Consider the following 71,030-nt stretch of genomic DNA (forward strand, 5'->3'; position numbering starts at 1 on the left):
TTGGTGTGTCTTACAGACTAGTATGCATATGTGCTTACGCGCTCAATACTACTTCAAAGTGTAACTATATATAACCTTCCTATTTTCACACCCATCAGTAGATTAAGCATTAATTCTTGGGGTTCTAGATGCCTCTGTACCTAGCTAGCTCAAAACAAACGTTCTTTATGTGTCAATAGTTTCCAAGTAGATAGATGTATCTATCCAAATTATCAAAGAATATTCAATAGTGATTAATAATGAAATGAGCTTCATGTGTATGTTACTTTGAATGCATGAATTCCACTGCACTTCCGTATGGAATCATGTGTCAAAGCGTACGGTTTATCCAATAAGAGAAACATCTCATGATATTGGACTTTTTTGAGGATGTTAACTTTGAATTTTAAAATATTTCTACTTGGAGAAGGGGCTAATGGTTGGTTTTTCATTTTTTTTTAACTAGAAAGAATAAGCAGACACTAATGAAATGAGCTTCTTGTGTATGGAATCTTGTGTCATAGCGTACGGTTTATCCAATTAGAGAAACATCTCGTGCAATTGGACTTTTTAAGGGATGTTAACTTTGAATTTTAATATTTCTACTTGGAGAAGGGGCTATTTGGTTGATTTTTCATTTTTTTTTTTAAACTAGAAAGAATAAGCGGGCACAAGGAAATTTCTTAAGTACTTTCTGCTATAATACATGGCCAATCACTGGTCAAGATGTCACTATTATGAAAGGGAAAGTTCTTATGACTTTCGAGTTACTTGCTTTGTTAGTTTTCTCTCAAAAGAAAACAAAGATAAAACTTTAAAAAGACCATTATTTGTAAAATTTATTTAAATATTTTTATTTGTCAATAGTAGATTAAAAAATAAAATAGGATGATTAAATCTAAATTATCCTAAGTTAGGAGTACATGACTATAACACATAAAATATGAGTCACTAATTTTAACCCCCCTCGTTTCCCTTCCTTTTAAGATCAAAACTTGCTTTTATTATTTTACACGTGCATGTTTAGAGGCTTTTTTTTAAATAAAAAAAAAATAATGTATTTGAGTTGTAACCATAAACAATTATAGTTTAACGCTCTGTTTGTTTCATTGTAAAATATTTTATGGAAAACATTTGCATCATTTTATCATGTTTGTTTTATTGTAAAAATCTGGTCAAACTTGAAATCTTTTCCATTCATCATGAAGTTCTTTGTGTTGTAAAACGCTTTACTTCAAAAAACTAGGCAAACTATTTTACAAAAATACACAGTGGCTTTTCCTCTTCTCCCCTCTCCTGGCGTCTAGTGGCTAAGTCGTTAGTTTGTCGCACTAGTAGTCTGCCAGCTCCAGTGGTTGAGCTATTGGTTTTGGTAGTTTGTGTTTGAAAATTTTAACATATCCCCCACCAAACATCTAGAAATATTTTCAAATAATTGAAAACATTGTTCCACAAAATAAACGAAGTGTAAGTGCAAAATATGTGTTCTAATTTTATGGAATTTGAATTTTAAATTTATCAATTTATCTTTATAGCCTTATTTTTTTCTAATTGTTAAATCGTTTTCAATTAATTAATAAAATTATTTTTGAAAGAATAGAAAAATGGGAACTAAATAATTTAAATAAAAACCTACCTTAAAAATATATATTTTAATGGTTTTTGAAAAAATTCTTCAATTATAAAACATGAAGAAATGTAGCAATGGAAAGGAGAACTCTGCCAATCCATATCTACCGCTAGACAAATGAGTGGCAGATAAGCAAAGTAGAAAAAAGGATGCTCACAAGTGCAGCGCGAAATTCTATATTATATTTGCCCCACCTTTTTTGATTACCACCTTCTCTTGGGATAGGATGGGAGCTCGCCACCCTAGAAAATAATATACTCTTGCTTATGAATGGCATATATACAACCTATAATAAGTCAAGGATATATGGGGGCTCGCCACCCATGTGTACCTAATATGTGCGCTTGGTGAGTAGGAGGGATTTTCAGAATTATTACATCTACGAGTTCAAAAGTTACATTATTCGAGTTGCGCGCTTTATAAAAATGTTATATCACACGATGCGAATAGCCCTAATTCACCTAGAAGTACCCCACACCATGAGTTCTGCTAGTTCAAGTAGGTTGAGTCAATGATCATATGCATGAAACCCTTTTTTGTTCATTAAAAAAAAAGTTATAGTTTGTCTATTTGTGTATTATATTATGTCTATTATGTTGTTATGAGCAATATCCATGTAATCAGTGTATATTTATTAATCTATGTCTGGTTTTATGAAAAAATAACGGTCTTGAGCGTTATAGCTTAATTGTTTGGCATTTTTTAATATTTTCAACAAAGATGTTCATGGTTCAAATCCCTCCACTCTTATTGTAACTATTGAAAAAAAAAATTAATGTTCTTTTAATAAAATATTTTTGCCCCTATTTATAAAAAGGAAAAAGAAAAAAGAAATGGATATTTATTATTAATAAAAAAAAAAGGTAAAGAAAGAACGAGGTGGTATATGGTGTTTCCAGTACATGCATCCTCTCTTTCACATGAGAGTAGTCCCAACAAGTATAGAGTCCACTCTCATATGAGAGAGAAGATGCATGCATCGAAAATACTATGTATATTCCCGAAAAGAACACCATCTAAGAGCATCTCCAACAGCACTAGGCATATCTAAAATTTGGAGAAAAAAACCACTATTCACGCCCAAAACGAAGTCCAGCAGCCTCTCTATCTCTATTTTTTTTTTTAGATTTGCTACAGTGACTCTCCAGGTCTGGAGAGCACTGTAGCAATCACTGTAGCGTTTGCAAAAAATATTTCTCATTAAACTAATACCGGTTGAATTAAAAAAATAGTATTTTTCTCTTTCCTTCATTTCTCTTTCTTCTTCACTCCGTCTCTCTCTTGCTTCTCTTTAGAAAAAAGCTCTCTCTTTGCTTCTCATCAGAAAACGACGGTGAAGCATAAAATCGACGAAGCTCTCTCTCACAAAACGATCTGCCCAGATATTTTGAAGCCCAAATCGTGGCTCAACCACCAGTGAGGAAGAACGAAAATCTGAGAACATCGGTCAACAATGGAAATCTGAGAATATCGGTCAACAACGGAAATCGGTACCCAAAATTTGATTTCATGGTTTTTTTTTAATAATGTTTGAATTTATTGGTGGTTTTGCATGATTTGCTATTGCTACTGTCTGGATTTAGTTTTGGATTTATGGGTTTTTTCTATGTATCTCTAATTTGTGTTTTTCTTTTCACTCTGTTTCTTGATCTCATCTATAGCTATTTAATCAATCTTATTTAGAGTCAATAAGCTAATCTGATTCCTTTTAGTTTCTTATTTTTTAATAAATTTTTTGGCTTCATCTCTATTTTTGCATGCCAACTGTTCGACTTAAGGCCTTCCCTGATACAGAGCTTAATCCCTTTCTTTCTTCCTTCCTTCTTCTTGTTCTTTTATTTTTTTTCAATGCATTTTGATTCATGTGTTACAGTAATATGATTGAAATCTTGCTCTGAGGAAAACAGAGAAGGCAGGGGGAACTTGGGAAATTTTTTCTTAGACAGTAGTTGTTGAATATATACATATATATATAGACACACACCAACAGAGAGGTTTCTAAGAGAAGCAATGGACGGGAATAAGAAAACGGCATCATCTTCTTCCTTGACTTCTGAACTTTTTAGGTCCAATTAAAGAATCTTCTTTGTCATCTGGGATTTTTGGGTCTATCTTTGTGCCTTCAACCAAAGTATTGGTTTTAATCTCAGTTCAATTCTGTTGTTTTGAGCTAATGTTTAGAATCTATAAATATGTGATGTATTTTCTTTGATTGTTTCGATTTGATTTTCATTGATTTGATTTTTTTATGTTCGTCTGTTTTTTGCATTTTATGGTATTGGTACCAATTTTGTTTTTACAGTGGGCGCCTTCTACAGTTTGTCTATCTCTCTCTCTAAAACTTTCTCTCTCCATCTCAATTGAACTGATTCATACTCCCTTGTCATCTCCAATTGAATTGATTCATCTCAAAGTTTAGGGAGTGTGTGAGCTTTTTTTCCATGTTCTGTTATATGTCTTTATCATACTTTATGTTTCGGAACCTAAAAGATTGGAGATTGGATATAATTTTCAGTTGCAAGGGTAATACAATAGATTGCAAAGAGATGAAGTGGTAATTCCACAGTGCAAGCATCCTATATAATCGTGGTAATTCCACATTGCTAATAAGAGGGTATTGAGTTACAATTGGAGGGTAATAAGGTAGCTTTTAGGGATGAAAAATGCTCATAATATTGCCTTTATTTTTGCATTTGTTGCTGCACTAGTTTTATCTGCTAAAGGCAGTCTTGACATACATGCTTATTAATAATGTCATGTGATGGAATAAGTTGTAATAAGTAATTAGTGTTAACTATCAACTAAATGCATATGGAAGAGAGCTTGCTATGTTTATTCATTAGCATTATGTGTTTTTATTTTTTGTTTTTGTTACTAGGGATGGATTCGGGTATTCCAAGAGGCACATCATTCACTGATCTTATAGAAGATAGCTTTAATGATTATATGTCTGGATCTTCACATATTAGTGATGAAGACAGTGTTCCACAAGCCCAAACATTCAGCCAAATGTCTCCACCCCAAGTTGAATCCACAACCAAGAAATCACAACGTGGCATCAACTTCTCTATAGAAGAAGACATCCTTCTTGTGTCTGCCTTTCTTAATGTCAACCAAGATGTAGTGAAAAGTAATAACCAAAAACGCGAAACATATTGGACGAGAATTTGGGAGTACTACCACAAGTGGAAGACCTTCACTTCTGAGCGTACGGTAGGTTCTCTTATGAACCGATGGTCAACGATTCAACTTTCCACCAATAAGTTTTGTGGGTTTTTGTCACAAATTGAATCGAAGAATGAAAGTGGTAAGACTAAAGAAGACAAGGTAAATCTTATAAAGAAATTTGTGTAAATTTGCTAATTTATTCCAATTGTTTCAAGATAGTAACTATAATCTATTTGTTAATTGTTCAGCTTGTTGCAGCAAGAAACCTTTATAATGCAATCTAGGGCACCAAATTTCAGTATGAGCATTGTTGGAATTTGTTAAAGCACTCACCAAAATGGCTGGTTATTGTTAACAATCAACAACCAAAAAAAATGAAAAAAAGGAGATTTGAGCCATCTTCACCTTCTAATCTGGAGTTTGAACATTTAGAGGATGATGATGCACTACAAGTTCCGATTGTAAACTTGGAGAGACCACTAGGGGTGAAAGCTGAAAAAGAAAGATTGAAGAAACAAAAATGCAAAGAAGGTACGACTTCTCACATAGAAGATGTATTGAATGTTATGATGGAAGAAAAAAGAAAAATGAATGAGATGAAAATGGCTTGTATTGAGAAAGGACGTCTTGCAGACCATGAGCAGGAGATGGCTCGAATTCTTCTTGAGGATAAAAAACTTGAAACGGAAAAAATGAAAATAGAATTGGCTATGAAAAATTTGAAAGAGGCAAATGTAATGGAAAAAATGAGATTGGATAGATTGAAGGAGGACAATGAAATGGAGAAAATTAGAATGAAACAAGTGAAGGAGGAAATAGAGATTATGATGATGGATGTAAGTACGCTGTCTTCAATGCAGCAAGAATATATTCATCAGCGCCAAATGGAGATCCTTGAAAAACGAAGGTCTAGTCATTAGACTATTATTTTCATCAATGCTCTTGTTTTGTATGATTAAGAGAGCGCTTAAAACTTTTTTTTGTTACAATATGATTCTACTGACTAAGGATACATGTTGGGTCACTCACTTTTTTTTGTTGCAATGTGATCCTACTGTACTATATACATGTATCCAAGATGATGTTCAACTTTACAGCTAATTTTCATTAGCTTTTAAAATGTAAAGCTTCTTTTGTATCAGTAGCTTGCTACAATGAAACAGGCAGGTTTAGTATTTAGTGTTAACTATGAAATGTCAAACTTTTTTTGTATTGATGTTTTTATTCTTTAATGTAGTACTGGTGAGATTCATATATGCTTCCCATGACTAGCCCCTATTGGTATCATCGCTTATTTTCTGGTTGTTGACAGGAGGAGTGGGGTTAATTTAATACATAATGTTCTTTACAATTGTGTGTTAGTTCTAGATTTTATTCTTAAAGCTCAGTTCTAGATTTTATTCTTAAGCTGAAACAATATTGCTTTAGCCAACAAATAAGTGACTATGCGATCTTCATGAATACTTCTAACTGTAGCTTGATCTTCATGAGTATATGTCTTGTACAAGTACTTTAAAAATTCTATGTAATTTGAAATTTATCAAAACTATGTAAATCTTAAAATTTATCAAGTTTTTTGAAACATATGACTATTGAGAAATATTACCATTTGAAAAATATGACCCTTAAAAAAAAGCCTATATAATTGTTGAAAATTTTGAAAAAGTTTTGAAAATGTTACCGTTGGGAAGTTTAAAAATATAGCTGTTAGAAATTTGAAAAATATAGTTATTGGGGAAGAATAAAAAAATAATAAAGAAAGATTAAAGAAATAATAAAGAAAGAATGAAGAAATAATATTTAAATGAGATAGAGAAAGAATAGAGAGTCTGTTGGAAAGTGTATTTTAAAAAGTGGGTAGCTAAAAGCTAAATGTCACTGTTCATTCTCCAAACATGCAAAAATTAAGCAAAAATTTGGAGAGGCTGCTGGAGATGCTCTAAAATGGCTAATGGTTAATGCCCAAGTACCACATAAAATAATAGTTTTCCTCCGTAGACTGACTTTTGTGCTGGCTTATCACGACCAAAAGACTAATAATTACACCGTTTTGGACCGGGAAAGCTCTTGTGACTTTCGAGTTACTTGCATAGTTAGTTAGGCAATCATATAAACTTGGATTTGAAGTTTTTTGTTTAAAGGCCAAATCATATATTTTTATGTAATCATATAAAATTGGATTTGAATTTTTTTGTTTTTGTTTTTTTGTTTAAAGGCCAAATCATATATTTTAATGTATATGTAAGAATCTCTTTACTCAATATAAAATATAGAGCTGAAAAGCATGAAAGAGATGGAACAAATACAAATCAAAACTCACTTGTCTGCCGTCAACAACTGTTTGTTGGAAGGCTTCTCTTTACCATTTGCTCTTATTTGGCGAACTTTTTTCTAAAAAAGAAAAATTTTCTGAGAACACGAGCATTGCATGACTCTCATAGAATACTCCTAGTTTCTTCCGTACCATGACTTTTACACAGTTTTGAACTCCCCACAAAATACGGCCAAGACAAGAATATTAAAACTTCGGATAACTTTTTACAATTCTGGATAATAATTCAAAATTTCAAATGATTCTAGAAGTCTACCTTCGATATATTTTATATGAATACATTTCAAATATATACATACACAATGACAGGATAAATCTCGCCTTAATTTTATCTTGACAGAAAACTTTTTTTTTTTTTTTTGAGGGGGCTGTACTTTTTATTGCCATAATAATTTTATTATCAAGGCCTTGACTTATAGGTTGTATTTATGGGCTGTACTTTTTTTTTTTTTCAATAATGTAAATGGGCTGTACACTATGTAAATAGAAATATTTACTACCAGGTTAATTGTATTCAGGCTACAATCATGGTAAAGACGGTTGTTTTCAGTCATGTTAAGTAAACATGGCAAAAGGGGTCAAAATTTTATGATCTGACTGACTCGACCCTAAAATACTTGACCCAAACCTGATTTTTTTTACTCGAAGTAAAAACAGGTTGATTTGTGACTCGACTGTATTTTTTGCAGGTCAACCCGACCCGACCCGAACTCAAACCATTTAAAAAAAAAAATTGGGTAAAAAAATAAAATAAAATAAAGACAATATCGGTTTAATTGTTTGTTGTGAGTTTTAAGGAAACAATTGAGACTTTACATAACTGCATGCAAATAAATTGAAAGATAAATGATTGAATATTTTGTAATGGGTAAAGATTTTTAAATATTAAATAGCAAAGTACATGTCAAGATAATTTGGTTACAATAGAGTTAAAAACATAGATTTAAAATTGTAAATATGTGTGAAAAACATTCACAAGTGTGAAAATAATAAAGCCAAAGTATCAAATTAGTATAAATTATGAATGCTTAGATCTATTTTTTAACAAATTATTTCCAAAATAAACGGTTTTTCAAAATAAATTATGATATTTCCTAAAGTGTGTGTTGCTTAACAATGATATGTTATTCATAAAAGAGACCATGTATAAATAAGTAAACAGTCAAACTTTAAGGTATATCTCAAATTGAAATAGAGTTTCAACCACAATTGATAATAGATTATAAAATTAATTTTCAAGATTGTAAATTTCTTATATGTTTTTATTCTTTGTCAAATGAGTTATCCAATAAGTTATTTGTAATTTTGTTTTATATTTTGGGATGTTGATATTGTGTAGAAATAAAACTTGTGTATTTGTTTTACTTATCTTTGTGTTATTTTGTTTTAGATAGCAATGTTAAGATTTGTATAATTTTAAAATTATTGAATAAGTATTAATAAATTTAACTGAGTTTATTCTTGATAAGCGCAGTAAATTCAAAGTTTACATCAAGTAATTTGTTGCATGACGGCAAATACATGTTGTTTTCTTTATAAAAAAAATTCATATGAAAAATACGAGTCGACCCGACTAAACCCGCAACCTGATTGACCTAAACCCGTTTTTAACTCGCTTAAAATGACTCATTTTGACCTGTAACCCGTTTAACCTGCAACCCGATTGACCCGACCCACTCGTTTTGCCATGTCTATTGTTAAGTAAGTAACAAAAAGATTATTAAACAAAAGTAAGTAACAAAAAGATTTAAGTAAATGAAACTCATTAATGTAAACCTAAAATTTGAAGAACTCATAAATAGGTCTGTAAATGAACCACGTTAATTATTCAAATTTTAGAATTGTTCATTTAAATTTATTTCAAACATGAGTTGAGAACAAGTTCATCAACAAATTATATTATATGTTCAAATTTGTTTTATTTTCTTATCAAACAAGTTTAAGGTTGGTTGTGGGTTCCAGTTAACTTAACTAGTAAAATATCTGATGGTTGAATAAGATATCTGAGATTCAATCCTCGCCTACACCAAAAATAGATCGGTGTCTTAGTCTAATGATAAAGAACTATCATCAGAAGCACACATTATTCCCAAGTCACTTGATTAACTTGGTTCAAACACCATCTCTCCATTACCCACTATATATTTTTTTTGCTAAGAGCCTACTATCTATCTTATCTATATAAAAAAAGTTATTTTAATTATTAACTTTTTCTTTCCATATATAGTAATTAATATGACAAATAAAATTTTTATCCATTCACAAATCTATACTAATAATTAAAAAATAAGTTATAGTTGAAATTATATTGTTTAAGTTCAGTAGATAAAATGATTTTCTCTTGTAAACTTATAAAAATTTCATTTACCAGCTTTGTATAGTTAAAAACTATATTTAATCTTTTAATATAAATGGACTATTTATATTATCAATAAATTAAAAATAAAAATTTAATATCTTATGAACTTGTCTACAAAGTTACACAATCCAATATCAAATCAAAATGTTTATATTTTTATACATCAATACATTCAAATATATAATACTTAAATCAAGTGTTGTATTGGTGAGCTTGTTCACAAAAACATTATTTTGTTTGAGCTTAACTCATTTATATTAGTTGAGCTTAAATTTGGGGCTTAAGCTTGGTTCCTTTTGTAAGAACATAAACAATTTTTTTCCCCGAGTTGGGTTTGAACTTTGAATGTTTATAATAAGCTTAGTTTATTTATGGTCTTACTCAAAAATATATTTTTAATGACTATACTAAAATACACATAAAGCTGATTGCAAGAAGGACATGACTTCAATCCTTCATTCTTGATTTGAATGTATACATAGGGAGGGAAAGGATAAAAAATGATGATGCCAAAATCTTTAATAAGTCAATCGTCTAAGTGTCCATTTGACATGATTAATTTTGACAACTTATTTTACTATTTAACTTATTTTTGCTACTATTCATGGGTCCCACTATACTTTTTGGTACTATTTATGAATTCCATTATACTATTTTAGTTAACTTTTACTTTTATTTACAGTACTTTCAGCAAAAGTTTTTAATTTCAGTAAAATAAACGGATTCCAAATAGACCCTAAATCTTGAGATGTGCAAAAAAGAGAAAAGCTATTGAAGTGACCACCATGGTGTTTCCAGATATGGGAGCCTTGGATACTTAAGTTAGCATCTATGTATTTTTCTTTGAAGAAGTGCTGGTCCACAATATTTTCATAATACTTTCACAACAAATTCTAGGTGACAAATTGTTATGGGTTTTTAATTTAAATCTATCATTGAAATTACTTTCTTGTCCACCAGTAACAGCCTGTAACAACTTGACACATGATTTGATGTGAAAATGTTGTGGACATAAAATTTCTTTTTTTCTTATGGGTTTGGCTTACCTTCAATACTTTTTGAACTGGAAGCTCCTTTTGTTTTAATGAGAGATTGTCGTATCACCCATTAACTAAATAAAATGTGGAGATTAAAACTCACTATCACTTGTCATTGTATATTTAAAACAAAAAGACATATCCAATTAAAAAAGAGAGGTGCTATGTCCATAATATTTTTACAATATTTTTACAACAAATCATAGGTGGTTAGTTGTTACTAGTTCAAATTTAAACCTAACACTTATATTACTTTTTTACCTCAACAATAACCACCAGTAATAACCTGCCACATATGATTTGTTATAAAAATGTTGTGGACATATCATTTCTGATTAAAAAAATACTGGAAGTAAACTAAACCCTTTTCTTATTGAAGTAAACTAAACCCTTTTCTTATTGAGGTTTCTTTTTTAATCATGCCTTTTTGTTGTCATCCTTTCTCAAGGTATAGGAGTAGTGGTGTAAATAATTCCCTTGATTGGAGCCATTATCTTCATTATGGCCATAATGGCCCATGATGAGGGGAATAATGGCCTCCGTTATGGGTTCAATAATAATTTCCTTAATTGTGAATGAGATTTTAGGCAATAAATTACTCCTAATTATTGGAGTTTCTTGGATTTTCTCATACCTATAAAAAGAAAAACCTCACATTAAAAAAAAAAAAAAAAAAAAAAAAAACTCTCACATATAGTTTTTGCTCATGATATTCAATACCATCTTTTAGAAATTTAGAAATGATTTATGTCGTTTTATATCAGTCAAAATTGTTAAATTATGATTCAAAAAGCAATAAAAATTCTTTTGGATTGAAGTATTCAAAGAAAATGATTAGGATTTGGGTGGTAGAAAATTAGAAATGGTTTGTAGAGTTTAAATGAGTGTGTGTGTATATATTTATATATATTAATAACAATTGGATTTTTAGCTTTATTAATATGTGTATTTGAAATGACAATAATATAAGTGTTTTTCTTTTGACAAAATCCTCAATTCTCAAATCTATAATTATGTTATTAAAATTCATATAATTTTTTTTTTATATTAGTAATTGTATTCAAATATATGGAGTTTAAATCCTCAAATAAGTTATCACTCTATAAGTATAAGTGTTTATAAGTTGTGGGGAGTAAAGACCGGAGTTCAAGTCTCCAAAAATAAATTTCACATACATATATACTTAGATTAAATTAGAGAAAAATTTATATCTTATATATTTAAAAAAATCTCAAATAAATTAATTATAAAATGACAATAACATGACGTACATCTGTATAAGTTGTACTGCTACTATACTCATGCTTTTCTAATTTTTTTATTTATCTATTAAGCTCGACCCCACTGATAGAGATGGGAAGAGAAACTAGAAAGTCTAAAAGCTCATGTGTGACGATTTAGCTAATGATGCATCTTTAATCTTTATTTTATGACATCAAGCTTGCATTATAGTAATCACCGACCATCCAACAACCGTAAGGTTAGGTATCAACTTTCACCAATCAATAATCATGGTGGACTATATATATTTCCTCACAAGTCAGTCGTGTGCTGCTTGTGCTAGACAATAATGCACGCATGGCGGCTTGAAACGACAGATTTGATGTTTACACTCTGAAGAGTTGAGAGAGTGTTTGTTGTGTGCAGAAACAGGCTTAAGTTGATATTATTTTAGTCAATTCTTCCCCATGATCTCTGTACGTACCTTAGTCTCAACTCTCAACCCATTTTGTTTCACATTATATATAAAGTCCCGTGTAAACCCTTGAGCACACGGTGATTTTAACAAAAATTGAATCCAATGAAGTCAAATGCGTACCAAGTTTTATATATAGTTTCTCTTTCTCATACGCCACATATGATCCAACCGTGCATTGCAACCGTAAGCAGTGATGCTCGATCAGCTTAATTAAGGCATGCCCCTTCGTGCAAGGTAGTTGACATGGTCTAGTTTCTTACTAAGCACTTCGTTGAACGCAGACATATAGAGATATATTAGTCAATTTAATCACACACCGTACCATGTACTTGCTTGGTTCTAGAATTTATATTTCTGTGGTAACATGCAGAAGTTATGAGAATTCAGACAGGATTGAAATCCCGTATTGTGCAATTGTATTAATATTCGGATTAGAATTTAGAGGTTTAAAAGTTGACTTAATATAAATATAGAGATGCTACATCTACAACATTTTTACAACAAATCATAGGTGGTTAGTTGTTATTGGTTCAAATTTGAAACTAACACTAAGATTACTTTTTTGCCCTAATAATAACAACCAGTAAGTAGTAAGTGTAATTTCATTTTTGAACATGAATGGAAAAAAAAAAATCCTAAATTTTAGGAGTTCTTTTTTTTAATTCAAAATGAAATTTATTATTTGACATTTATGACCCTATTTCTAAATAAATTTACCCATCATTAATGAGAGTATTTTTGAACCACATAAAAATCCAATTGAAAGAGGAGAATTCTCTTATATATAGTATAGATATAGATATCTATATATATATATATAGATATTTTTAGAGGGAGTTTTAACTTATGGCATCCACTTTTGATAATAACTCTTTGTCATCAGACCAAAATATCAATTGATTTTTGGTGTAGGTGGAGATTGAACCCCAGATATCTTATGCAACTATCAGAGACTTTACCAGTTGAGCTAATTGGAAATCATAATTGCATAAGATCTAAATTTGAAAATCTTGACTGACCCAAAAATTGAGGGTAAATTTTAAAATTCATTATAGTGATTATTCTAATTTCTATGTTGGAACTAAATATTATATATATATATATATATATATCTTCTATACTATTAATAATAACAGGATTCCATGTTTGGTTTTCAACTTTTTGTGTATTAAAATACTCTTACACAAATTCTTAAACTCTCTTAAATATCTCTATCATTTAATTAAATAATTTTAAATTAAAAAAAAACAAACTAATTAAAAGAGTAATTTAGTTTTCCTAAATTTTAGATTTTTTCCTTTATCTTCTTCATTCAAACTAAAACTTAGTAACAACCATCCATGCTAGCTTAGCAAGGAGGGTATTGTTTAGCTAGCATGGATGGTTGCTACTAAGAGAGATAGCCATGTATTCAAGATTTTTAAAAAAATATTCAATTTGATCTCTAAGCACAAACAACACTTACATCATTTGAAAGTTACTAGTCCCAAACTTCTTATTTCACTAAAATCCATGGTTTAAAAATACTACTGTGACTTTTTGCCCAAAAACACTAAACCAAATTTCAAAAGTAATTTTGTATTCTACTCTAAAAAAATCAAATATATATATATATATATATATATATATATATATTTTGTGGTATTAATCACCATTCCTTTATTTGAAAAATATGTGAAATGGTTTTGTTTTATGAGAGGGTATAAATAAAGGCTTTTACATCATCTGTTATTAAATTTAATCTTTTTATTAAGGAGGAAAGCGGTGAAAACGACACCATTTGAACACCCGAAATCACAGCTTTTCCGTGGAGACTCGAATTAACATATACAGTATCAGTGACACACTGACACTGTCGAGTCGTGTTTTTACTTTTTAGAAGAGGCGGAAACGGTGACCGCCACGCCAGGGCAGCTAAAGTGACAGCATTCCCCCAAAATGAGGGGCAAATCGTCACCGTCGACGCTGACTCCACTGCAAATGCTGAGCCCACCCGAACCGAAATCAGATTCTGCCAAAAGGGAATTGCAGATTGTCTCCACGTCACCCTTCAGACTTCCCGATGATTGGTTCGTTGAGTTTAAGACCCGTCGCAATAACACCGCCTCCCCTGGCCGTGTCGACAAGGTACTCTCTCTCTCTCTCTCTCTCTCACATTTATTTATTTTTTATTAATATAGGGTTTATTTAGCTTTGTGCTTGTTGGAATTGCTTGCAATTGTTAAGGTATGATTAACATGCATATTGATTGAGTGTATTTGGGATATTTTAGTTAAGTGCAATTGTATGATGTTTTCAAGTTCGAATTTTACTTAACTTATTTCAATTCTTAAAATATTTATACAGTTAATTGAAAACAATTAACAATGTACAATAATATAATAGTACATAACCATGATAGTTATATCAAATGATGTATATTGTTCAATCAAGATACATCTAAAAATCGGAGACCAGAAGGCACAAGAGTAGTAAATTAGTCTTGTTTGTGTCTTTTGACATGTAATTTCAAAAATTGTTTATGAAATACACCACCTGAAGAATAGTGGTTGTATAGTACATTATGGTCCATGTCATTTCTTTCAAGATCAAGCAATTAATTTTAATGATTTGTATCTTTTTTAGCAATAAAATAAGAAAGTGCGCCTAGGCGTGCTTTGTGCTTCTTCAAAAAGTGTGCTTCATAAAATGAGCTTTTCTTGGCCAAGTGAAGCACTCAAACCTTGGGGCTTTGAGCTTTGAGCATTAAGCAAGCCTAAGCGCTCTTTTAACAACATTGAATAGAAGTTTACCATATATTTGAGTATACCCAAAATTAGTCCATCATAGATATTGGAAAATACCTTTTTTATGTTAAGACTTAAGAGCCCAATTGCTCGTAGATCTTTTTATTTTAAAATTTTAATGAAAGCACAAGAGATATAAATACTGATTGAAAATTGTTGTTGTGTGTGTTATTTGTATATCATCATCAACATCATCATTACAAAAGTACATTATATTTTTGTACATTAGAAAGTGCTTGCATTCAACTTTTGCTAGAACCAATACTTTTTAATTCATTGCCACATCTTTATGATTATTTTTTTTTAAGTGGTACATCGTCCTGATTTCATTTAACATGTTAAATTATTGAGGTATTATAAAATCTAACAGTACTCATCATTAGCTCAACTGGTACTTCTTTCTCTCATAATTATGGGATGGAAGTGAAGTCGTAGGTTCAAGACCCTTTGGGTGCGTGGTAATTGTAACTTTTTTTTTTAATGATAAGTAATTGTAATTTATTAAAATTGGAAAAGCGTATGCAGGAAGAGATTTGAAAAATAGAAAAAAAGGAAAGCTAAAAATTAGTGATACAAGTGCAAAGTGTCTAAAAACTCCATCAGAGAAAAGGTTGAGATGGTGGAAGAGTGTATCGCCCATTTGAAGAGAGTTAGTAAGCATAACTTACCAATAATAAAAATCTAACATACTTCTGATATTCTAGCTGTTATTTTCTTTCAAAACAACTTTTAAGACCCATATTGTTTGAACAAGGCATCCGCTGTGATGACAGTTCTTCTGCCATATATCATATGGTGTTATTTTCTAGCTGTCTGCAATGATATAGAACCTGCAGATATCATGACAACCTAAATCTGCATGTATTTTTTTTTCCCTCTCTCTCTCTCTCTCTAAAATGAGATTTTTGCAACTCTGGTCATTGTTATTATCCCCATCCCCTGGCCCATCCCATCCCTTGGGGATAGGAATGTGTCTCTTAATTTTGAAAGTTGAATATTAGGGCTGTTTTCTTTGGAAGTTCTTTAACTAAAATTGATAATGCGTCAGATATTGCGCAGTATTATCATGAGCCTGGGACTGGACGGATGTTTCGTTCTCTGATAGCTGTTAAGAGATATCTAACAGAAGAGAATCAATACACACCTACACCTGAGACAGTGAAAGCAGGAAATGAAAATACTGTGAGTTCTAAAAGTTACTTTACTTAGCAGATATGGATAAACAAGAATTCTGTTAATAAAAGGACCTTAAATTTGGTTGATTTTTTGCTTTGAGGATATTGTGGGTTTTTATTTTTTGAACTTTTGGTTGAAACTTGCTCACTCCAGATAAAAAAATATCACTATTGTAAATGCAGGAAATGTACGTGCTCATCTTTCTGTCCAGGAAAAACAAAACTATATTTGATCATTAGTTTAGCATATAAAGTACATGAAGATGGGGCTTTACTTCTTTTGTTTCTGGTAAAATGCTCTTAAGTATATTACAAGCCAAGGGAATTGTTGGTGAAAAAAGATTGTTTTTTTGATAATTATATGACTTACACACCCATACAAGATTGGAAATTTGAATTCATGCTTCACCCCTTTCTTAGGGAGGGAGAGGAGATGCCTCCTACTTTTTCTTAAATCCGTAACCCACTCTTGTGCTATACTAATTACTAAATTTTACTTGAGCTATTTAGTGTAGTGGTGTAGGCACAGAATTTGTTTGAAAGGGCAGGATGGCTTGAGGGGTCTATCATGATCATAAACAATAATAAACTTGTGACTCACCATAGAATGAGTTTCATTCAATACATCTAATATGTTGATATGTAACCTGATTTGATGTTTCTAAGCACTGGACCCATTTTTCCAAAATATAGTCCGAAGCAGCTAACTTTCCCTTTTATCTTGTTTCTTTCTTCTTTTGCCATGGTTTTACCCAATTTAATATGATTATAAAGTAAGTCCGTTCATGTTATGCATTTGAATTTCTACTGTTAAGCTTAATGGCTAGAACTGGGGAGCATAATTGAAGGGCATGAACTCTAAAACAGATTAAAATTGTTCGAACATTAACCAACTGGGTCCCTTTCAATCCCTAGGCACCCATAGCAGTTAGGGTGTGGGAGACTAGCAAGTTCAAACATTCTTTAAGTCAGATAGGTTATTATTATCATTTTGGGGGTTGGGGGGGGGGGGGGGGAAGGATTGGTAAAAACAGAAAGGCTTAAAGTGCCCAAATTATGAAGGTAAATTCCTCAATAATAATGCTGAAGCTGCTGCAGATGCAAATCGTGGTCTGCGCCATCAAGAGCACCTCACACTTTAGGCTGCCTGATGATTGGGTCATTGAAGAAAAGCCCCGTAGCAATGCCAACTATGCTGGTATCATTGACAAGGTACTTTTATGTATGTATTAATGTACACTTATTTATCTATAAGGTAAATGATATGCTTTATGTCTTAGCAAAATGCTTTATATATATATGTTATAATTTTGTTACTACAGAATTCTGGATATGGGTTAATTTTTGGTCACTTCACTTTTCACTGACCTTATATGACCATTTGAGGGGAATTTAGTATTGGCATTGGAAAAACTTTTGTTTGCTTAAAGTGTCTAGTGATGAAAAAATTTGTCAAAATTCACATTTAGTAAAATATATATATATATATAAATATATATATATATATATATATATTGAGTGAAATTGTAGTCATTGTTTATAACAAAGTTTGTATATATACAAACTTTGTCATATAAGAATCCTTTTTTTTTTCTTTTAATACCCTTACCTTAAGTAATACCCTTACCTTAACGGTATTTACTCAATTGCCAATAAATAACACCATTTTTTTTTTATAAAAAAAAAAAAAAAAAAAAAAAAGTGACTATTAAGCCAATTTTCCTTTAGGTAAATTAGGACATTCACATTAATTCGTGCAAAAATTTCTGTATATTTTAGTATAAGAACTTACTTCTTTTTTTTTACACAACCACTTTTCAAAAACACCCATATTAGATTATTTATTCTAAATTATATTCACTAAAAATAATCATTCTTCATTATTTTATTATTATTATCTTCATAAAATGAGAGAGAGAGGAATTTGATAAGACAAATTGTGAGAGTTTTTTTTTTTTTTTAAATGATATACAAAGCTACATTAACTATGTATATATACACGGTTACTATAGCAATTTTGTAAATTTGCACTTCTTTAGCTTGATTGATGTGGGTGATTTTAGAACTTGAATGTGTAAATTTGACATATTTTTCTATCATACAATTATCAATGCAGATGCTCTTAGACACGATGAATTTGGGTTTCATAATGGAACGTAAAAGAATGGTATTAAATTATTGTAACAATATATGCACCCAATAAATGGAAGTTGTTGAGTTACATGAATAAAAAAACTTTAGATAAATTATACCAAAGTTAAAATTAAAAAAAAAAAAGTATAGTAAATTTGAAGTTTTATAAAATGACACTCCCACCAAATATTTCAATAATTTATACTTATTTATATATTATATAAATATAACAAATAAGTTCATGTTGTCTTGCAACTTCTTTAACATAGTATTCCTTTTTGAAAAGAAAAAATTCTTAACTAAATTATGAATAAAATGACACCTTTCTCTTAAGCTTGAAGTTTGTGCACAAATTGTTAGGCTTTGTGGAGCTTAGTTGTGTTTGGTGATTAGGGTCTGTTGTTGTCTTTTTTTTTTAGAGAGAAAAACTATACTGCCACACTCTGTAATTTTTTTCTGATAATAGTGAAATCCCTTTAACTTCGAACGTAAGCAAATTGCCGAGCCATGTAAATATTGTCTTGTGCGTGTGATTTTTATTTTTGCGTGTGTTTTCTCTATTTTTGTTTCTCACAGGTTGGGAATTTCGGGTTAATTCCCTACACAAATGGCACTTCTCTTGTAAATGACTACAAAATTTATTTATTTATTTATTATTTTTTTAATGAATGAATAAGAATCTTTTAAGAATGGACTTTTCCATTCCATCCATTGGCACTTGAGGACATGAATTATCTATTGCATTACCTTAAGAGATGAGTGTTATTTCTTGAAAAGTTTAAGAGGTGCTGTTGGATGAAACCTTATCGGAGCAATTTTTATGTTTTGGTTAGTGTCTATATTTTCACCAGAATACATTTTAGTCTTCTAACTTTGTTTTTGTTCTTTTCAGTCTATTAAGTTTTAAGTTTCTTCAATTAAAGTCTTTTTGTCAACTTCCATTAAATTTATTTTTAAAATAATTTTGGAAACTTTTTTTTCTATCATTAATTAGATTTTGTTTAATTTAAAATTTTTGAAGGAAAAAAAATAAAAATTTAGACAATTAATCGCAACACTTAACGAAAGTTAATGAAGAAGTCTTAATTGAATAGACTTAAAACTTAGAAGATTGAAATGAAAAAATAAAATAAAGTTAAAAAACTGAGATAAATTTTGCATTTTAGCCTATTTATTATTGTCTTAATTTTGTTAAGGTTGATCCTATTGCTGCGATTTGAAAGCGGTGGAGACTGGAGAGGGTTCTACTTTTTGCTGATAAGCGCGTGGATGGTTAAAAGTCATTCTATTTTTTATTATTATTATTTTTTGATAGTTAATTGAATGTTTAGTATGAAAGCAAGCAAGAAGTGAGTAAGCAAATTAGATTATTTAATTAAGTAAAAAAGATACATCTGGAGGAAACGTGAGTGGCCCAGATTCAAAACTAAGTTGGTGTGTCTTACAGACTAGTATGCATATGTGCTTACGCGCTCAATACTAATTCAAAGTGTAACTATATAACCTTCCTATTTTCACACCCATCAGTAGATTAAGCATTAATTCTTGGGGTTCTAGATGCCTCTGTACCTAGCTAGCTCAAAAGTCAAAACAAACGTTCTTTATGTGTCAAAAGTTTCCAAGTAGATAGATGTATCTATCCAAATTATCAAAGAATATTCAATAGTGATTAATAATGAAATGAGCTTCATCTGTATGTTACTTTGAATGCGTGAATTCCACTGCCCTTCCGTATGGAATCTTGTGTCAAAGCGTACGGTTTATCCAAATAGAGAAACATCTCTTGCTATTGGACTTTTTTTTTTTTTTTGAAGTGGAAGAAAATATCATTAAAACCTGAAAGGAATACACAGCAGGGCAGTAGGCCAAATACAACACCACAGAGCAACAAACACAGCAGGCCAACAACAACACAACAGAGGGACAATCACAGCAGGGCATTAAGCCAAATACAACAAGCCATTTTGGACTATCACAGACACAGCAGGGGGGGAAACCCCATACCACAAGCATGAAGATTCACCACACCGCGCCAGCTGAGCAAGCTCATGCGCTACAACATTAAAAGCTCTATTTACATGCTTAAAAGAACAGAACTCAAAGGATTCACGCATGAGCTGAATTCCTTGTAATCTATGGCCTAACTCATTTCCTGTAGAGTTGAGGATGTTAACTTTGAATTTTAATATTTCTACTTGGAGAAGGGGCTATTTGGTTGGCTTTTCTTCTTCTTCTTTATTTTTTTTATTTTTTTATTTTAACTAGAAAGAATAAGCAGACACAAGGAAATTTCTCATGTACTTTCTGCTATAATACATGGCTAATCATTGGTCAAGATGCCACTATTATGAAAGGGAAAGTTCTTATGACTCTCCAAAAAAAAAAAAGATAAAACTTTAAAAAACCATTATTTATAAAATTTATTTTAATATTTTTATTTGTCACTAGTAGATTAAAAAATAAAATAGGATGATTAAATCTAAATTATCCTAAGTTAGGAGTACAACGACTATAACACATAAAATGTGAGTCACTAATTCCAATCTCCTCTCGTTTCCCTTCCTTTCGAGATCAAAACTTACTTTATTACTTTACATGCTCATGTTCAAAGGCTTTTTTGAAATAAAAAATATAATGTATTATTTGAGTTGTAACCATAAACAATTATAGTTTAACGCTTTGTTTGTTTTATTGTAAAATATTTTATGGAAAACATTTACAGCATTTTATCATGTTTGATTCATTGTAAAATTTGGTCAAAATTGAAATCTTTTCCATTGATCGTAAATTTCTTTGTGTTGTAAAACGCTTTACTTCAAAAAACTTGGCAAAATATTTTACAAAAACGCATAGTGACTTCTCCTCTCCCCCCACTCCCGCCATCTAGTGGTTGGGTCATTGGTTTGGCGCACTGGCAGTCCGCCAACCCCGGTGGTTGAGCTGTTGGTTTTAGTGGTTTGTGTTTGAAAATTTTAACATATCCCCCACCAAACATCTAGAAATATTTTCAAAAAATTGAAAGCATTGTTGCACAAAATAAACGAAGTGTAAGTGTAAAATATGTTTTCTAATTTTATGGATTTTGAATTTTAAATTTATCAATTTATCTTTATAGCCTTATTTTGTCTAATTGTTAAATCATTTTCAATTAGATAATAAAATTATTTTTAAAAGTATAGAAAAATGGGCTCTAAATAATTTAAATACAAACCTACCTTAAAAAATATATACTTTAATGGCTTTTGAAAAAATACTTCAATTATAAAACATGAAGAAATGTAGCAATGCAAAGGAGAACTCTGCCCATCCATATCTACTGCTAGACAAATGGAGTGGCAGATAATCAAAAAAAAAAAAAAAGGATGCTCACAAGTGCAGCGGGAAGTTCTATATTATAATTGCCCCACCTTTTTTTATTACCACCTTCTTTTGGGATACGATGGGAGCTCGCCGCCCTAGAAAATAATATATTTTTGCTTATGAATGATATATATACAACTTATAAGTCAAGGCTGGGAGCTCGCCGCCCATATGTATCCATATGTACTGCGTGGTGTGTTGGTAGGAGTTTCGGACTGTATCACATTTGTAGGTTTAGAAGTTGCATTGTTCAAGCCGTGCGCTTCGTAAAAATATTGTGCCGCGCCGTGGATAGTCCTAATGCACCTAAAAGTGCCCCACGCCATGAGTTCTACTGGTTCAAGTGGATCGGGTCAATGATCACATGCATAGACCTTTTTTTTGTGCATAAAAAAAAAGTTGTAGTTTGTCTATTTGTGTATTATATATGTCTAGTATGTTGTTATGAACAATATCCATGTAATCGGTGTATACTTATCAATCTAAGTCTTGTTTTATGCAAAAATAATGGTCATGAGAGTTGTAGCTTAATTGTTTGGCATTTTTAAATATTTTTAACTAAGATATTCATGGTTCAAATTCTCCTCACTCTCATTGTAACTATTGAAAAAAATGTTAATGTTCTTTTAAGAAAATATTTTTGCCCTTATTTATAAAAAGGAAAAAGGAAAAAAAAATGGATATTTACTTTTAATAAAAATAAATAGAAAAAAGTGTGGAAAGTATACCATCTAAAATGGCTAATGGTTAATGCACAAGTGACATACAAAATAATAGTTTTCCTCCGTATACTGACTTTTGTGCTGGCTTATCACGACCAAAAGACTAATTACACTGTTTTGGATCGGGAAAGCTCTTGTGACTTTCGAGTTACTTGCAAAGTTAGTTAGGCAATCATATAAACTTGGATGTGAAGTTTTTTTGTTTAAAGGCCAAATCATATATTTTTATGTATATATAAGAATCTCTTTAGTCTTTACTCAACTTAAAATATAGAGCTGAGAAGAATGGAAGTGATGGAACTAATACAAATCAAAACACACTTGCCTGCCGTCAACAACTGTTTGTTGGAAGTCTTCTATTTCCCATTTGCTCTTATTTGGCGAACTTTTTTTAAAAAAGAAAAAAATTTCTGAGAACCTGAACATTGCACGACTCTCATAGAATAATACTCCTAGTTTCTTCCGTACCATGACTTTTACATAGTTTTGAACTCCTCACAAAGTACGGCCAAGACAAGAATATTGGGGCCGTTTGGTATGTGTGTCTAAACAACAGTTTTCAATTTTTATGAAAATATGTTTGGATGAAAAAGTATATAGAAATGCGTATAATATTGTTTGAAAACTGAAAACATGTGTTTAAAATTATGTACCAAACAATCTCTCAAAACTTTGGATAGTTTTTTACAATTCTGGATAATAATTCAAATGATTCTAGAAGTCCACCTTCAATATATGAATACATTTCAGATATATACATACACAATGACAGAATAAATCTCGCCTTAATTTTATCTGGACAGAAAACTTAATCATGATTTATGACCATAATAATTTTATTATTATTAAGGCCTTGACTTATAGGTTGTATATATATGGGCTGTACTTTTTTTTTTTATTTAATAATGTACATGATGTAAATAGAAATATTTACTACTGGATTAATTGTATTCAGGCTACAATCATGGTAAAGATTGTCGTTTTTAGTCATGTTAAGTAAGTAACAAAGAGAATATTAAAAAAAAGTAAGTAACAAAAAGATTTGAGTAAATGAAACTCATTAATGTAAACCTAAAATTTGAAGAACTCATAAAAAGTTCTGTAAAGTTGATTATTAAAATTTTAGAATTGTTCATTTAAATTTATTTCGAACATGAGTTGAGATCAAGTTCATCAACAAATTATATTATTTGTTTAAGTTTTTTTTTTAATTAATTAATTTATTTATCAAACAAGCTCAAGGTTGGTTGTGAGTTCCAGTTAACTCAATTAGTAAAATCTCTGATGGTTCAATAAGAGATCTCAGGTTTAATCTCCGTCCACACCAAAAACAGATCGGTGTCTTGGTCTAATGATAAAGAGTTATTATCAAGATCGGTGTCTTGGTTGAAACTCTCACTTAAAATAAATAAATAAATAAATAAATAAAATAAAATATGTTAGGAACCTAGTGATTCCTAATGGGGATGGATAGAAATTGTAGGGGAATTGATGAGAATTGTAGGAAAATTGACTTAATTCAAGATACTCACCCTCCATAAAGAAATTTTAAGAGAGAGAGAGAGAGAGAGAGAGAGAGAGAGAGAGAGAATGCACTAAGCAATGAATATTCTTCAATAATATCTAATGTTGAATTACAATCAAGTATTTATAAGAGACTTGTTCTAATGTCATTGGCCCACATGGCTCAAGATAATTGGCTAGTTAATTCAATATGTGTTCTATGAATTAAGCTATGTGTTAAATGCATTCTCCAAAAAAAAAAAAAAAAGCCATGTGTTAAATGAGCTACATGTGCTCAAGTCCTAACTAACACTTCATAATCTCAACTAACTAGCTAACTACCTAACTAAAGGGATTACACCAATTATTTCATATTACTAGCATTTCCCTCCCCTTGAAAACACCTTGCCCACAAGGTGTTGTTGTGAACTAACACCTTCATGAGGGAAAACCGGCCACTAACCCAATACTCCAAAGTATCTTGAATATTGAACATGCCAACTACTTCCAAGCACCTTTTCACAGCCCATAACTTGAGCAAGTAGATTGCATCATTAACTAAATTAGCAAAAGAGCACAAAGAAATCTTTATGTCGTGACCTTTCTTGCTATCAAATATCAAGTCATTGACCATAAACTTCCAAACAAATGACCACCCATGCAACTCACATGGGTAAGGAGATGATTGTCCACAAACTGCAAATAATGCAATAAATGGATCCAACTGATCACATTTTCAAGAAGCTTATATTAAGGATAGAGAGAATTTCTTGAGAGCGATTCCTATATCTTCACAACCTTTAAGATCCCAACTCACACCCAAGTCTTTATAAAAATTATGATCAGCTCAATTATGGAACCCATCATTTATCCCACCGCAACCACCATGAAAAGAATCATCTAGTTCAAATTCAATTGCATTGCCACCAATGTTAGTGGTTGTTAATTTCATGCCTTCATTCTTGATTACATGAGCAGCCCCATTTATTGAAGTATGAGTTTGGCCACAATCAAACACCATTGGATCACTTGTATTCACACCAACAGCAACAACTTCATGCGTTGTAGATTCTTGGATCATCATCACCTTCTTTATTGGTTCTTTGGACTTAACTTCAAGGGTAGCGTGTACATGGATATCATCATCCACTTTGACACAAATATCAATGTTCTGGCTTGTAACAACAGTAGTAGATTCTTGGAACTTGATTTGTTCTTCGAGTTCCATCGAATCAAGAGATTGTAACTCCTCTTCTATCATGTTCTCAAGATCCTCTTGCAATCTTGAGAGCTCTTCTTTCATGGCCTTTTTAGATTCAACCAAGGCCTTGACCTTTTCTGAAATATTCTTGACATTCTTTGAAACTTTGTTTACCATTTGCTGTATTTCTTTCAAAAGTTTTCTCCCATCACCATTGCTTGTCTCAAGATCGACAGCTTTGATACCACTTGTTAGTGGTTCCTAATGGGGATGGATAGAAATTGTAGGGGAATTGATGGGAATTGTAGGAAAATTGACTTAATTCAAGGTACTCACCCTCCATAGAGAAATATTAAGAGAGAGAGAGAGAGAGAGGGAGAGAGAATGCACTAAGCAATGAGTTTTCTTCAATGATATCTAATGTTGAATTACAATCAAGTATTTATAGTAGACTAGCTCTAATGTCATTGGCCCATATGGCTCAAGATAATTGACTAGTTAATTCAACATATGTTCTATGAATTAAGCCATGTGTTGAATGAGCTACATGTGCTCAAATCCTAACTAACACTTCCTAATCTCAACTAACTAGCTAACTACCTAACTAGAAGGATTACAACAATTATTTCATATTCCTAACATTATGTTATGATCCTAGTGTTCCACATTGGTTAAGTGTAAACCATATATTTATAAGCTCTTGGACACCCTCCCTTTGTAAACCAATTTTCTAGGGTGAGTTCTACCCATGGGTTGTAACATTTGGTATCAGAGCCAACCATCACCTCGATTAATTGAGTATAGCTCATTGAGTATGGGATCAAATGAGTTGCGGCTTTGTGGTCGAATCCTAGAAGGGGCGACCTAAAGGCTGGATTAAAATTACTGATAGTTGAGTGGAGCCACCAAAAAGAGAAAGGGCTACCAATGGGTCAATGTCGCTAGAGTGAGCCGTTGTGGAGGTCGGCTGCGGAGCGTGGTGGTATGTTATGATCTAAGTGTCCCACATTGGTTAAGTGTAAGCTTAACCATGTGTTTATAAGCTCTTGGGCACCCTCCCCTTGTAAGCCGATTTTCAAGGGTGAGTTCTACCCATGAGTTTGTAACAGGCTCGAGGTTGGTTTCTCAAAAAAAAAGAAAAGCTCAAGGTTCTAGTTTGTTCACAAGTTACCTTTTTTTTAGAACATTATTCACAAGTCACTTGATTAACTTGGTTCAAACACCATCTCTCCATTACCCACTATTTATTTTTTTTTGTTGAGAACCTACTATCGATCTTATCTATATAAAAAAGTTACTTTAATTATTAGCTTTTTCTTTCCATATATAGTAATTAATACAAAAAATAAAATTTTAATCCATTCACAAATCTATACTAATAATTAAAAAATAATTTTGAGTTTTATATTGTTTGAGTTAATTAGATAAACATTTACCAGGTTTGTATGGTTAAAAATTATATTTAATCTTTTAATATAAATGGACTATTTATATTATTAGTAAATTACAAATGAAAATTTAATATCTTATGAACTTGTCTACAAAGTTACACAATCCAATATCAAATCATCATGTTTATATTTTTATAAATGTATACATTCAAATATATAATACTTAAATCGAGCCTTGTATTGGTGAGCTTGTTCACAAAGACGTTATTTTGTTTGAGCTTAACTCATTTATATTAGTTGAGCTTAAATTTGGGGCTTAAGCTTGGCTCCTTTTCTAAGAAAATAAACAATTTCTTTCCCCAAGTTGGGTCTAAATGTTTATAATAAGCTTAGTTTATTTACAATCTTACTCAGAAATACATTTTTAATGACTATACTAAAATACGCCTAAAACCAATTGCAAGAAGGAGATGACTTCAATCCTTCATTCTTGATTTGAATGTATACATAGAGGGGAAAGGATAAAAATTGATGATGCCAAAATCTTCAATAATTCACTCATCTAAATCTTTAGATATGCCAAAAAGAGAAAAGCTATTGAAGTGACCACCATGGTGTGCCCCAATAGGGGAGTCTTCGATACTTAAGTTAGCATTTATGTATTTTTCTTTAAAGAAGTGCTACGTCTACAATATTTTCATAATACTTTCACAATAAATCCTAGGTGGTAGATTGTTATAGGTTTTTAATTTGAATCCATCATTGAAATTGTAGGGTCAAGTTTTTCAAGCCAGGCCCAAAATGAATGGGACCTTAGGCCTTGAGCCCGGTACAATGAATTTGTAGAGAATGGGCCAAAGAGCTAGGCATTAGCGTATGAACAACGGTCATCATGGCGCTCTTTACAATCAAATTGAGGCGAACGGATTCATCAGAGAGGACTGGTCCTTGCCACAGTCTGGGAAGCCTTTTTTGATGCTTCTCGTGTGCTGGGGGTCCCCCCCCCCCTTTCTTTGTCTCTCTTTACTCCATTTTTATGGTCATTTCCTTCCTCCTGAATGGGGCCCCCTAGAGTAGGTACTTGTCCCATCAGCCATTTCCTCTAGTGGTTGAGAGTGGTTGTAAGGAAAGAGAAGTATGGTCGTGTCAGGCGCATGGCACTAAATGCGATAATGGCATCCTTTCCTTTAAACACTTTCGTTGTCCTTTCTTGCTTTAGTACTCTTCCTACTCCGTGGGATGATAGAGAGTGTCACTGCTAGTGACAGGCTACTTCTCCCATCCTCGGCTACAATGTGCCAAGGAGGGCTCTCCCCGTGGCCGAGGAAGGGCTTTTTCCCTTGGGCTGGGCCTTTGGCCCAATATAAATATCGACATGGGCCTATTGGTCTTTTACCCCCCCACAGAAATTATTTTCTTGCTCACCAATAACAGCCTATAACAACCTAACACATATGATTTGTTGTAAAAATGTTATAGACGTAACATTTATCTTTTAATTTTCTTATGGAAATAGAACTTTTAGGCTTTTTTTTTTTTCCTACCTATTTGTAGTTACCCTTTCTCAATGTATAGGAGTGGTGGTGTAAACAATTGCCTTGATTGGAGCCATTATCTTCATTATGGCCATAATGGCCCATGATGAGGGGAATAATGGCCTCCATTATGGATTCAATAAGAATTTCCTTAATTGTGAGTTGTGAGTGAGATTTTAGGCAATAAATTACTCCTAATTATAAGAGTTGCTTGGTTTTTCTCATACCTATAAAAAAAAAAAAATAAACCTCACATTTCTTTAAATGAAAAAAAAAAAAAAAAAAACTCTCACATGTTACTTTTGCTCATATATAGAGCCTATGATATTCAGCACTATCTTTTAGAAATTTAGAAATGTTTTATTTCGTTTTATATCAGTCGAAAATTTTAAATTATGATTCAAAAAGCAATAACAATTCTTTTGGATAGAAGTATTCAAAGAAAATGATTAGGATTTGGGTTGTTGAAAATTAGAAATGGTTTGTATAGATTTTGAATGTGTGTGTATATATTAATAACAACTGGGTTTTTAGCTTTATTTTTTTGATACAAGATAGAAATTCTACTCTGCTCTAATCTAAGTGTATACGTGTGTGATACTCCTCCTGGAGACTTGAAACTCGTCCCTTGCCCCCCACACCCCACAAGCATTTATACTTGTGGAGTGACCATCGCACTAAGGAATTTTAGCTTTATTAATAGGCGAAAACCACCTTTTCGTCCCTATATTTTCACGCGATTCCCACTTTGGTCCCTATCTTTTATTTTCACCGCTTTTAGTCCCTATTTAGAAAAACGTCATCCATGTTAGTCCTTTTCGTCAATGCCCTAACGGCAAAGTCCTACGTGACAGACAAAACTATTAAAATAATAATAATAATTTTTATTTTAACATTAAAAAATGCCACGTCGGCATCTAAATTAAAAAAAATAATTTATTAATTTTATTAAATTAATTAAAAACAGAAATAAAAACTAAAAATTATATTAATTGAGATCTAAGTGTGTTTTGAACAAGAATATAAACCTAGATAAAAAAACACAAAATTAAAATCCAAAAATCACAAACCCAGAAACATAAACACAAACCCAACAACAGATCTTCCTTGTCAACCAAACACAAAAGCAACAATCACAAACCCAACAAAGAACACACAAACACAAAGAAAAATGGCACTTGATTATTACCTTTAAGAAAATCGTCTTCTGAGGAGAAATCTTCAATGTCATCGTCAATGGCACGAGGCGACAGCATTTTGGTGGTTAGGGTGGTGGTGGGACCTCGCTTGAGGCGCTTGAGGATCCGAGGCGGTTCAAGCTAGGATTTAGGATTCAAATCCATGACCTCAGGTCCTAAATCTTCATCATGGGGAGCCGGTGTTTGGGTCGGGTGTTTGTCTGGAGCTATTTGGGGCTCTGAATCGAGACCCAGATCGAGTCCTAGGGAGAACGAGGGAGGTTCGTATCCCGCCATGAAAGAAATAGGAAGAAGAGCTCAATTTTGAATTTGGGGGAAATTATTTTGGAAAGCTCAGAAGGAAAAATCTTGTTAAAAAAAAAAAAATCTTGTATGCCCAGCCTTTCGTGAGACCCATTTCTCACTATACGTTTAATAGGTTTGTGTTTGTATTCTTAATGATGTTTGAGTTTGTGTTTGGTTGACAAGAAAAATGAGTTGCTGGGTTTGTGTTTGTTGCTTTTTTGTTTGGTTGACAAGGAAGACCTATTGCTGGGTTTGTGTTTGTGTTTTTGGCTTTGTGATTTTTAAATTTTAATTTTGTGTTCTTAGATCTAGATTTGTGTTCTTGTTGTTCTTGTTCAAGACATACTTAGATCTAAATTAATGTAATTTTTGGTTTTTATTTCTGTTTTTAATTTTTTTATTTAGTTAAAATTAATAAATTAATTTTTTTAATTTAGATGCTGACGTGGCATTTTTTAATTTCAAAATAAATTTTTTATTATTATTTTAATAATTCTGTTTGCCACGTATGACTTTACCATTAGGGCACTGACGGAAAGGACTAAAATGAATGGCGTTTTTCTAAATAGGGACTAAAAGCGGTGAAAATAAAAGATATGGACCAAAGTAGAAATCGCGTGAAAATGTAGGGACTAAAAGGTGATTTTCACCTTATTAATATTAATATGTGTATTTGTGATGACAATAAATTGACAAAATCCTCAGTTCTCAAATTATATAATTATGTTATTAAAATTCATATAAAAAAAATTAATATTAGTAATTGTATTCAAATATATGGAGTTTGAATCCTCAAATAAATTAATTTTGAAATGACAATAACGTGACGTACCTCCAGTAAAAGTTGTACTGCTACTATTTAGTCATGCTTTTCTAATTTTTTTTTAGGGATAATTACACAGTGCCCACCTGTGGTTTACCCCTAATTCTAAGTGCCTACCTGTGGTTCAAATTTTGACACTTTGCCCACCTGTGATTATCACCGTTTATGTGCCGTGTGCCCACATCTCTCCTCACCGTTACTCTAACATAGGAAATAGGTGAAAAGTCACTCCCATCCAGATCAAAACACTCACTTTTCCAAAAACCATTCAGTCACTCTCATCCGGCTTGCTCACCAAAAATCACTCAGTGTCACTCCCAAAAATCACTCAAAAATCACTCACTCACTCCCCCCTCACCTTACTCTAACATAGGAAATAGGTGAAAAGTCACTCCCATCCAGATCAAAACACTCACTTTTCCAAAAACCACTCAGTCACTCTCATCCGGCTTGGTCACCAAAAATCACTCAGTATCACTCCCAAGAATCACTCAAAATCACTCACTCACTCACTCCCATCGTTCATGCAAACCGAACCGAGGAAGACAGCTTCTCCGTTCAGCTGTGGCAGGAAGACTCACTCATGGGTATCGCGCTTCGCTTCACTTGATTGGGATTTGAAAGCTTGAGGTCGTGCATGCAAACCGATTTGAGGAAGATCAAGATTATTGCTTCTGTTCTGTTCAGCCGTTGCAGGTAGATTAGGATTTTGCGTTTTAATCTTTGAAATCTAGGGTTCTAAATTGGGTCTTAAAATGCCGGTGGTGGGTTTTAAAATGCCGGTGAGTGTTAAAATTCCTGTGGGTTTTAAAATTGGGTATTCTTTCTTCCAAATTCGATTCTTGCTTAACCATGGAACTGGTTAAGCAAAAACCCTTTTTTTTTTACAAAGTCGGAGAAATTTCCAGTTGAAACCCAATTTTGTTTTTACAGTTGCTCCTCATTTTTTTATGTTGTAGGCTTTGATGATTGTTCTGTTTAGTATTACCCACCTCTCCCTCACCCGATCATGCTCATGATTGTTCTGTTGTAGGCTTTCTCTCTGCCGTGATTTGTATTGTTTAATTGTTTTTGTGGAATGTTACCAAATTGAAATCAGTTTGATCATTGGTTATTGCTTCTACTAAAATCATCTCTCTGCCGTGATTTGTACTGTTTAATTGTTTTTGTGGAATGTTACCAAATTGAAATCAGTTTGATCATTGGTTACTGCTTCTGTCAATTTGAAATCAGTTTGATTTACTACTTCTGTCACCAAATTGATCATTGGTTCTGATTTTCAGATTAATTAGAATGTTACTGGTTGAGTCTGTTTTGGACAGCATGATATAGTTAGTGTCTAATGGACCAGTGAACTGATTATGAATTTGACCAGTGAACTAATGGACTAGTGAACTAAAAACCCTCTACTCCCTTTAAAAGTTGAATAATGCTCATGATTTTATTGAAATAATTATTCAGTCAATTATGATATAAGCTGGATGGTCATATATGCATTTTTAAAATAAGTCCAACCGCATTCTGAGTTCTCTTGTTTGCTTAATTCTGTTTTGAAATAAGTTTGTGATAATAATGGACCTTGTTTGCTCAAGACTGGTTCTAGGTCTTGGACCAGTGAACTAATGGTGCTGCTCTTATTACTACTCTTATCCATATAGGTATTGAGTCTTTATTAACAATAGAACTAGATGCCTCATTTTTATATGTATGCTTTAAGGCTTTGATCATCTTCATTTATAAGTTTTATCATCTTCATTTATTCTGTTGTGTTTTATATGCAGATGGCTGACTTGGCATTCAATTCTGAGATTCATCATAGTGGGCAGTTTGTGTGGAACCCAAATTTGGTATATTTAGGAGGTAGTACTTTTTTTGTTGATAATGTTGATCTAGATAGACTTAGTTATTTTGAAATACAAGATATTTGTTGTGATGTGGGGGCACTTAGTACAAGTAGATATCATTATCTTATTCCTGGAGGTAATTTGGGTTAAGGCTTATAAATGGAGATGATGATGTTGTTTATATGTGTGAGATTCATGCTGCATGGCCTACAGATAAGGTAACACTATATGTTGAGGGTGGTGAGGAGCTACTTGCAGTTGAACAACCATTTGGTAATGAGGAAGTAGCAAATGATGATGATGTGCATGAGGTGGGTGAGAGTGATGATGATGTGCATGAGGTGCATAAGGGAGGTAATATGGATGCTGAAGGAGGTGGTAGACAAGATATTGATTGGTTAGAGGAAGGGTTTAAGGGGCCAGATTTTGATGATGATGTATTTGGAAATGTAGATGATGGGTCATCTATACATGTAGCCCCACATAGGCCCTCTGAAGGAGATGATGGGCCAACTACCCATGAGGATGTACATGTGTATGCAGCCCCACATAGGACTACTGCAGCTAACAATGACCCACCTCTTGAAGAGGGTGAATGGATTGACCCACCTCTTGAAGATGACATGGAAAGTCTAGTAGGGTTTGATGATGATCAGCTTGCACCAGTTGCAAAAGAACTTGAGTTTAATGTCCAAACTGACATGAGAAAACCAGAGTTAAGGAAAGGAATGAAGTTTCCAAACTCTAAAATATTTAGGGAGGCATTGAGGGAATATGCGATAAAAAAGCCAGTAGATATCAAGTTCAAGCTGAATGAGAAGAAGAAGATATCAGTTTATTGCATCAATGAATGTGGATGGAGGTGTTATGCATCTCAACTACCTGGAGAGTTGACATTCCAAATAAAAACATTCAATCCAGAGTACACTTGCCCTAGATCCTTCAAACACAGCCAAGTGACTTCAAGTTATGTTGTAAAGAAGTTTATGCAGAAGTTTGACAAAAACCCCAATTGGAAAGTGGCTGGTGTTCAACATCATGTAAAGTAAGCACTTGAAATTGACATAAGTTACAGTCAAGTGTATAAGGCAAAAAGGAAAGCTCAATTGAAATTGACATAAGTTACAGTTAAGTGTATAGGGCAAAAAGCAAAGCTACTGACTTGATTACTGGGGATGAACAGCTGCAATATGGGAAACTTAAGGATTATGCAGAGATGATAAGATGAATGATAAAGAAAGTAGGGTTATTTTGCAAACTGAAATGGAAGATGAAAATGCACAGCCCAAATTTAAGAGAATGTATATTAGGTATAATGCACAAAAACTTGGGTTTTTGGGAGGTTGTAGACCAATCATTAGTTTAGATGGGTGCCACTTGAAAGGGAGATTTGGGGGGCAAATACTTTCTGCCATAGCTAGAAATGCAAATGATAATATTTTCCCAGTTGCATTTGCTGTTGTTGAGCAAGAAAACAAAGATTCATGGGTATGGTTTCTGTAGCAGTTTTTAGATGACATTGGGGATCCAGAGCAACTTAATCTGGTCTTCATCAGTGATAGACAAAAGGTATGACCTACAATTGTACTAACATATTTAACCCACATATTTAAAGTTCAATAATACATGCTTCAGTTCATTTCAACATGTTTAACTAACATATTTACTTGATCTGTTTTGTATATGAATTAGGGCCTTATACCTGCAATTGAGATGTTGTTCCTAACTTGTGAGCATAGGTATTGTGTGAAGCATATCTATAATAATTTCAAAGTGGATCGTAAGGGCTTAGAGTTGAAGGATGCACTGTGGAGATGTGCTGGAGCCACAACAATCAGGGAGTTTGAGAGAAGAATGCAGGAAATGAAGGATTTGGATGTCAAGGCATGGGAGTATCTTGCTAACATCAACCCTGCACAATGGTCTAAGTCTTACTTTAGTAGTAGAGTTTTGTGTGATTGTTTAGCTAATAACTTGAGTGAGTCTTTTAATGCCATGATCTTAGAAGTTAGGGATAATCCAATTTTAGCAATGTTGGAGTGGATTAGAGTTAGGCTCATGACCAAACAATACAAAAAGATGAGAGGTATAGCAAAATACACTGGAAAAGTTTGTCCTAATATTCAAGACAAATTAGAGAAGTTAAAACATGAATCTATACCTTTCAGTGCTACTCCAGCAGGCAGCTTCATGTATGAGGTTGACAATGGTCGTGAGAGACATGTGGTTGACTTGGCTAAGAAAGCATGCAGCTATAGGATTTGGGATTTGACAGGACTTCCCTGCAAACATGGGATCTCTGCTATTGTTAAGAACCTGAAGAAAGTGGAGGATTATGTGTATCCTTGTTACTTAAAAGAGACATTTACTGAAACTTACAAAGAGATAATATAGCCAATGCCTGGCCAGTCTGAGTGGGTTAAGACTAACCAACCTGCTCCTGTTGCTCCTTATGTGTATAAGCCACCTGGCAGACCACCAAAGCAAAGAAAAAGAGATCTTAAAGAGCCAAGGAACCCTTATAGAGTTTCTAGGATGAACAAGACAATCAAGTGTGGAAAGTGCAAGAAAGAAGGACATAATGCAAGGGGGTGCAAGGCAGGCATCACTGGTGAAACTCCATGGCAGAGAAGAGATAGACTTGCTAAATCAGCAGCTGTAAGTATTTTCATGCTTTGAACTATATTCATTTCCTCAAGTATTTCGTGTGTATGTAACTTGTACTACCCTCTTTGTAGGCACAAGGCAGTAAATCTACAAAAACAAAGCAGACTGCAACACCTCAAACTGCATCTCAGCCACCAAGTACTAGATCTCAGCCTGCATACAAAGCTTTTGGTCAAACTGTATCTCAACCTGCACCAAACAATAGATCTGAGGCTGCAACTCAACCTCCAACTAGATCTAGGGCCAACTGGTTCTCTTCATCCTCACAACCAAGCTTCCATACCCCTAGAGAGACATGGGATTCTTTACCATCTCAGGCACCTCTGTCTTGTTCTATTTTGTTTATTTTTTTCCTCTTACTTGCTATTGTTGGATCATCTTGCTAACTGTTGGATTTTGGTTATGCAACCAAGTGCATCTGTGAGCACTAGTCAAGGAAATGGTGGTGGTGCTGCTAGGGGGTTTAAAGGCAGAAAGTTTCAACCAGTTGGTGGAAAGGGCAAGAATGCAGCTGGCAAGGGCACCTAAAGCAGTAAATGACAACTTGGAAGATGTTAAAGTTTCAACCACTTTTTTGTTATAGTTCACTCGTTTAATGTATATGTCAAGTGTCAAAAACAATATTGGCAATTTTGGTTGAAAATGTGTATGTTTGAGCACTAGTGGACTAGTAGTTGGGTTTTAATTGGAAGATGTGTAAAGTCACAGGATGTACCAAAAACAATGTTGGCAATTTTGTATGCATGTGACATAAAGTATTTTGTTAATGTCTTCACTTTTATTTTGTAAAGTCACAAGATGTTAATGTCTTCACTTTTATTTTGTGAAGTCACAGGATGTGCTCAATGACTCTTCACTTTTATTAATGTTAATGTGCATTGAAACAAGATAAAGTATTTTGTTGTGTTGTGCTTGTCTTGTGCTTTTGGTGGACTGTGTTTTTCTTGTCTTGTTCTTTTGGTGGATTTACACAGGTGTATGTATTCACACAACAAATCATATATATGTGTAAAACATGTTCCATTTATAGGCAGGTGTGCAACAAATCATGTGTATGTGTAAAACATGTTCCATTTATAGGCAGGTGTGCAACAAATCATGTGTATGTGTAAAACATGTTTCATTTATAGGCAGGTGTACATTGACTCAGATGTATATATTGAACCAACATGTTCAATTCAAGTTATTATGTTATTAACATTTCCACATAACACTTTGTGCCAATATATATCAATCACAAGATGAAGTAAAAAAAAAAAAAATTATACTAAAGAATATTTGCACAAAAACAACACTTTCCATTTCAATTACCCAATAACATTTCAACATCCCACCAAGCATCATGGCAGATTAAGGTTCCTCACTCTTACATTATTGTTCATTGAGGCAAAACACAACAACACCATTACAAAAATGAAAAATAACCATGACAAAACTAGTGCCATCTTGTACAATCTCTCACTCTCTCTAACTCTCTTAAGTTTCTCTCTAATTTCTACATAAAGCTCATGAGTTTCCCTTTCCCTTCGGTTACATCTTTCTTCCATTTCCTTAGTTGTCATTTCTCTCTGATTTGCAAGCTGCAATTCATTCTCAAGCATACTTATCCTTTCACGGTCACTCTTACAAGTTTCGTTATCCATCCACTAAAAGAAGCCACATTTGGGACCAACCTGAGCATTACAATTATAACAATTAATTTCACAGTTCACAATTAATCACAACTAATAATTCAATTCAATTCAATTCAAATACAACAATGTAATTGTTACTTACATTAAATTGACTACAACCAACGAATCTTCTTCCATAGTTACCAGCTTTTCGACTTGTTCTTAGGGCACAATTCTCAAGGGTACATAAATGACCATCTCCGGCACGGTAGAAACCACTAGTTGTAGAGCCATTGCCAGTTGATGAAGACATAGCAAAAATTTGTTACAAGCTTATAGACCAACAAATCTGTTACAAGTAGCAAGAATCAACTCATCTAAATTTAGTAACAACTACTCATGCTACAACCACATTGTTAAAAAAGTTGATGGGCCATAGACCTTTATTTTAAAGTAATAAGAAAATGCAAATATATTCATAATTGTTTGAATGCTTTTTATCTCTACTATTTTATTTATCAAATTCATAATTAACTGAATAATTATTTCAATAAAATCATGAGCATTATTCAACTTTTAAAGGGAATGAAGGGTTTTTAGTTCATGGGTCCATTAGTTCACTGGTCAAATTCATAATTAGTTCACTGGTCCATTAGACACTAACTATAACATGCTGTCCAAAATAGACTCAACCAGTAACATTCTAATTAATTTGAAAATCAGAACCAATGATCAATTTGGTGACAGAAGCAGTAAATCAAATTGATTTCAAATTGACAGAAGCAGTAACCAATGATCAAACTGATTTCAATTTGGTAACATTCCACAAAAACAATTAAACAATACAAATCACGACAGAGAGATGATTTTAACAGAAGCAGTAACCAATGATCAAACTGATTTCAATTTGGTAACATTCCACAAGAACAATTAAACAATACAAATCATGGCAAAGAGAAAGCTTACAACAGAACAATCATGAGCATGATCGGGTGAGGGAGAGGTGGGTAATACTAAACAGAACAATCATCAAAGCCTACAATATAAAAAAAATGAGGAGCAACTGTAAAAAAAAAGTTGGGTTTCAACTGGAAATTTCTCCGACTCTGTAAAAAAAAAAAGGGTTTTTGCTTAACCAGTTCCATGGTTAAGCAAGAACCGAATTTGGAAGAAAGAATACCCAATTTTAAAACCCACAGGAATTTTAACACTCATCGGCATTTTAAAACTCATCGGCATTTTAAAACCCACCACCGGCATTTTAAAATCCACCGGCATTTTAAGACCCAATTTAGAACCCTAGATTTCAAAGATTAAAACGCAAAATCCTAATCTACCTGCAACGGCTGAACAGAACAGAGGCAATAATCTTGATCTTCCTCAAATCGGTTTGCATTCACGACCTCAAGCTTTCAAATCCCAGTCAAGTGAAGCGAAGCGCGATACCCATGAGTGAGTCTTCTTGCCACAGCTGAACGGAGAAGCTGTCTTCCTCAGTTCGGTTTGCATGAACGATGGGAGTGAGTGAGTGAGTGATTTTGAGTGATTTTTGGGAGTGACACTGAGTGATTTTTGTTGAGCAAGCCGGATGAGAGTGACTGGGTGATTTTTGGAAAAGTGAGTGTTTTGATCTGGATGGGAGTGACTTTCACCTATTTCCTATGTTAGAGTAACGGTGAGGGAGAGGTGGGCACACAGCACATAAACGGTGATAATCACAGGTGGGCAAAGTGTCAAAATTTGAACCACAGGTAGGCACTTAGAATTAGGGGTAAACTACAGGTGGGCAATGTGTAATTATCCCTTTTTTTTATTTATAGTTTATACTATTAAGCTCGACCCCACTAAAAGTTGTACTGCTACTATAGTTTATACTAATGATGCATCTTTAATCTTTATTTTATGACATCAAGCTTGAGCCAACTGAAAGATAGGAATATAAGAAATATAAAATCTCCATTATACTAATGACAGACCAACAACACCACCTAAAGATATGACTTGATAGTAGGAGTTTTTATCGCAATATCCAAAGATGATAGTACAAATGCAATTATCCATTACCGTCACGTAGTATGAGATTGATGAATCCACATACCGGAGACCTCCTTTTTTATTTAGTTAAAAAAAATAAAAAATAATGACCGACCAACAACAGTAAGGTTAGGTACCAACTTTCACCGATCAATAATCATGGTGGTTAAAGGACTATAATATTTCCTCATGAGTCAGTCGTGTGCTGCTTGTGCTTGACACGCATGGCGGCTTAAAACGAACAGATTTTACACTCTAGAGAGTAGTGTTTGTTGTCTGCTGAAACAGGCTTAAGTTGACATTATTTGAGTCAATTCTTCCCCACGATCTCTGTACGTACCTTAGTCTCAAAACATTTTGTTTCACATTACAAAGTCCTGTGTAAACCCTTGCGCACACGGTGATTTTTTTTTCTTTTGAGAAATCTTGTGCACACGGTGATGTTAACTGTTGGTGCAAACACAATAATAATGGAAATAATACACAAAGAGAAACTGAATAGTACTTCTGAATATTATTAATATAAAGAAAGGAAATACACAACACTATTTGGATTGAGGCGCGACACTCGCTCTCTTTAAGGAGATTCAAGCCCTTGGTTGGCTAACTCTTGTAACCGGTGCAGACCTTCTCTGACTTGTCTCCCCCAGGATACAACAGCCCAACAAGTGTTGTATGGCTAGAACAACCTCTGCACAAAGTGTTCAAGCCCAAAGCTCCACCAGAAAGAACACCCTTCCTTGCCAATAATCTCTCTATTTTTTTAGTGTGTATTGTGAATTGCAGTAACTTGGATTGGGTCTGAATGAGTCTATTTATAGGCTCAATGGGCCTTACGAAATTACTACCCAATTTATTCTAATTAATTAGGTCCAATTATTCTGATGTAATGGGTGTTACAAGATTAATTGTTGGATATTAATCTGATGGGCTGGAGTTACACAATTAATGGTGAGATGAGGAGTTTCTGAAGAATGAATAGGCCCAAACGGATAGTCCATTAAGTGGGTTAATGGCTCTTCATTGTCCATAATAAAAATGGAGTATTAATTCGGGCCATTTACTCACCAACGAATATGGTAATTATTTTGAATGGGCTGTCAAGTAGGAGGATCCAAGGGGCTGATTCATTTCCATTTTTGATACCTCCACTCTTCACCTCCCCCTTGCGCACGTATCTAGCCCAATATCTGAGACAATTCATGTTAGCCCATTAATCACCACAATTAAAAAGAATAAAAAAGTCTCTCTCCTTTTTAGTGTGGGATTAAACATTTTTCACAACTCTTTATCTTCCATATTCACTCCACATCTTTACATTTATTTTATAATATTTACTCATTTTAATTATTTAATATTAAAATGTTCCAACATTAACAAAAATTGAATCCCATGAAGTCAAACGAGTACCAAGTTTTATATATAGTTTCTCTTTCTCATATATGTCACATATGATCCAACCGTACATTGCAACCGTCAGCTGTGATGCTCAGCTTTATTAAGGCGTGCCCCTTTGTGCAAGGTAGTGGACATGGTCTAAGTTTCTTACTAAGCACTTCGTTGAACGCAGACATATAGAGATATATTAGTCAATTTAATCACACATCTTTCCACGTACTTGCTTGGTTCTAGAATTTATATTTCTGTGGTAATATGCAGAAGTTATGAGAATTCAGACAGGATTGAAATCCCGCTATTGCATTGTGCAATTGTCTCTCAAGGATTCGGATTAGAATTTAGAAGTTAAAACGTTGACTTTTGATTTATATATATATATATATATATATATTTTTTTTTTTAAGAAAAAATTTTAACTTATGACGTCCAATCTTGATGATAGTTTTTTGTCATCAGACCAAGATATCAATTGGTTTTTGGTGTAGGTGAGAATTGAACCCCATAACTCTTATTCAATCATCAGAAAATTTACCAGTTGAACTATCTGGAACCCACAATTTCATGAGATCTAAATTTGAAAATCTTGATGGCCCAAAAATTGAGAGTAAAGTTTTAAAATTCTGATTATTCTAATTTCTATGTTGGAACTAAATATTATATATATATATATATATATATATATTCTATACTATTAATAATAACATGATTCCTGGTTTGGTTTTCAACTTTTTGCATATTAAAATACCATCACACAAATTCTTAAACTCTCTAAAATACCTCTATCATTTATTTAAATAATTTTAAATTAAAAAACACAAACTAGTTAAAAGAGTAATTTAGTTTTCCTAAGTTTTAGGGTTTTTTATTTATTTATTTATTTATCTTCTCTATTTAGCCTAAAACTTAGGACACTATCTCTATCTCATTTTTAAATATTATTTCACGTTTTCTTATCTCTTCCTTAAAAAAAAAAAAAAATACACACAATTATTTATATATCACTTTTAAACATTATAACACTGAACCCAAAAAACAAATAAATAAAAAAGAAAATTATTGCACTCGCAAAGTGCCATTGATGAGTCTAGTGTGTGTGTTCAAAATACTTTCCTCAACCACCGTACATCCTTGGTGCAAGAGTCACTCTACAAGTATAAGTGCTTATGAGGTGTGGGGGGCAAGGGTCAGGTTCAAGTCTCTAGGAGGGAGTTTTACACACATATACACTTAGATTAAGATAAAGTAGAATTTCTATCTTGTATATAAAATAAAATAAAAATTTTCCCAAATTTTTTTTTTTTTGGAGAATGTACTTTCCCCAAATTAAATGAATATAATATGTTTATATATTATCCCCTTAAAACCAAATATTAAGGAATTCAATATTATTATTAAAAATAAAAATTATCAATTAGCTCATATACCCGATATTAATTGGTACAACATTGTGGATTGAGATTTGGCGTAGGTCTATTACACCATGCAGTAACACTTTCATGGTTGAGACTGAAATTTAAGAAGTTAATTTTTAATCTTAACATTTGGATGAAAAAAAAAAAAAATTAACCTATTAACTTTTTTAACTTGTTAACTTTTCTCTCACATCAAAATGGTAATTCCCATATGTTTTGCCTAGTATTTTCTATATATATATATATATATATATATATATTTTTTTTTTTTTTTTTGATACAAGATAGAATTTTTACTATAGCCTAATCTAAGTGTATATGTGTGTGAAACTTTCTCTTGAAGGCTTGAACCCCGGCCCTTACCCCCCACACCTCACAAGCACTTATACTTGTGGAGTGCAAGGTTTTCAGAACCGGACCGGATCGGGAGGTCGGACCATGAAAACCAGTTTTTTAAGCATAAATAATCGGATTTTTTGTTAATTTTGTGAACCCCTAAAACCGGGGTTGGACCGCACAAACCGGTGAGAATCGTACGGTCCAACCCCTTAGTAATTTATTAAAAAAAAAAAAAAAAACAACAACAACAACAACAACTTAACACAATTTTATTCTTCTTAATTAAATTATCCATCTCTTACAAGGAATAAAAAAAATTATAATTAAAATCCTTCAAAAATATTTAGTTTTACTTCAAAAATTAATCACAAATTTTAATATTTTCATGGTTATTATTTTATTTTATTAACTTTCTTATTTAATTATTAAATATATGCTTGAAAATCATTAAATTTCCCTCACATATATAGATATATTGTCAATTTTGCTAGTTTTATAAATTTAATTTCTATATTTAGGCTTTAATTAATTATTAAATTAATTATGACGTCATCACGGTTCGACCTCGGTTCGACCTCAAAAACCTTGAACCTCTCCTTTTTATGGTTCAATGAATGGTCCGGATCTGAAAACCTTGGTGGAGTGACAATCGCACCAAGGGTGTGACTTGTATATAAATCGATATTGAACGATACCACTCCATATTTTAACAACGCAAAACATGGAATTTTCTTATATTGATTTTGGTAACAATTTGAAAAATATCAGTGGAACCGAGTACAAAACAATATTTAAAAGATTGATCTTACCCAGATTAACAAAAACACTCCTAGTTCTAGGTAGATGTTCTTGTACCCAAGCTCTCTGTTCCTACTATGAACCAGTTGCACTAGCCGATATTCTTCAATAGCTTTCCATAAGTTGAGATGCCAACCAAATCCAATCTATTGGAAACTTCAAGGCCACTTGAAGGTTTGGGATAGCTTATGTGATTTCCAAGTCCAATTCAAGACACACAAAAGAATAAATAGTGTTTGATTTGGGTCTCCCCTCAATGGTTTGACAATTTGGAGAGGGTGAAAGTATGGAAGCTACAAGGGATTCAACCCAATGGGAATTGGGTAGTCTTAGCCTTCTCTCTCATTTTTTTAGGGTTTAATTTCGTAGATATTAGTGTCACAAAAGAGACTTGATTGGATAAAGGAGTAGCAGAGAAAAACTGAAATTTGTTCTCTCCAATGAAAAACTCACTCAAGCCAATTTCAGGCAAGTTTCAGGAAAAATTTTCTATGTAATTGGTTTTCAAAGTATGTTGAACTCACCTGAAATTTTTGCTTGACATAAGAATTTTTATTTCAATGAAGAACCAGTATCAAAACTAAGTATCTACTAATCCCTAAGAAACAGAGCACCAATGCAAGAAACAATAAAATTACATCTTAATTGCTAATTAGGTACATCATGGATTCATGATATGATGATACACCCACCTCATCTTCTAGTTTGAGAGCAAAGCAAGGAGAACCCCTATTTACACGAGTCGTGAAGATTTTGTTTTTTAGTGAACAGTAATACTTATTAGAACACACACAAAAATAGTAATAATAGTGTTTTAAATTGGGTTTATAATACATTACATAATCAGAGTACAACTACAAAAGGGTCTAACCTTTGTAATTGTAGACTGTAGTTATAAACAGCGAACACTAGACACACACAACCAATGTGGGATAAACATCCCTATATTTTTTTTTTTTAGTAAACAGTAATACTTATTAGAACATACAAAAATATTAATAATAGTATTTTAAACCGGGTTTATAATACATTATATAAGCAAAGTACAACTACAAAATGACCTAACTTTTATAGTTGTAGACTAGAGTTATAATTGTTAATAAAAGATTAATTATTAAAATATAGATACCATTTCTAATGTTTGAATTCATATAATGTATTATCAAGACTTTTTAAAAATTTGATCTCTAACCACAAACGACACTCACATCATGACTATTTACCCAAAATACTCAACCAAACGGGCACTAAACCAAACTTCAGAAGTAATTTTTGTATTTTACTCTAAAAAAATCAAATATATTTCTTAAACTTTTAAAAAAAAAAATTTTAATCACCATTCCTTTATTTGAAAAATACGTGAAATGGTTTCGTTTTATCAGAGGGTATAAATAAAGGCTTTTATATCATAATTTATTAAATTTAATCTTTTTTATTAAGGAGGACAGTGGTGAAAACGACACCGTTTGAATACCCGAAATCACAGTTTTTCGTGGAGACTCGAATTATCAGTGACACACTTTACTCACACACACACTGACACTCTCGTAGTCTCGTGTTATTACCTTTTAGAAGAGACGGAAACGGTGACAGCCACGCCAGGGCAGCTAAAGTGACAGCATTCCCCCAAAATGAGGGGCAAATCGTCACCGTCGACGCCGACTCCACTGCAAATGCTGAGCCCACCCGAATCAGAATCAGATACTACCAAAAGGGAATTGCAGATTGCCTCCACGTCACCCTTCAGACTTCCCGATGATTGGTTCGTTGAGTTTAAGACCCGTCGCAATAACACCGCCTCCCCTGGCCGTGTCGACAAGGTACTCTCTCTCTCTCTCTTTCCCAATCACATTTATTTAGCTTTGTGCTTGTTGGAATTGCTTGCCATTGTTAATGATGTATGCATGGTATGATTACATGCATATTGATTGAGTGTATTTGGGATATTTTAGGGTTTAGGGTTTTAGCTAATGTTAATTTCTTGGTTCATATTGTTAGATCCTTTTGCTGATTTTAATTGAACAATGAATGGAAATTTTGTTATTGAATAGAAGCAATGCTGGTCAAAGCGTGCGCATACGTAGGGACTCAATTAGAGCGCAAAGTGCAAGCGCGCGTCTGATTGAAGTAAAAGTGCACATTTTTCAAATATAAAATTTAATAACTTAACATACAGTAAAAGTTTATATCAAAACTCAAAATTTGTATTTTTTTTTACCTGTTAGGTAAGTGCAATTGTATGATGTTTTCAAGTCGAATTTTACTTAACATATTTCAATTCTTAAAATATTTATAGTTAATTGAAAACACTTAACAATGTATAATAATCTACTTATAGAAAGTTTAAACATAAATATTTTATATAATTCTCTTGTGCTTAAAAATGATAGTTATATCAAATGATGTATATGGTTCAATCAAGATACATCTAAAAATCGTAGACCAAAAGGCACAAGAGTAGTAAATTAGTCTTGTTTGTGTCCTTTGACATGTAATTAAAAAATTGTTTATGAAATACACCACCTGAAGAATAGTGGTTGTATGGTAAATTATGGTCCATGTCATTTCTTTCAAGATGAAGCAATTAATTTTAATGATTTGTATCTTTTTTAGCAATAAAATAAGCAAGTGCACCCAGGCGTGCTTTGTACTTCTTCAAAAAGCGCCAAAAAGCGTGCTTCATAAAATGAGCTTTTCTTGGGCCAAGCGAAGCGCTCAAACCTTGCGGCTTTGAGCTTTGAGCTTTAAGCAAGCCTAAGTGCGCTTTTAGCAACGTTGAATAGAAGTTTACCATAGATAAGACTTAAGAGCCCAATTGCTCGTAGATCTTTTTATTTTTAAAATTTTAATGAAAGCACAAGAGATATAAATACTGGTTGAAGTTGTTGTTGTGTGTGTTATTTGTATAAAATCTAACAGTACTCATCGTTAGCTCAACTGGTACTTCCTTCTCTCATAATTATGGGATGGAAGTGAAGTCGTAGGTTCAAGACCCTTTGGGTGCGTGGTAATTGTAACTTTTTTATTTTTTATTTTATTTTTTATGATAAGTAATTGTAATTTATTAAAATTGGAAAAGCATATACAGGAAGAGATTTGAAAAATAGAAAGAAACAAAAGAAAGAAAGGAAAGCTAAAAGATTAGCGATACAAGTGCAAAGTGTCTAAAAACTCCATCAGAGAAAACGTTGAGATGGTGGAAGAGTGTGTCGCCCATTTGAAGAGAGTTAGTAAGTGTAACTTACCAATAATAAAAATCTAACATACTCCTGATATTCTAGTTGTTATTTTCTTTCAAAACAACTTTTAAGACCCATATTGTTTGAACAAGGCATCAGCTGTGATGACAGTTCTTCTGCCATATATCATATGGTGTTATTTTCTAGCTGCCTGCAATGATATAGAAACTGCAGATATCATGACAACCTAAATCTGCATGCGTTTTTTTTTTTTTTCCTCTCTCTCTCTCTCTAAAATGAGATTTTTGCAACTCTGGTCATTGTTATTATCCCCCTCCCCTGGCCCATCCCATCCCTTGGGATAGGAATGTGTCTCTTAATTTTGAAAGTTGAATATTAGGGCTGTTTCTTTGGAAGTTCTTTAACTAAAATTGATAACGCGTCTGATATTGCGCAGTATTATCATGAGCCTGGGACTGGACGGATGTTTCGTTCTCTGATAGCTGTTAAGAGATATCTAACAGAAGAGAATCAATATACACCTACACCTACACCTGAGACAGTGAAAGCAGGAAATGAAAATACTGTGAGTTCTAAAAGTTACTTTACTTAGCAGATATGGATAAACAAGGATTCTATTAATAAAGGACCTTAAATTTGGTTGATTTTTTGCTTTGAGGATATTGTGGGTTTTTATTTTTTGAACTTTTGGTTGAAACTTGCTCACTCCAGATAAAAAAATATCACTATTGTAAATGCAGGAAATGTACATGCTCATCTTTCTATCCAGGAAAAACAAAACTATATTTGATCATTAGTTTAGCATATAAAGTACATGATGATGGGGCTTTACTTCTTTTGTTTCTGGTAACATGCTCTTAAGTATATTACAAGCCAAGGGAATTGTTGGTGAAAAAAGATTGTTTTTTGATAATTATATGACTTACACACCCATACAAGATTGAAAATTTGAATTCATGCTTCACCCCTTTCTTAGGGAGGGAGAGGAGATGCCTCCTACTTTTTCTTAAATCTGTAACCCGCTCTTGTGCTATACTAATTACTAAATTTTACTCGAGCTATTTAGTGTAGTGGTGTAGGCAGGGAATTTGTTTGAAAGGGCAGGATGGCTTGAGGGGTCTATCGTGATCATAAACCATAATAAACTTGTGACTCACCATAGAATGAGTTTCATTCAATACATCTAATATGTTGATATGTAACTTGATTTGATGTTTCTAAGCACTGGACCCATTTTTCCAAAATATAGTCCGAAGCAACTAACTTTCCCTTTTATCTTGTTTCTTTCTTCTTTTGCCATGGAAGGTAACACAAATTAATTATTTGGCCCATTTAAATGGTCTCTTGTGATGTGATGCCCTTGCTTTGAAAGATGGTCCCTAGATTAGGCCTTAGGGTTTGACCCATTTTAATATGATTATAAAGTAAGTCCGTTCATGTTATGCATTTGAATTTCTACTGTTAAGCTTAATGGCTAGAACTGGGGAGCATAATTGAAGGGCATGAACTCTAAAACAGATTAAAATTATTCGAACATTAACCAACTGGGTCCCTTTCAATCCCTAGGCACCCATAGCAGTTAGGTGTGAGAGACCAGCAAGTTCAAACATTCTTTAAGTCAGATAGATTATTATTATTATTTTTTTTTGGGGGGGGGGGGGGGGGAACGATTGGTAAAAAAAGAAAGGCTTAAAGTGCCCAAATTATGAAGGTAAATTCCTCAATAATAATGCTGAAGCTGTTGCAGATGCAAATCGTGGTCCGCACCATCAAGAGCACCTCACACTTTAAGCTGCCTGATGATTGGGTCATTGAAGAAAAGCCCCGTAGCAATGCCAACTATGCCGGTATCATTGACAAGGTACTTTTATGTATGTATTAATGTACACTTATTTATCTATAAGGTAAATGATATGCTTTATGTCTTAGCAAAATGCTTTATATATATGTTGTAATTTTGTTACTACAGAATTCTGGATATGGGTTAATTTTTGGTCACTTCACTTTTCACTGATCTTATATGACCATTTGAGGGGAATTTAGTTTGGCATTGAAAAAATTTTTGTTTGCTTAAAGTGTCTAGTGATGAAAAAAATTTGCTGGGAATATCTCAAATTATGCAAATGAATGTGAACAATTTGGATCTAGATTTGTGTCTGAATTGACTTCCATTGGACCCCAGGGAAAAAATTTGAGGTCAAAAACTGCTGTTTTGCTTACCATTGTTTTCTGTTTTCTTAAAAAAAAAATGAATGGAAGACAAGGTTTAAATACCTCTTTATTTATCCTGGGTTGTAATCTCTAGTGTCAAGTACAATGACATTGGGCTAAAGATAAGAAAGTGATGCCATTTCCGAAATTTTAAAGGCTTCCCTCAACAAAGGAATTGTCATCCCTATATAATAAAAGAGCAAGACTTAGGTATAATACTTAGGTGCTGTTCCTTAAGTTCACCTTTTAAGATTTTGCTATGTGGGTTTTTTCTCATGGGATGGAAATATATTTTTTAATTAAGTAGCCACATGACTCAATCTTAAGCGGGGAACGTAAGGAACAGCAACTAAGGTATTGTATCTAAGTTTTGTCCATAATAAAATATTCTTGCTAAAGATGAGTTTCTAATAAATCCTGTTCTGGGCCTTTCAATAGTTGAGGGTGGATACCATAGTTGCCTTCTTATGCTAACATGCATTGTTTATCCAATTATTTCGTATTGAACATTTATTACATGCATTCCTCCAAAATCTATGGCATATTGTACTTTTGGATGATCCATTGTCCTGAAAGGAAACTATATAAGTTTGGTTCCAGCATACCTTCCTCTTCTTGCTTGCACTCACAGGCTTCACAGCTACTTTGTCCATAATACCTTTCATTAATAGGTATACTTCTTCAATCATGAAATGGAAAATGTTATCTTTTTATGCAGTATTATATTGAGCCAGGGACTGGGCAGCGGTTTCGTTCTTTAGTAGCAGTTGAGAGGTACCTAACACAAGCAAATGAAAATACAGCAACACCCAAGGCATTGAAACCAGGCAATCAGGTTAGTGTGGGTTTAGTTATTGTTACTGCTTAAACAAGAATTTATTTTCACTTCTGCAATTCATAACTGTGTCTATCTGTGCTTCTTTTCCAGACTTCACACTATAGTGGTTTACGGAAAAAAAATATTTCCAGTGATATATATTCTCTGGATGTTCTTAGCAAGGACCTAGAAGATGAAGAAGATACAGTTATGTTCAAGGCGTTGAAACTGAGCAATAGTTCAACAGTGAGTTTAAAGATTAATTATGGTAAAACAAAATTCTGTTGCCGTTGTATTATTTTATTCTGTAAAAAAAATTTGTGCCTTTTGCAGCCTTCAAAAAAAACTGCTTCTCGGAAGAAAAATAATTCTAGCAAGGGGGTTAGTACTTCTGCCAGCCCACCTGAAAAGATAAATTGGGTTCTGTCTGGTCCCGGGGGGCTTATATGGAGTGCTTTCATGGATGAGTCTATTGTTCCTGAATCTGAAAAGCAAAAATGGTCTGAGACATTCATCACAACCCTTCAAGACAGGAACTTTTAATGCACAGTTTTGAGGTATTACTGTTTTAACAGAGCTGAGTTCTCATAATGGTATAATATATCTTTTGCTATCTTTGCCTATTGTGGCATACTCCTTTACACATTCATGCGTATTGCTAATTCTTGGAAATTCGTGAAAGTTCAATAATTTGTTAACAAAATTCTTGGGGATACAATTTTTATAAACATCCTCATCCATATGAAAAGTGAGAAATCTAACTCTCAAAAGGTTAGATTTTTGCATGTCTTGTCTTCATGACAATTACTAATATGACACTTAAACTGTACTTTTCATTCAAAGAGAAACACAAAGTTAAATCTTTCTTCTTCTTCTTCTTCTTTTTTTGGGGGTGGGGGGGTTGTTGTAGAATGATTATTTTTCAACCAAAAACATGTTTATCAATGTTCAAGGGCATTTTTTTTCATAATGATGAGGCTAGTATATTACACTTACGTGGCTTAATTTTTTAAATTTGTAGCCGCTAAATGATTAAACATAAATACAATATTGTCTTGTCTTATATTTAATCTTGGTTTTCCTCCCAGGGAGGGGTCCAAAGGGCCCTGCCTTTATGAGATTTGACGTCATCAGGAAAAAAAAAGTCTTATACACAGTATAAATTTTAATTATAAGCATATCTAAATAACAATCATTTTGAACTCAGATTTTAAGAAACTCATTTTTCATGGGATGACAATATCTCTTATTCCTTCAGTTATTTATTTTGTTTTGCAGTAATGACCAGCAGAGGAGGAATACAAAAATAATGCATGATGCAGGAAAGTTGGTTATCAAGTATTTGATCAGCTAGGTCCAGATTAATCTTAAGCTTAAATATCAGTGTTAATATGTGTAGATAAAATTTCTAACTATGCCAACCGTTGTATAAATTGGCTGTTTCCTTTGCTGAAGGTAGTGATAATGTTTCTGTCCATCTCAAAGATAATCATATGCTTGGTGTGACTTCAAACAAATTCTGAGTAAAGAAATGTTAAGCATGCCTGTCCATGGATCCATAGTAGGATTGGATGTACTATCAAAAGTAATAGCAGAGCTTCTTGTGATGAGCTTCCACTAATTCTTTTGATTCTTATTCAGTTTAACAAAAATCCTGATGGACTCGCCCAACCATTAGATAAAGCAATATATGTTTAAGCATGTGGAAAAAAAAAAAAAAAAAAAAAAATCAATTTAATGAGAGCATGCAACCCTTATCAACTTTAACCGGATTATGTATTAATTTATTCTTGATGAATTTTGAGCTGATTTCCACCAGTTGTATTGCCCAGTAACCAACTTGTTAATAAGCTCTGGTTCAAATGCTACTCCCTCGTACTACAAGAGTGGGTTGATGCAGATCAATTTTTTGAGAATTTAATGGTCTCCTGGTCTACACAATGGGCTGACTTCCCTTGGGTTCAGGCCCTTTATAGCCCAAAACTCAATGCTTTAAATCAATGGCATAACGGGTAGGGTGGCATTATAGGAAAATTATCTTATGAGACAGTGCTATGATACATCTCTGTCTCATAGCATGTGGGATTCAAACGTGGAAGGTCTCATAAAACCGTCTCATAAGATACTCTCTCGGCATTAAATTTGGTCCAACACTTGGTGAAAGTTAGTTAATTTAGCCCATAAAATTCCTTCTTGTTGATAAGAGTGAAATGCGATCAAATTTTCTCTAATATCAAAAAACGTGGATTTTAATTTTTAAGGGAAGTGGCCTACTAAGCATTGTGTAGCGCATATGTGCAATTAATCTCTGATTAAAAATAAAAACAGAAATAACAATATATATATATATATATATATATATATATATAAAAGACTAATGGAATTAAATTTCTGTAGGGTAAATTTTAACTAGGTCGAGCGACCACAATAAAGTAAGTGATCATGGCTTCATTCCTACCTGGTTGGAAAAAGAAAAGAAATTAAATTCTATATTTCATATAACCATTGCATAATATACTTTCTAGAGTGTGAGTATATGCTGAAATTTTTTTTTGTCAAAATAAAAAAGTAGAGGATGGATTTTGATCATGAATCTCATGCAATTGGTACATGCATGTTAGAGTTATTTTACATCTAGTTGTAATGTAGGTAGTAGGACACCACCTTCACGAAGAAAACTTTCAAGATTTTGAAGGGAGTGTTCCTCTAATTTGATCCATGATCGTGATTGTGTAAACCCTGAATTGGAAAAGTTTTGTTAAAAAAAGGAATGTGCATGGGAATCTTATTCTATTTTGATTTTATATATGCACTCTGTAAGTGGAATAAATGATCTATTCCCCTCATTAATTGAAGAGAAATTACTAGAGATGATAATTTAAACCTGCCCCCATGAGTACCCTCCTAGCATAGCAAATAGGATGAGAATAGGAGTTAACTCCCAGCCCCCTACCCACTTTATTTATATTTAAACAACTAAAAATATATATAATTTTATAGGTTTTTAATAAAGCATATATATGTGCTTTTAGTCTTCAAGCTTTAAATTTATGATGTTTGGTATTGTATTATTGAATTTATATTTTGATGTAGATTTAAATTGTTTATATTGTCATATTGTTATGTTTGAATTGCTTTTTGTATTTTTTAATACTTGAATTATTGTGTTGTTATACTTTGAGTTTGAGAATGTTTTGTAATGCTAGAACTTGTTTTTTTATGTTTTATGAGTTTGGATGTAACGTATGATATATTTTAAATAAAGTTTTAACAAATCATACAAAAAAATTGAGTGTGGCGGAGCGGGTACCCAGGCAGGTGAGGAAAAAACAACCGAAGCAAGTGTGGGCCAAAGTAGGGAATAGGAAGATTGTAAAAAATTTTACAATTGGCCTCTCGGGTAATGCACTCATTTTGTGCTTTGATGCTATAATATAGCATATATAAGTCTTAGAAGACGAGATACTGATGCTCTTATCCTCTTTAAAAACTAATGGTAAGAGCCGGTAAACATGATAATTATATCGGCAGAGCCCATGCTCCGTGTGTATATATATATATATATATATATATGTACACACATGTTCATTTTCTCTTTTTCTACGAGAGTACCGCAAATGACATAAAACTGAACTAAATTTCTTAAATTTGAATATTACTTCTTTTTTCTTTTTTAGGGGAGGATATTACTTCCTTGGGTTCTTTTGCTCCAAAAAAAAAAAGAAAAAAGAAAAAAGAAGCCTTTATTGAACCCAATGTTCACAATTTTTAACTATGATTTTTCCTTAATGCCATAGCACAGAATATGCCTATAGACACACACACACACACATCTGATGTTCTTTTCTAAGTTGATATTTCTTTTTGTAAATCTGAGTTAGCTCAACGGTTCTTCCCTTCCCCTTCAAGCAACAATATGTATTGTCAATGAATTATCAGCCCTTTAATCATTCGTGCTTTGAGCATTGATGCTGCAACATCCAATCTGCAACTTCCAATTGAAGCTTGGTCACTACCATCAGGGCAGCGGTGAAAGTAGCTTCTGTTAAAGAAAATGGGGACAAGATTGGGCACAAGAACCATAGCCTCCCAAGTAAAATTGCTCCGGCATGGTTAATGAATTCTAATACTTCCAGGATCAAGAGCATCAACAAAAGATAAAGAAATTGAAGAAGCTTAATTGAGCCTCATTTCTGTCTAATCACGTGCACCAATAATTGAAACAGAAACATCACATTCAAAAAGATAAAGATATGAGATGGTCATAATAAAAATACATGGGGAGTGCCAAATCTCTCCAGCATATTTATTGGACACGTCCAATAATGGAGCAATTTTTTTTTTTTTTTTTTCTAATACAAAATCTCGAGCTCTCACTTTGGTTGTCTCAGCCTGTCATCTGGTTCCTTCTTGAGTCTTTGCCAGTAATGCACTGTCTTCCTTAAATAATTTACAAAAAACAAATAAAATATGAATTCAACTTTATATTTTTCAGGAGATCCTGACCCAGATGCTCCTCATAAATTACAAGACAGCAATCTTTAACCAACTAATTCAGAAATCAGAAATGGAAAGTTGATTAAGGTGGCAACCTTCCAGACAAGTAGAGAGACAGCCTATCTCTCATATGAATACCCTTTATGTCCTCAGTTCCACAAACCTGTTGGTGGTAACCTGAGTCATGGTCATGAGACAAAGGTACTTCGTCCTGCGCCTCATCTTCCATATCAATAACAATGTTATGAAGCAGGCAGCAAACAAGAATAATCCTCGGCAACCTATGTTTGTCAGGCCTCCACATCACTCCTTGAATAATTCTCCACATGTCTTTCAACCTTGCCAATGCCCTGTGCGCCACCATCTGAGTGGCATGATGCCGCCTATTGAATTCAGCTCTTGACTCAGGGAGTTCTTTCCCTTCATAGGGGATGATAAGATAGGGAAGTAAAGAATAGCCTAAATCCCCGATTATGTATTCCCTTATTTCTGATCCTTCGGGGAGCTCTAAATTTTTCCCATTCAACCTCTCTCCTTTATCACATAGTTTGCAGAAGTTTGAACTCTGAAACACTAACCAGTCCTTCATTTTTCCTGGCCATCCAGTGACTATGTCTCGAAACCTCATGTCTGGGTCTACAACTGCCTGCAACACCATGCTATGGTTCTTCTCAGGGTCAAGCCACACATTACTTGTGGGGTCTGATGCAGGCAAACACATCATGATATGGGTTGTATCGATCACACCACAGCAATTAGGAAGGCCACGTATTTTCTCAAATTTAGATTTTATTTCTGTCATTTCCATTTCAGTGGAAGGCCACTTCAAGTGGTGAAGCCCCCTCTCTTCCATGGATTCCACAAAACGCCAGGTCACTTGGGAGACAGTTGAGTGGTTCAGCCCAAATGAATCACCAATTGTCACTAGTGACTCACCAGAGCTAAGTCTTCTTAAAGCTACAGCAACTTGATCACATAAAGACAAAGGCTTGCCATTTGTAAACATATAATGTGCAGACTTAGCCATCATATCTTCCTTCACAAGTGAACATATGTAGTCAAAGGTTTTTCTGGATATCTTAAAAACAGATTCAAACCTATCTAAACCCTTTGACGGAGATTGAAGACCTGCAGTGAGGACCAAGGAAGAGAGAAATTTACTATTTTCAAACAAGCAGTGTTTAAATTTGGTTCAAATGCTCTCTGTAGAAATTAACAGTAAATCACATGCAACCAACATTGTCCTCAACTACACTTAAGAGAAGACATACGAAACATATATATACAAATAATTTTAAAATGAAGTATGCGTTTGGATTAAGATTAAAAATTAAAATTATTTCACTATTTAGCTTATTTTTGCTACTATTCATGAGCTCCATTGCATTTTTTGGACTATTCATGGGCCCAATTATACTATTTCAACTAACTTTTACCTTTATCTACAATACTTTCAGTAATAATTTTTCAGTTTCAGCAAAATAAGAAGTATCCAAACACACCCAAAGTGTACAAGTTTGTATGCTAGGTACACCAAAAGGGATTCCCAGAACTGATATTAATGTAAAATAAAACAAACAAACTGGTTGAAACTGATGTAGATAGTATAATCAATTAATGGATTAGTTCAGACATGATTTGTTTTGACTTTTAAGCATGCAAAACAACAAAAGGTGCAGACAACTAAGAAAGCATTATAAAGAAGATTGACATGGTGTGATTGTTGAGGCATGTTATAACATAATTTTTTTTCCCTCATCACTCAACAACTAAGTTGACATTCATTACAAGGTAAACTTGCAGGTATAACATTTGGCTGTTACTCTGGACTAACCAAATTTCTATAGTGAATTCATTTCAACTTATGCAAACCCAGCCCAAACTTCTCCAAAAATAAAGACATAGTTAAACATACAGGTAAGTGCCAGTTCTCATGCTAGGCTGCACATACAGGTAAGTGCCAGTTCTCATGCTAGGCTGCTCTGGGGTTAAGGGATCAATAGATGAGAAACATATATCCATCTACAAAAGTATAAAATGTGTGATGCAGGTTGAATGGGTTTCGTTTTCTTTTTCACCAAGGTGAAATTCTCCTCCATTCTAAACATTGAAGGAGAGATTTTTAAACAGCTTCTTTCAAAAGAATTCAAACTTGAAAACCATAAGGTGAAACCATGCATTCTGGCTGCTGACAACCAGTGTGGTATAATCAAGTATACCTGGGTTACTGTGAATATTCCAGTTTTTGTACATGATGAATCAAAGGGATCATTACTCAATATTATTTAAAGACTTCATGACTTTTAGAGGTACAAGTACATACCCATACAGTTCTTGGGCAGAGGATCCAAATCAGAGAACCACCTGTCTCATTATCTTTTATTTTATTTTATTTTATTTTTCTAAGTACCCACCATATTGTCCATTATCATAAAAAAGGCTCCAAATCTGTTTTGGAAGCCAGTGAAGGGATGAGAAATAATTCGATTTTCCTTGGCTCTCATTATTTGAATCACAGGTAAGGAGATGAGAAGGAAGAATGAAAGAAAAACTTTTAACATTTCAAAAATAAAATCTCAGTAATTTTCTTACAATGAGTTATGCACACCATTTCCCAGAGGGTACAATTACTTTGCATAGACAAACAAATAAATAAAAAAAGTTTAAGAAAGAGAGACATTTAAAAGAAAGTCTCTCTCCCTCATTTTCCTACCATGTTTTCCCTTTTTCTTCTACGAAGTAACATAGCAAATAAGTTTCATAACCTATATGTGCACCAACTTTAAGATTACTGGACTTGAATTATTAATGGTAAAAAACATCAAGCAATGCAGAGTAGGAGCTAGCTCATTTCTAGCATACCAAGAGATAATCTCATTTGGAACCATCAGTTAGTGTACTAACACTTACATGTATACTATATCAATTTTTTTATTCCATGTCAAATTAATTTATATAAGCTTATATTTTCCTAAAGTCTTTTAAAATTTCTCTAATTGTTCATTTGATTTCATTGATTTCTGTGCATAAATGTCACTCTGTGTGTATTCAATTGCAATAATTTTAACTCATCAACCTCATGTAGCAGTTTGCCCTATATACCTGCCATTTATGGCTCATTGAAAGTTTCAAATTTTAGAACACCACCAGTTTCTTGTCAATTACAAGCACAATCAAAAACCCATATTTATACGTTGAAGTTCTTTACAATCTTAACTTTTAGTAAATCCTTGAAGCAATTTTATAAGTTCCAAACTTATCAAAAAGGAAAAAAATACAGTATAGTGCTGCACTTGAACATTAGAGCAAAGATGTTGAATTGGTTATAGACTCAATAGAGAATTTTACTCTAGCTGAAGGTTATTGAGACCTCATCAGTGAGCAGCTAGTAACTGAATGCCAAACTGACATATTAAAATTTACAAGTCCTATAAATGTGATATACCACACAACATTCTATAATGTCTACAGCTGCTTTGTCATATTCACTCATGTTATGTATACATACGTGACACTTCTCTTCCTAGAGACTATTTTAGGTTTTATCTGAATCTACACTTAGGATTCACCTGAACTGGAATGGGATTGGGTTCTTCATGGTGTTTTTCTTTTCTTCCTTTCTTTGGTTGGAGTAATGAGCTTTTAGAGTCATCACTTATCAGAATGTAAATGGGGCACAGTGCATACTGATTTCCTATGGTTTGTAATGATGATGATGATGATGATGATGATGATGATGTGTTCTTTTTCCAAACCACTACCCAAGAAATGGTGGCAAGGAAACATATTCAAAAGAAAAATCAGGTTCTTGACAAATTAGACTAATATAATTTTGACAATTATGCTACAGACAACTTAAAATGTATATTTATCAGCACTTATCAAAAAAATGATATTTATCAGCAAATGTAAAGCATATAAAATAGTTGTTCCTAAATGCCTCTACCTGCCCTATGTGCCTAATGAATGAGCATTTTCATTGATGATACAAATCTTAAGATATGATCAGTAGGACATCTAACCGGTGAATACATATCAGAGATAAATAAATTTTGAGACTCCAACAGCATGCATGAACAAAAATACCATTATAAATATTCTTTTAAAGGCTGACGTCATAACTGCCTATAAATAAACCAACAGCTAAAATTCCAAGCAAAACAACCCAAAAATGAATAGGCCAACCACCTCTACTACAACAAACAAGGTGGCTTATTTTTGGCACCAACATTAATGAATAAGTGAAGATGAAAGGATCCTCTCAAAAAAAAAAAAAAAAAAAAGTGAAGATGAAAGGAAAAATTCTTTAGCCAGTCCTGATATCCCTTTGACCTTTGTGCATCAGAACTGAACTTCCCTCTATGAGTAAAATGTTCCATGTTAAGACACATCAATAATATTAAAGTTGTGACCTCAATGATGCCATTCTCACCATTATAAACAAATTGGCTGATCTATTGGCAACTAGAAAGGCAAATACTGCTCTATCTTCTTCATTAGAAAATCTTCAAGTAGGTCTAAGTCTTGCAATCTTTTAACTAGTTACTGACTGCCTCTTTGTTTTTGGACTTAAGATAGAATGACAAGTTTTCACAACTTTATTGTAATGATTGGATGCTTAAAGGCCTAATGGAAACTACTAATATTCCAAATCAAATTTCTGTATGATAAAAACTTCCTCTTTTTTGGAAAAGCAAAGATCTAAATTTGATGAAATATTTAATAGATCAATCCAATATGTATGATGTATTCTTGATTTCTCAACCATCACCTCAACACATGGAAGAACAGAAACCAAAAAAGAGTTTGAGGGAGCATCCTAGATCATGGTAATCATCAAAATTGTTGTATACAATGGACTACACTATTTTATAAATGCCTCATAAAATTAATCATTCATTATACCATGCTTTAGGGAACAAGACCAGAATATCACCAACAAACAACTCCTGGCTGGTATTGTTAGCAAAGACTTTCTCTTGTCTACATAAGCCTTTCATTCATATTTTTTATGTTTTCCTACTCCATTGCTACAACTGCATCTTTACAAGCAGTTCCATCATTTAGTAGCAGAGTGCCTATTGATTTGCCACTGCAAGTGATGGTCATAATAATATTTACATGCAACTCAGAGGCAAAATATCTGAGAACTTTATTTTGGTTTTTGACATAAGACCTAGTAGTAGTGGTTTATCAAATTTGCTTTGAAAAAATAAACACTAAACTTATATATTACAGTGTTACACAACAATTTGATAATTTGGACACCTTTTTATTAAAGAAAAAAAAAAAAAACTTAATTTCAAACCTCCCATCACTTTGGCAGGGGATTTAATGGAAGCAGATTAAACTGAGCATGTATCTGCAGGGTATTATGTAATGACTCTCCACAAGTAACAATTCAAACTGCAATCATCCAAATATGGATTTGAGAATTTTTTTTCTTTTGCTTTTTCCTGAGCACCATATAAGGGAATTACATTTGTTTCATAGTAAAATAAGATTATTAAAATAAATAAAAAATAAAATCTCAGTTACTCTCAAATTTTCAACTGCTTGACGTATTCAAAATAAATTATATAATTTGACTCTTTTCGTAAAACCAATAAATAAACTACCTAAAATTATATGTCCTATAAAACAATAAGAACAAATAATCCAAAGGCATTCTTCAATAACAAAGATACCATGCGTGCCCATTAATATATATAATATAGCCTTATCCTTTCCCACGTTCACTAAGACAATAAAACCAGAATGTTAGGTAAAAGGGACGACCTCAAAGTCAGATTAGGGATCCTTCTTACATACCTAAATGTATCTGTGATATTTCAGCATATAACTTGTATGATAAAAAAAATAAAAAATAAAAAATAAACCCAATTGAATAAGCCAAAATTAAATTCATCCAATGAACCAAAATTTCATCAAAAAACTACATACCCATTATAACAAGAATGATCATTAAGAAAAACATCAACATTTTTATAGCTGGACAAGAACAAAATAGAAACAGTAAACCAAGTAAACAAACAAACATAATCTCTAATGAGACATACCATTAATTCTCCTTGAGAACTCATCCCACCAATCTAGAGGTCCCTCCTCTGGGGACCCAGAAGCAGAAGCATTCTCTTCATGCTTCTTCTCTGTCTTTTTCCTCTTTCTGAACCCTCTAACAGGACCCATCACCAAAAACAACCCAATTGAATCAAAACCCAGAAACCTAGCTGCTTCAAAACAACCATAAAATCAGAACCAAAGAAACTGTACAAGAATCACAGAAAAAAAAAAAAAACCAAAACCCATTAGAGATATTACACTAATATGTACCACAAACACAGCAAGATCATGAAAGAATGATGACACAAGTAGTAGTGGCTCGTAACATGCATAGAAGACTGTTACTTGCAAGTGTGGTAATAGCAGGTGTGTTTGTATGTATGGGTGTTTGAACTTTGAAGCATGCAAGAAGAAAATAAAAAAGAAAGAGCTTGATAATATAGGAAGAGGAAAAAAAAATAGAGAGAGAGAAAAAAAAAAAAAACTGTGTTGCTACATATGTGGGTTGGTGATGGTTTAAGACAATGTGATAAGAGAAGTGAAAGACATAGACATTGGTACTTTTTAACACACAGAGTATCTCTTTCTCAGTTTATTTTTAGATTTCCACAGAGAGAGAAGCTCTCCCTTGCTTTTTGAGGTTTGCTAGATTTGGTTAAAGTTTTCGGCTTTCTCTCAAATTTATGAAGAAAAACAAGGAGCATCTTCTCGTGCCACAAGGATTATTATTATTATGCATTTATGCATAATAATATATATATATATATATATATATATAAATGTATGTGTGTATAATAATAGACTGAATAAAATTAAGGACCAGGTTAACTGAAATGACATATATACCATTATATTTTCTTTTTCTTTTAGGTTTTTCCATAAATGACAACGAGGCTGTATTTCAGTTTTACATGGTAAGAACAAATTTTCCCACCCAGGGCAAATTTGGTCATTTGAGGAAATATCATAGAACCTGTGGCTTTATTATAATTAATAAAAAAATTGATGATTATTTAGTGAGAAGGGAGAGAGAGATAAAGGGAAAAAAGAAAAGACACTGACTGGTAAAAGCCTAAAAGGAAAGAAAAGAAGTTGGGGAGAAAATTGGAAAAGTAGTTATCAAATTAAAGTTAGGGTTAATTATATTAAGTTGAACCAACTATTACAATTTTTTATTTTTTTTTTGGAGAAAAACAACTATTACAAATTTAACAGCTAATAATTGAAATCTAAGCTTTAAAAATCATACCAATTAAAACCTCCTTCAAACCTAAAAATTATCACAAAGTCAAAGCTAAAAAGTAAATGGTTTAAATTAATATGATTTTAAAATTCCATGATTTGATTTGACTAATGAAATTCCAACTCAATACAATTTGGGACTTAAGAAGATAATTTTTTATATTTATTTAAATTTTAAATTTTATTTATTTAATTTGTTATATTTGCTTGTTTAAAAACCATTCTTGCTTTTTAAGATACAAGATTGCTAATATTTTTTGTATTTAGTTTTTATTAATATCATTTATCAAGTTTTTAGGAAAATTGATTTTCAATGATTATCCGACATATTCATAACAAACTTAAAACCTTTTTTTTTAAAAATAATTTAGGGTTTCAATTGTGTTAAATTTCTAGTGCCCAATATTTTGGAGACCTTCCGTAGATGGGAAAGAATGCAAAACTGATATATTTTATCATTCTCTAATTTTGAGATTATTTTGTGTACAATTTTGGGGACATCTATTTGTTTAATGGAGGCCTTAAAACCTTTTTTTTTTTAAATTGGGACAAGTGGGGCCGAAATGGCGTGGGCCTTGAGCCGCCACTGACGAAATTACACAATTTAAGTTATAACAATCTTAAGACGTTATGGTTTAATTGAAAAACATTTAAAATTGTGAGGTTTGATTTTAAACCACCACTAAAATATATGATTAAAAATATAATTTACCATTAAGTTTGATATAATGATCTTAAAAGATTAATTTTTATTTACAGAAAAGTAGCTGCTAAAGAAGGTAGTTTTAAGGGTTTAAAAAAAACATAATATGTTCAAAAAATTATAATTAAAAAAAAAAAAAAAAAAAAAACACTAAACTAACAGAGTATTAGTTCAGTGCATAGGCCATTGACAAATCATTTGCATAATCCTACTTTTGATTTGAATAACCTCACACATACTAATTTCACTACTCTCTTTCCATTTTTTTTTTTTTTTTTTTTTTAAAGCCTTTCAAGTTTTTTTGAAAACTTTCATTCATAAAACAGTCAAGAAGATACACTGAAGAAAAACAGAGTACAAGCTACAGAAAAACAGAGCATAACAAAATAAGAAAAAAGCAACAACTTAGACCACGAACAAAGCCAAGCTTTAAACCGTTCCTTCAGCTCTCGCCATGTCTTCAATCCAAACAGGTATAGTTGAAATCCAGACCTGTTCCTCAGCAGATTGTTTTGCAAGCTGTGCAAGTTCGTGGGCTATTTTGTTGCCCTCCATACTGATATGTCTGATTCTTGCCTCCTAGAAACTTGGAAAATTTTGCAGATAGCTTTTCACAATGTGGCCAATCACACTTCTCACTTCCTTAGCCTCAATAGCTTGAATTGTCTGCAATGAGTCCCCTTCAAAAATGGTCCTTTCCAAGCCCATGTTTTTTGCTAAGATCATTCCTTGTTCCATAGCTATGGCTTATGTTTCCTCCACAGCTATTCGACCCGATAGAGGAAGACATTTTGCTGCTACCACCTTTCTTTCCCAATCTCTAATTACAACACCCACTCTAGAATGGCCATCAACAGAGGGAACAGCCCCATCTACATTTATTTTGAAGAAACCCACAGGTGGTGGAGTCCATGCTTTCTCATTTCTCTGAGGACTATTTATATCCCAGCTCCTTGTTCCCTTGAACTCCTTTATCATTTGGATTGCTGTCTCCCAAATGTGATCCTCAGAAACACCATTTCCCTCATGAACAATTTGGTTTCTATTATACTAAATCATCCAGGCAACACCAAAAAAGATCTCCATGTCCCCCTGTGTTCCCTTTTCTAGCAAATATAAGGCCAAGTCCACAATCTCCATGTTGGTTTCATTCAAACAGATTGGGCATTCATCCCATTTGCTCCACACTCTTTTAGCAGCTTCACAGTAGATGATTGCATGCTCAGTTGACTCAGGTTCCCCACAACAAATAGGGCAGGTAGGATCCACTTGAATTCCCCTATTACTCATATTCAACATAGTTGGGATGGCCTTCATGCAAAGTCTCCAGGCAAAAACTCTCACTTTGGCCGGAATGTTTAAGTGCCACATCTTTTTCCAAAGTGGGGCACATACATCCCCCACTGAGGATTCACCTCTTTCATGCTTTTCTACAATTTCCTTAGCCAAAAAATAAGCACTTTTCACCGTGAAGATTCCTTTTTTATTTCCCACCCATATTAGTTGGTCCTCCTGTGGGTAGTGAGGGATTGGGATGCTTAGAATTTTCTCCACTTCAAAACCAAGAAAGACTCTATCAAGAATGTCATTTCTCCATCTTCTAGTGTCTTGATCAATTAAGGCCGATACCATGGGGAAATCTCCAAAATCTTTCCTTGGGGAAATGACTTTATAAGTCATTGGGGTTGGTAACCATCTATCATCCCATATATGGATTGTCTTCCTATTTCCCACTCTCCATCTTGTTCCTTGCTGAAGAATCTCTATGCTCTTATGAATGTTTCTCCAAGCATAAGATGGGTTGCTGCCTATGCTTGCATTTAAAACATCCCCATTGGGAAAATACCTTGCTTTGTACATGCGCGCCATAAGCGATGTGGGATTTTCCAACATCCTCCATCCCTGCTTTGCCAACATAGCCAAATTAAAGGCATAAAGATCCCGGAACCCCATTCCCCCTTCTAACTTTGATTTGCACATTCTTCACCAGCTAACCCACGCCATTTTTTATTCTTGATTCTTCTGCCCCCACCAAAAGTTCTGCATCATCCCCTCAATATCTTCACAAAGACCTTTGGGAAGTAAAAAACACCCCATTGTGTATGTGGGGACAGCCTGAGCAACTGCAAGGATTTCTCTTCCTCCAATCGATAACAATTTCTCTTTCCAACCGGTCATCTTTTTCCCCACTCTCTCCCTGACTTCATTGAATATTTGCTTCTTTGATCTCCCAATCATTAAAGGTAGGCTCAAGTATTTTCCTGGCTGTACATTCTGCATTGAGCCCAGCACATTCTTCACCCTTTCTCTTGTTTCTTCCTTAGTATTTTTACTAAAAAAGACCGATGACTTTTCTGTGTTTACTTTTTGGCCTGCTGCTTCCTCGTATTTGTGCGTAACTGTGCATAGCTCTCTGCTTTCTTGCTTCGATGCCTTGCAATAGATCACACTATCATCGGCAAATAAGAGATACCCAATTGTTGGGCTGCCCCTACATATAAAGATGCCTAAAATCTGCCTTCTCTTTTCTGCCTCCACAATCAAAGCCGTTAGCCCTTCTGTACATAAAAAAAACATGTAGGGAGATAAGGGATCACCCTGGCGTAGCCCCCTTGTAGGGGTAATACAACCATGGGCCTCACCATTTATGAGAACAGAATAGGAAACAGAGTTTATACAGCTCATAATCAAATTAATCCATTTATTATCAAAGCCCATTTTTGACATAATTTTTTCAAGAAAACACCATTCCACTCTGTCATAGACTTTACTCATATCTAATTTAATTTCCATATACACCTCTTTCCCATCCTTTCTTTTCTTTAGATAATGCATTATTTCAAAAGCAACCAGGACATTGTCAGTAATGAGTCTACCTGGAACAAAAGCACTTTGGCTTTCGGAAATGATGGAGGGGAGAAATGGTTTCAGCCTATTTGCAAGAATCTTTGACACAATTTTATATGAAACATTACAAAGGCTTATTGGTTGGAATTCACTTATCTTTGTTGGAATACAAAGCCTTTCAAGTTTCCACACTCATAATTGAATGCATGCATTATTTGGATGAACCGAAAAATCTTTTCCCCCTTCTAGATGATCAGGAGTGCATTTTGTTTTTGATTCTTAGAATTGCCCCAAAAATACAATGTATTATCAATACTTCATCTCCAATTAAAAATACTTTTTTGCATCAAATTGTATGTCATCTTTTATAAATAATACCGGGTGACTGTGGTACTGGTCATAGGCTTTTTATGTTTGGACACACCTTATGTATTTATCTACCAAAAAGCACAATAAAGTGTATACATAATAGCGTTTTTCGCGTTTTCTAAAGGTACCTTATTCTTTTAAGATGATAAGAATAATTTAAAATTTGTAATCTTGAACATAGTAATTTAAAAAAAAAAATCACCTTATAATGTTTGAAGTAGATGTTGACAGGGGCGGAGCTAGGATTTTTTGTTTGGGGGGGGGGGGGCGAATTTTGGTATTAATATATTAGTTTTAAGTCAAGATAAACTATTGTACACACACGTAAACGTACATATACAAATATAAACATTAATATTTTGATACTAGAGTAGATCATAATTTATAAATATTGTACATAAAATTAACAACTTTCAAATATATATATATATATTCGCAGGAAAAAATTGGCCTTTGCCCTTTTTAAAAAAAACAATCCAACATTTTGCCCCATTTCCAAACTAATTAGGGAAATGCCTCTCTTTTGAAACTCGATAATCTCAAAATCGAGTTATTAAAAAAAAAATTCTAGAGCCCTATAGTGGCGTTTTTAAGGAGCCTATAATGACATTTTAAGGACATATAGTGACGTTTTGTATCTCGAGCTCCTTGAACTCGAGTTATATGTAAAAGAAAGAAAAAAAATTGCATGTAACTCAACTTCATGGAGATCGAGTTACAAAATGCTACTATATGTCCTTAAAATGCCACTATATGCTCCTTAAAAACGCCACTATAGAGCTCCATAATTTTTTTTTATAACTCGATTTTGAGAAAATCGAGTTTCAAAAGAGGGGCATTTCTCTAATTAGTTTGGGAAATGAGGCAAAATGTTGGATTTTTTTTTTTGAAAGGGGCATTCGCCCATTTTCTACTATATTCGCAAGATAATTTTTTAAAGAAACTTATCATCTTTTAAACTCTAATGAGTATACAAAAGCTATATAGTTTGATATTAAATATATACAAAAAACGAATTAAAAAAAAAAAACAAAAACTACCTTATCTCTATAAGACTATAACTACTAGAGCAATTGACAAATTCTTTTGGTTTTTAAGAGAATTATTGGACCAACTCAAACATTTAGGGGGCCAACTTCTATTTTTGTAGCTAAATATTTAAAGTTTTAATACTTATACATAATATAAAATAATTTTTTTTAAATTTTGGGGGGGCCATGCTATAGCTCCGCCCTTGGATGTTGAGGTACCCTAAAATGGTTTATATATCATGGTGGACTTTTTAAGGCTCTTTGACAATGTCAAAAGAGTAAGTATTCAATATCTTCCGAGCAATGTTCCCCTCTCTCATATAATAATGGGTTCTATTAATTAAATTCATGATAAGTTTTACCATTTATGTGAAAGAATGAAGCATTGCTCCATAATATTGAATAATTTTTCATCCTAAACTTACACAAACCGTTCAAACACGAGGCAATTTATGTCATTCCAAGGCAATGATGAAGTGCTAATGCTGTGTCTATAATGTACAATTATGGACAACAACAACTGAAATAATTCTTTCAATAATAAAGAATTATCCAAAATTAAAAACTTTACTCTTACAATGTGATTGGATAGTTTGGAAGAAGAATATAGTAAAGGGTGGGGGGAAAGTGAATGGTTCCCTTCCCCTTGGGAATGGTTATCCCCCCTTTTTTGATTGTTTTAAAGTGGAATCTCATTAACACCGCACATCCTTAGTATGATGGTCTCTCTACAAGTATAAATGCTTGTGGAGTGTGGGGGGTAAGGGTTAGGATTCAAGTTTTCAGAAAGGAGTTTTACACATACATACATTTAGATTAGATTAAAGTAAAATATCTATCTTGTAAAAAAAAAAAAAAGAAGTGAAATCTCATTAAATAATTTAAATTATATTTTAATTACATTAAATTTGGTTAAGTGTCATTCAAACTATATTTATATGCTCTAATTTGGGTCAAGTGTCCTCCAATTAAAAATTCTATTATACTTCAAGCCCATTTAAAAACTAACCCAACCCATTTAAAATTAACTTTGACTTTTCTTAGCTAAATTTATTGTTGATTCAAGTATAAATTTTATGAAAACTCTCACCATATTCTAAAGGGGGAAATGGTTAATTTTTAATATATTTTTATAAATTATTTGAAACTGCAAACACTAAACAAATTAATTGTATTACACTAACAAAACTATGTATGTAAATATGTAAACAAACTCTTTTTTTTTTTTTTAACTAAAATGAAACAATACAAATGAACAATTTGCATATTCTAGACAATGATATCCTTCAAAAAAAAAAATTCATAAATTTTAAAATGAACATCAATAGTAATAAACTTTAGGTACAAAGGTTTAATGCGTTGTCTAAACTATGATTATTCAAGCTATAAGGGTCATATTTTTATGTATTGACATATCCGAGATCAAAACACACTTTACAAGTATTTGAGTCTTAGTTTCTAGTGTACACTTATAAAAAAGTGGTATTATTGAAGAAACAAGACTGCTCAACAAAAGTTGAAATTGCAAATTCCAATACCTCCTCAATTCATGTTGATCTATTGAGAATTAATGAAACTTGATACCTGTCTCGATAGATCTCAACCTATTGAGCTATAGGATTTCTAATTTAGCAAGCAACATTTTATTTTAAGTGGTTATTTATTTATGGGTATGTGTAACCTAATAGGAAAGTCTGTTTAAAGGTCCATTAAGCTCCTATTTAAATAAGGTGGTAGAAACAAAAAGCTAAGGCTCTTTGAAGCTTTCATATTGAACCTTAGCCTCCAACTATTGAACTTGTGAGTTCATAAAAAGAAGAAAAAAGATGTTGTTGAGACTCTTGTGTGCCTTTGGGTTCTATACCAAGTAAAGTCTCTGGTACCAACAGTTGAAAATCTTATTAGTGTTTTGTGTGAAACTGCTGCAAAAAGTAATTACTGTGGACTTGTTGCTATGAAGAAAACCTTCAAGAAATTCTTGGAGTCATTTGGAGGTCCCGGTTGTGATTTTAGGTGTGTCATCTGTGAAGATGTTTATATATTAAAGAGTTTAGAGGTTCTAATGTGGTAGAAGGTTTCTACTGTAAATTCTTCTACTGTGACTGTAGAGTTTAAGGACAAAGGTTTTGTATTAGATTTTAAACTTCTCTTTACTATTGTAGATTGTTCTTTAGGAAGGTTTCCCCCAAGTTTTTTTTACTGTAAAACTAGTTTGTTTCATTGGGTTTTCCTGAGTCGTCATATCTTGTATTATTTACTATTCTATTGTGCATGATATTGGTTTATTTATTTAACCAATGACTATTCATAATAAATCTAATTAATAACTCGGCCTTAAAACTAATTAATTCTATTAACCGGAGTCTAAATTTCTCAACACAAATTATTAAAAGTTGGTTTCTTCTTAAAAGGCAATAATTTGTGTAAGATCGCGATTTGGCTCCCTAACCCAAATGATAAATGAACTTAGTTCCAAAAAGCCCAATACAATGAATTTGTAGAGAATGGGTTAGAAAACCGGGCTTCAATGAATCAATTAACAACTAAAATGGATTCAGATGACAAGAAAGTGTAGAAAGAGTAGTTTAAACAAAAAAAAAAAAAAACTGTCCTCGGCGAAGTCCGAAAAGATTAGTTCTTATATACTTCTCTCAAAGTTGATTAAAAGTTTAGTTCTTGATTTCTACAGTCTTTCTCTCTTGATTTTTTCTCCTCTCTTACATCAGGGGTCTCTTACATTATAAATCTCCCTCTAAACGATCTTGGCCCTCCACTTGTTGTTGTCCAAGCCACTATTTGAGTACTTGTCCCATCGAACACCCTCACAGGCCCTCTGTGAGTTGGGGCGACCAATGAAGCACTGTTCAGGGGTCTTCTCTACATAAATACGGCCAAAGAGTTAGCTACAAAGCATTCAATACGGTGGCAGCAGCTTTTTCTTAGATATTTCTCAGCTCCCACTCTATTCCATACATTCACAGTGCATATCCTTATCAATAGAACTTCCTGTTTCTATATCTGGGTAATAGAACTCACCTTCTGAGCCCTTCTTTATTTAGCTGAGGAGATACTCCTCCTTGACTTACCTCTCCCAGTTGTTACAGTCATAACTTACTAATGAAGTTCTTGGTCTTACTCCTCCCTCACTGTTGATCTATTCTTGGACCACTGTGCCTCCTCAGACAAGGCCTAAGGTCCAATATATATTTGGGCCTGTGTCCCCATAATAGCCTCTCAAAACTCTGGTTTTCCCTTCCTATCCGAGGAGAAAAGTGGGGTTTTGAAGTTTGAAAAATAAATCCCACATGTTCCTTTGATTTCTACACGTGAGAGTGTCATTTCACGTGTCCCATAACTATTCTTGATGCTTCAAAGCTCGCGATGTCTCATTAAATGCTCGCGATATCTCATTAAATGCTCCAAGCGCTCTGTTCCTCGTATCCTACGGTGAGATGTAAATGATACGACTAACATTTCTCCTTGAAATTTGAGCGGGATAACTCCCACTCAATTCCACCTTCTATATAAGGCACCTGGGGGAATCATTTTTCCTCATTTTACAAAATCTTCAAACTCTCAAGAATTCTCAAACTTTCAAGCTTTCAAGAACTTCCCACTCTCCCTACTTTCAAGAAGTTCTTGCAGTGTCACTTGTTCACTTTCCTGTAAGTTTTCGTATTTTTAGGCTCTTTTCTCCTCAGCCAGTCTCCTCGGCCCTCTATTTTTCGTTTCCTTTCCTTAAAGACTTCTTTCTTTCCCCTTTAACCTGCCTAGATGGGTAGATTTAAGCATCTTGTAGACACTCCCGCCGGTATGGAGGGTTTCAGGCCTAAGTACCACATTCTGCAGGGGGTAGCCCTGCAGTATTGTGCTCCAGACCAAATAGTCATAGATAGGAAAGAAGGGGAAGTTGTCATTCCTATGATCGCTTTCATAGAAGGAGGAATGACACTTCCCATGGGTAGGGTGACCCAAGACTACCTAATCAACCACAGGTTGTGTCCACACTAGTGCGGTCCTAACCTATTTAGGGTTTTAGGTAGTGTAAATGCTCTCAATGAGCAGATGGGCTTGGGACTCACATGGCACGACATCATTCACATGTACGGGTGCCATTCACTTGCCAACGCGGGATATTACCTCAAGTCCCGGTCCACCATTGTTAGGCTCGTATTGTGTCTTCCCATATCCAACAAGAGCATGAAGGATGATTGCTTAATCGCCTCTAAGGCATGGCATGACAGTCTTCATTGCCCAACTCAAGAGGGAGAGCTAGGTGGGGTACCCTAGGTTTAGGTCTATTTTACTTTGAAGCATGGGCAATAGCCCTGCGGCTTCACTAATCCTTCATTTTTTGCATTCCATTCACTTCTAATGGTGATTTCATTATACTGACCATTGTTTTGGTCCTCGGATGTTTTTGCAGATAAAAGGCACGTTGCTCCCAGACTTAGCCTGGTTAACGTTGTGAGTCTCAACAAGGTGCTAAGGCCCGAGATATTCATGAGTGAAGACAGGCAACTGCGAGCCGTCCACTTGTTACTTGACTTCGAGCCCTTATCCAATCTATTCCAAGACATGGGCCAAGTAATAAGAGCCAGTGATCCCAGACTAGCCCAAATAGACATTTCGGTGCCTGGCTTCTTAGCCCAAGAAAACCTACTACCCGTTGAGTTGCCTTTCCACTACTCTCCTCGTGAGGTAGCAGCCCCGAGGGAAGAAATAGCCTCCTTACGCCTATCCTTGGAGTCTGAGATTGACCAGTTTCGCCTCGAAGAAGAAGGAGAGGCGCAAGAAAGGCCTATGGAGCTTTCGGACTCCGAGGGTGAACTTGACAGATCCTCAGCGGCTCACTCTCCCAGACTTATCATTACCAGGGTGGATAGTAGCTCCGAGGAGGAGGAAGAAATGGCCTTGAACTTGAGGAAAGGCCTTAAAGACATCCTCGCCAGGAGTAACAAAGGGTCATCGTCTAAGGAGGCCCCGAAGACTCAGCTTCCCCCCAATCTTCCCCCTCCACCTCTTCCTTCCCCGCTCGGCCTGCACCCCAATCCAAACTTGCAAAGGAGAAGAGGAAAGGGAAGGACATCGAGGAGGGGGAGATTACCCGAAACAACAGAAAGTCACCAATGATAAAACGCGGGAGTCCTCAGTGGAGAGTAGGGAGGCCAAGCACTCGGCCAATGTATGCCATCCAACTTGGAACCCCAAGTTGGAATTGGATACCATGGCATTGCCCTGGAACTCCTCAATCAAGGAATTCCAGAGAGGCCATGCTTATCATGTGGCCGAGACTTCGGAGCACCCCCTCTTGCTACCTAAGGACATGGAGCCCTTGAAGAAAGTAAGGCAGCCTAAGCTTTTCTTGTCCCTGAAGAGGGATCTGGCCATGGTAAGGCCCTAGGCACACCCTACTTGTTTCTTTTCCTTCTCTTTTGTTTTGTTTTTAACATACTCCTTTGTTGCTATTGTGCAAGCTATCCAAGAAGTTTCCATGGCCGAGGAATGGGTCAATGACGCCCGAAACGAAGCCAGGGTCGAGGCCTACAGGGCCTTGGGTGCAACTGAACAAAAGAACAAGGAGCTTGATAGCAAGCTGGTTGTTGAGGAAAGGGCACGTCTGAGTGC

At 33.5% G+C, this 71,030-nt stretch overlaps 7 protein-coding genes across 17 annotated transcripts; 6 read left to right on the top strand and 1 right to left on the bottom strand.

Annotated features, from left to right (window-relative positions):
- The first annotated feature begins 2,674 nt into the window (after nt 1-2,674).
- Nucleotides 2,675-5,117, top strand: LOC115987780 (glutathione S-transferase T3-like). 4 transcript variants are annotated; one of them, XM_031111397.1, is made up of 3 exons: nt 2,675-3,099; nt 4,488-4,936; nt 5,026-5,117. In XM_031111397.1, the coding sequence occupies exons 2-3, from the start codon at nt 4,490-4,492 to the stop codon at nt 5,059-5,061; spliced, it is 483 nt and encodes a 160-aa protein (XP_030967257.1). In that variant the 5' UTR covers nt 2,675-3,099; nt 4,488-4,489; the 3' UTR covers nt 5,062-5,117. The 4 variants fall into 4 exon arrangements, with proteins under 4 accessions (XP_030967257.1, XP_030967263.1, XP_030967240.1 ...); XM_031111403.1 differs by lacking the exon at nt 2,675-3,099 and adding an exon at nt 4,039-4,198; XM_031111380.1 differs by lacking the exon at nt 2,675-3,099 and having other exon boundaries at nt 4,039-4,936.
- Nucleotides 5,118-5,133: 16 nt separating this feature from the next.
- On the top strand, nt 5,134-5,716 carry LOC115987801. Its single transcript, XM_031111414.1, has one exon. The coding sequence runs from the start codon at nt 5,152-5,154 to the stop codon at nt 5,695-5,697; it is 546 nt and encodes a 181-aa protein (XP_030967274.1). The 5' UTR covers nt 5,134-5,151; the 3' UTR covers nt 5,698-5,716.
- An 8,248-nt stretch (nt 5,717-13,964) lies between these two features.
- Nucleotides 13,965-20,545, top strand: LOC115987742 (methyl-CpG-binding domain-containing protein 7-like). Of its 6 annotated transcripts, none has more exons than XM_031111364.1 (4): nt 13,965-14,331; nt 16,050-16,172; nt 17,264-17,377; nt 19,495-20,545. In XM_031111364.1, the coding sequence occupies exons 1-4, from the start codon at nt 14,143-14,145 to the stop codon at nt 19,516-19,518; spliced, it is 450 nt and encodes a 149-aa protein (XP_030967224.1). In that variant the 5' UTR covers nt 13,965-14,142; the 3' UTR covers nt 19,519-20,545. The 6 variants fall into 6 exon arrangements, with proteins under 6 accessions (XP_030967224.1, XP_030967197.1, XP_030967206.1 ...); XM_031111337.1 differs by having other exon boundaries at nt 20,113-20,535; XM_031111346.1 differs by having other exon boundaries at nt 20,152-20,535.
- A 12,879-nt stretch (nt 20,546-33,424) lies between these two features.
- On the top strand, nt 33,425-34,555 carry LOC115952789. Its single transcript, XM_031070064.1, has 2 exons — nt 33,425-33,649; nt 33,854-34,555. Exons 1-2 carry the CDS (start codon nt 33,425-33,427, stop codon nt 34,553-34,555), a joined length of 927 nt encoding a protein of 308 aa, XP_030925924.1.
- A 3-nt stretch (nt 34,556-34,558) lies between these two features.
- On the top strand, nt 34,559-35,469 carry LOC115952798. Its single transcript, XM_031070076.1, has 2 exons — nt 34,559-34,819; nt 34,900-35,469. Exons 1-2 carry the CDS (start codon nt 34,559-34,561, stop codon nt 35,212-35,214), a joined length of 576 nt encoding a protein of 191 aa, XP_030925936.1. The 3' UTR covers nt 35,215-35,469.
- An 8,443-nt stretch (nt 35,470-43,912) lies between these two features.
- On the top strand, nt 43,913-50,214 carry LOC115987731 (methyl-CpG-binding domain-containing protein 7-like). Its single transcript, XM_031111326.1, has 7 exons — nt 43,913-44,242; nt 46,059-46,187; nt 47,370-47,483; nt 48,552-48,668; nt 48,762-48,896; nt 48,984-49,207; nt 49,929-50,214. The coding sequence occupies exons 1-6, from the start codon at nt 44,054-44,056 to the stop codon at nt 49,191-49,193; spliced, it is 894 nt and encodes a 297-aa protein (XP_030967186.1). The 5' UTR covers nt 43,913-44,053; the 3' UTR covers nt 49,194-49,207; nt 49,929-50,214.
- Nucleotides 50,215-52,886: 2,672 nt separating this feature from the next.
- On the bottom strand, nt 52,887-59,915 carry LOC115987811 (protein ALP1-like). 3 transcript variants are annotated; one of them, XM_031111424.1, is made up of 3 exons: nt 59,481-59,915; nt 59,207-59,377; nt 52,887-54,275 (listed from the first exon to the last, which is right to left on the bottom strand). In XM_031111424.1, exons 2-3 carry the CDS (start codon nt 59,334-59,336, stop codon nt 53,230-53,232), a joined length of 1,176 nt encoding a protein of 391 aa, XP_030967284.1. In that variant the 5' UTR covers nt 59,337-59,377; nt 59,481-59,915; the 3' UTR covers nt 52,887-53,229. The 3 variants fall into 3 exon arrangements, with proteins under 3 accessions (XP_030967284.1, XP_030967292.1, XP_030967288.1); XM_031111432.1 differs by having other exon boundaries at nt 59,207-59,380; XM_031111428.1 differs by having other exon boundaries at nt 59,469-59,915.
- Between the last annotated feature and the right edge of the window lie 11,115 nt (nt 59,916-71,030).

The sequence above is a fragment of the Quercus lobata genome, chromosome 1 (genome assembly GCF_001633185.2).
Source record: "Quercus lobata isolate SW786 chromosome 1, ValleyOak3.0 Primary Assembly, whole genome shotgun sequence".
Lineage (NCBI taxonomy): Eukaryota > Viridiplantae > Streptophyta > Magnoliopsida > Fagales > Fagaceae > Quercus > Quercus lobata.

What these genes read in the sequence shown, in the direction of transcription:
- LOC115987742 (XM_031111337.1), top strand. Translation starts at nt 14,143, where the DNA reads ATGAGGGGCAAATCGTCACCGTCGACGCTGACTCCACTGCAAATGCTG. An exon ending in CCCCTGGCCGTGTCGACAAG is followed by an intron (nt 14,332 to 16,049) that starts GTACTCTCTCTC and finishes GATATTGCGCAG; the next exon opens with TATTATCATGAGCCTGGGAC. An exon ending in ATGCTGGTATCATTGACAAG is followed by an intron (nt 17,378 to 20,112) that starts GTACTTTTATGT and finishes TTTTTTTTGAAG; the next exon opens with TGGAAGAAAATATCATTAAA.
- LOC115952798 (XM_031070076.1), top strand. Translation starts at nt 34,559, where the DNA reads ATGCCTGGCCAGTCTGAGTGGGTTAAGACTAACCAACCTGCTCCTGTT. An exon ending in GACTTGCTAAATCAGCAGCT is followed by an intron (nt 34,820 to 34,899) that starts GTAAGTATTTTC and finishes CCCTCTTTGTAG; the next exon opens with GCACAAGGCAGTAAATCTAC.
- LOC115952789 (XM_031070064.1), top strand. Translation starts at nt 33,425, where the DNA reads ATGGAAGATGAAAATGCACAGCCCAAATTTAAGAGAATGTATATTAGG. An exon ending in AAGAAAACAAAGATTCATGG is followed by an intron (nt 33,650 to 33,853) that starts GTATGGTTTCTG and finishes TATATGAATTAG; the next exon opens with GGCCTTATACCTGCAATTGA.
- LOC115987731 (XM_031111326.1), top strand. Translation starts at nt 44,054, where the DNA reads ATGAGGGGCAAATCGTCACCGTCGACGCCGACTCCACTGCAAATGCTG. An exon ending in AAGCAGGAAATGAAAATACT is followed by an intron (nt 46,188 to 47,369) that starts GTGAGTTCTAAA and finishes AAGCTGTTGCAG; the next exon opens with ATGCAAATCGTGGTCCGCAC. An exon ending in CATTGAAACCAGGCAATCAG is followed by an intron (nt 48,669 to 48,761) that starts GTTAGTGTGGGT and finishes CTTCTTTTCCAG; the next exon opens with ACTTCACACTATAGTGGTTT.
- LOC115987780 (XM_031111380.1), top strand. Translation starts at nt 4,415, where the DNA reads ATGCATATGGAAGAGAGCTTGCTATGTTTATTCATTAGCATTATGTGT. An exon ending in GTAAGACTAAAGAAGACAAG is followed by an intron (nt 4,937 to 5,025) that starts GTAAATCTTATA and finishes TTAATTGTTCAG; the next exon opens with CTTGTTGCAGCAAGAAACCT.
- LOC115987801 (XM_031111414.1), top strand. Translation starts at nt 5,152, where the DNA reads ATGAAAAAAAGGAGATTTGAGCCATCTTCACCTTCTAATCTGGAGTTT.
- LOC115987811 (XM_031111424.1), bottom strand. Translation starts at nt 59,336, where the DNA reads ATGGGTCCTGTTAGAGGGTTCAGAAAGAGGAAAAAGACAGAGAAGAAG. An exon ending in GTTCTCAAGGAGAATTAATG is followed by an intron (nt 54,276 to 59,206) that starts GTATGTCTCATT and finishes TCCTCACTGCAG; the next exon opens with GTCTTCAATCTCCGTCAAAG.